This window comes from Labeo rohita, chromosome 21 (genome assembly GCF_022985175.1).
Source record: "Labeo rohita strain BAU-BD-2019 chromosome 21, IGBB_LRoh.1.0, whole genome shotgun sequence".
Taxonomy (NCBI): Eukaryota; Metazoa; Chordata; class Actinopteri; order Cypriniformes; family Cyprinidae; genus Labeo; species Labeo rohita.
Window position 1 is genome coordinate 8,096,576 of NC_066889.1, and position 63,819 is coordinate 8,160,394.

The window sequence follows — 63,819 nt, forward strand, 5'->3', positions numbered from 1 at the left end:
CATAAATAAGAGATACAAGGGAATGTTTATACAAACTCAGGGTTTATGAGATGTTGTTGTGAAGCAGTTTGGTATAACAATACTTGTTGGATTTGTGTTCTTCAGACAAAGTTTGAGCATTGAGACATACACAACTAAGACTATTCAATAAACTCTGCTCCTTTTTACCATCTTTACTTCGTCACCTGCTTCTGCTCTTCACTTTCACTGGCTTTTCCTCAGTCAACTTCTTGGCTGATAAAAGACTGTTAATAGTGTTTTTGGGTATTTTGGGTACCAGACAAGACCTCCTGTTAACAGGGTTGGGTATTAGACTACTCTGCTGACGAGTTGTTCTGTTACTGGACAAACTGATATTTTCTGATGGGATCTGGTGTCCGGGCTGGATCTTAATTGTCTAGGCATGGAGACAGCAATCTAACAGTGAAAAAAAAATATTTATTTATGTATAGAAGAGTGTTTTGTGAAAAAATTATAAGCTGCATTACAAAAATGTACACATTGTAATTTACAAATTGTACATAACTACTTCTCTTGTATTTACACGTGAATATGCAATACAAAAATACAAAATGTACAAACATTATTTATTTCATTCTTAACTTACATCACAAAAACAAACTACAGAAATTACATTGTTTCATTGACAATGTGATAAAAAAAAAAAAAGATATTAAAAATTTGTAATGCATGTATTTTTTCCACTGTTTTCTCTCACCTAATAGAGGATGGCTGATAATTTATTTGTTAACCATTCTCTCAAGAAGAGAAAACAGTCTTTCCCTGCTCTCCTGTGTCTCTCTCTGGAGTTTGATGTCCTCCCTGAGTATCTCCACCAGCTTCCACTCACTCCCTCACCTGTCCCAGGACACTTGCAATCCTAAATCAGCGCAAACTAACCATGCCTGTTAACAACAACAACAACAAAAAAGTCTATTATCTTGCTTTGTTTTTTTGTTTGTTTGTTTTGTTTTTTTTTTTTTTTTTTTTTTTTAAGTCTTTCCCCAGCAGGCTCACTTTCTCCAAAATAGTCCTAAAACAAGAGAAAATGGAAACACTTATAATATAAAGAAAGGTTTGCAATCTTAGCATTAGAAAATATGACACAGCAGGACATGCATACAAAATACTGTTAAAGTTTGGTTAAATTATCATTCTTTCATGACATATCTTTCATGACAGCACTACAAAAACACAACAAAGGAAAATACTGTTGCCTTATGTAGTGGTTGTCTTATTGTTTGTGGGCTTTGTTCAAAAAAAAACCCTGTCTTTTAACACTTGTTTCACTAGGTATTTCAATAAATGAAAACACAATACTTACATTTCAATGTGAATCCCCAACAGAACTCTCACCTGTCATGTTCTTTGAATATAAATTCCATCGTCATCGTCATCATTTTCCTGGGAATCGGAGACCGCATTTGAAGTCGCTTTCAAATTATGGCAGCCTTCGTCGTGCCGCGGTGACGCATTCGGCCTTGGAATGGGCACTTCGGAGGGTGCATCCTGAAATGGGACAGTATACGTCGTGATGCTGTGACGCAATCACACTTCAAATTCGCACTTTGGAGTCCACACACTTCAGTTTGGGACAGACTTTGTTGTGCCGCTGTGACGCAATCACACTTCAAATACACACTTCGGAGTCCACGCATTCCACTTTGGGACACATAGCTATAGTCTCTCTCTGGACTTGAATAAGGAACAGGAGCCCTCTCTAGGCTGGATTAGGTAACAGGAGCCCTTTCTGGGCTTGATTCGGGAACAGGAGCCCTCTCCGGCCTGGACGTGGGGGCAGGAGCCCTCTCTGGGCAGGACGTAGGAGCAGAGTCTCTCTCTCGGCTTGACTTGGGAACAGGAGCCCTCTCTGGGCTTAACTCTGGAACATAGTCTCTCTCTGGGCTTAACTCAGGAACATAGTCTCTCTCTGGGCTTAACTCAGGAACATAGTTTCTCTCCGGGCAGGACTTGGGAACGGGAGCCCTCTCTGGCCTAACGTGGGAGCAGGAGCCCTATTAGGTATTTAAATAGGGATAGTACTGACTGTTACATTCTAACAGTGCCCAGATAATGTCACTCACCTGTAAATAAGAAGGCGGGGTCTGTGATTGGTGTCTCTCAAATGGGAAGCTGTTTTCCGAAACCTCAGACACCAAGGAGGAAAGGGGTGGCCTGAGTGAAGACGGATGAGAGTAGGGCTTCTCTCTGGGCATTTAGTAGCTGACAGACAACACTTCCATTCACGCACTTTGGAAAGGGCTGACTCCCACGTTATTCACATCACACAGAGAAAGTGTTTTGTGTTACAACGGATTAAACATTAATAAAGCAGCTAGACTGGCCTGCTTGAGGGTGCAGTGGCCAGTGGACTTGACTGCGGAGCGGCCGGCGGGCTTTGGAGTGCAGTGGTCTGTGGGCTGGACGATGGAGCGGCCAGCGGCTCTGGGCTGAGGACTAGAAAGGAGCTTCAGAGAACTCAGGGGTACCTTGGGTTGGGCAGGTGGTCGGAGCGGTTGATAAGGTATGTGGGAGTTCCTGGAGTGGGATGAGCTAAGGAGACACGACATGTTCCAGAGGTGGCTGAACAACAAGACTTTGAATTTTCCTTTATTTCTTCCACCTCAAAACGGAACCGTTTAAATAAAGGATGAGATTAATCAGCTCAATCAGGGAAAAAAATAAATAAATAAAAAATCACATATGGGGAGTCACATCGTATCATCTTCCAACCCCAGCTGGAAACATGCACCAAGAGCAGCGTCATGCCAGCTCAACCAGTTGGAAAGCTCAAGGAATTTCTCCACATATCTCTCCAACTTCCAACCACCCTGCCACAAACACCACAGCCTGTATTCAGCCTATGTCATGTTGTTCTGGCCTGGTGTTCTGTCACACATTAAGGAACAGGGAGTGAGGAGACAAGGAGATGCAGGAGTAAACTTAAACAAAACAGACTTTAATAAAGAAAACCAAAGGGCATACAAGGCAGGCAGAAACACAGACTTTGAATGACATAAGACACCAGATGACTGGAAGCTACACAAAACACTCTTTAAATACTCAACAAATGAGGAACAAAACAAGGGGATGAGGAGATACACCTGAAATCAATGAAACACAATGGGAACAGGAACTGGAAAAACCAAATATGGGCATTGTAACACACAAGGGAAAACTAGGTCATGGAGCATGTGGGACAAACAAAACACACAGAACAGTCCATAACTCATGTCACGACCTCACCAGTCTAGGTTGGAAAGGCCGATGACAAGGAAAATAAAAAGGTATAATTTTGGGAACGACAACACCCCTTTCTCCTGTCCCAGCTCACAATGTCCACGACATAGTGATTTTTATAAGTTTTCACAAAAAGTTTATTATAACATAAATCAAAGAATTGGAAGCATATCTCTTCGGAAGGGGATCAAGGCCAAAAAAAAAACAAAAGGAAAACTAGCTAAGGTTTAGAACTAAATTACCTATCGAAACAAAATTCTCAAAAGAAATACAGGAGCAGCCTTCCCTGACTCCTTAACTAGTCAAAACCAGGAGAAAAAGTTTACACCAAAAACAAAAGGCAATCCCCAACCTACTTGCTTCAAGAGTGAACGAAAAACTATTTACAAATAACGAATGAACAAAATAAACAACGAATAACAGTTTACAGACTGACAGCAGTTCAACCGTGCTTCCAAAATAACGTTATTCTCAACAATGTACACTCAAAAAAGAAGAGAAAAGAGTTGTCTGGGGCAGGAGACATAGGACAACGACGACGGAGCTTCAGCACGCGCTCTCAACCAGAAGCTCTTCAACACTGCTCTGCTTCCTAGCATTCAAACGCTCCCGCTCGCTACGCAATCTCCTGCAGCTGGTCCCAATCAAGCGCTGCCAGTGAGAGAGAGAGAGAAAAAGAGAGAGAGAGAGGAACTGCGTACAATGTATTGCACGCAATACAACAACAAACATGAGTACAAAAATGAATATACGTCCCAGGACGTAACACTCACCTGATACAATTTTTTTGGTAGGTTTCCACATTAATGAAACAGAGGTCAGTCAGATTTTTAGTATATGTAATGCCTCTAAAAGTCCAGGTCCAGATAAGATAAGTGGAAATGTCTTAAAACATTGTGCTGTTCCGTTAGCGCCAGGTTTTACCGATATTTTTAGAGCATCTTATTATTCTGGCAACGTCCCTGTCTTATGGAAAACATCTACACTAATTCCAGTGGCAAAAATTTTCTAGGCCCCAAAAAATAAATGATTATCGTCCATTAGCACTTATATCACTTGTGATGAAGTGCTTTGAATATTTAGTGAAAAAAATACATTGTATCTGAATCACCGCATCTTATAGATCCTTAGAATTTTAACTGTATTGCATCTGCTGCATTCACATTTAGAGAAACCAAAAACTTATGCACAAACTCTGTTTGTTATTTCTTATCAGCTTTTAACTGTATTTCTCCCACTATACTAGCTGCTAAAAAATTTGTTAGATAGTAGGATGCTTGCCTGGGTGACCAATTTTTTCAGAATCCAGCAGGTTAAAACAGGAGGATCTATTTCAGATAGAATGATCTCTTTGGTTAGAGCTCCCCAGGGATGTGTTTTTATTTATAATGTGTTATAATTTATTTTATATGCAAATTCTTGTGTGAGTTCTTTTATTAACATACATATTGTAAAGTATGCAGATGATGCTGCTTTAGTGAGCCTTTTACATGATGGGGAGGAAGAACATGGGCCTGTTTTGGATTTATGTTTCAATTGGTGCAGACATTAAAATCTCCTCCTAAATATCTCCAAAACTAAAGAGTTGGTTATCGATTTTAGAGAGAAAAAGAAAAGTGTAACCCATCCTACATTAATTAACGGGGAGCAAATTCAGTTAGTAATAAATTATAAATTCCTTGGTATGATGTTGGATAATAAACTTAGGTGGAATGCATGGACTGACTATGTAAGCAAAAAGCTTTAACAGAGAATGTACTTCTTAAATAAATTACTGTCTTTTAATGTCCATAGCAGAATATTGTTGATGTTTTATGGGGCTTTTATTGAAAGCATTATGACATTTTGTGAGATCTGTTGGCCCAGAAGTGGTCACCGGGAGGAAAGAGGTCAAGGTAGTAACAATAGCAAGACTGTTAGGAAAAAGTTAGAGAGCATTGAGAGTATATACAAAGAAAGAGTGTTAAATAAGGCTAACATCATTGTGAATGATAAGAGGCATTCTTTATTTTATACCTCTGAATTGTTAACATCAGATCGGTGATATTGTGTTCCCAGATGTTCAAATGTTTTTACACTATTAATGTCCTACATAGCTTTTTCATAAAAAGGGTTCTATTTACCATCAAAAGGGGTTTTCTGTTGTTACAAACCAAAGAACCCTAATCTAGTACTGTTTAGAAGTCTAGTAATTTTTAGAAGTTTAGAAGAGTGCAGGAATGAAACTCTCAGTGCTTAACTAACACAGGCCCTATTAAATAACACTATAAAATAAACTATGGAAAAAACTGTCAGCCAATGATGCATTCTCAATAGCCATCCAATATATTTTTAATGATCTTGACATTTTAATAATACAAAATATGTATAAATATAAATAGTTGCAATATTTTGTTAGGAATAGAAAGCAGATTGTCAAGCAGAGGGATGTGTGACCTGCATTTATAAAACAAAGAATTGACAAATGTCAGAATAAGGCATCAGGACAATAGAACATCAACTAAAAATGACCAATATGGTAATTAAAACATAAAATCAACACTCACCTTTTATTTTTCTGAGGTATGCTAGTGTTTTCTCCTGTTACACAATAGATGTAGAATGTAAAGTTGAATATTTTCATAAAATATATAATAATACGTTACACTGTACTTACTGATGATGGTAACTCCAGTCACCCCAAACTTTTTTAGTTAGCAGGTCCTGTGCTCGGACACAGAAAGTATATGCTTTTTTGAATTTCACCTCGTAATGTGACTCATTGGTTTTGCTTACCTATTTTGAGAAATTAACATCTTTAATATTTTGATGGTAATAAAAACAACAACAAAACATTTTTTGAAAATGTACAATTTTTTTCTTACTTCGACACGACTTCCTATGTAGTCACAGCTATGATTGTTGGGAACCACTTTCACCTCATAGGAGAGGGGAAAGAAGCTGCCGGGTAAACTCCACGTTTCAGGGCGGTGCCACTCAAATACATTGTCTTGGATCTTGGTGATATTAACTTTATCTGGCTTGACTAAGGGGAAAAAATAACAGTTTAAAGGAAATCAGCAGTCCAGTACAGTGGGGCTAGGACCCATGAGGGAGCCTCAAGATAATTTAAAATGTATGGCCTGAGGATGAGATATTTAGTTAGTTATTTTAGTTAGTTAAACTACGAATGTCTAAACATTGAAATACGCTTTGAAAGCAAAACTAGGGCTAGTGGGCCTTTTAATTTTGTTTAGGAAATGGGGGGCTTTGGAGCCAAAATAGTTTAGAACCAGTGGTCTAGTATCATTTAACTGTTACTAACAAATGTATTTGTCAGTTCTATTAGTTTTGTCATAAATGTCTTGCTAATACCCTTGTATAAGTGTGATTAATTGTATTGAATGAGCAATGTTATTGTACTTAAAACCTTGAGGATATATTTGAAAACAACTCTACATGTAGATAACAATATTAATTTAATAAAAGGCCACATAAGTGTGCTTAAAGAGAGTACACTTTCATATTTTTTTTCACACTTAAGCAAAATCTTCAAAGTGTAATACTGTCAAAATAAACCTTTTAAACAAGTGCTTAACATTTTAAGCACTTGTTTTAATGTTAACTAAAATATTAAAGCACATGTAAAGTACTAATTTAACTAATTTAGAAGTATTCAAGCTAAATATCATATATCTGTGTTGATATAATTTTTGGGTCCACTGTAAATGTAAAGTACAGACGCATGGCCCGCTACTACAAATCCAATTGTGCAATGCATGTAGCAACCACTCAGGGGCAGACAAAGCTCTTACCAATGTCTTGGATGAGGAAAGTCTTTTGGTGCTCCTCCAGCCTGTACAGATTTCTAACCAACAGTGTGAGGTTGATGCTCCTAGACTCCTCAGAGTATGGACAGTAATCCTTGTCAATACAAGTCAGCCCAGATAAATCAGAGTCCAGAGTGCAGTTGATGAGACTAGAGTTTCTGTATAAACACAAGAACATTTTGGCATTGATTTGCTGTTTTAACATAAGTCTAATTAAATAGTTTGTTTAGGTCTATACTTAAATGATTAATCCAGAATATGAATAAATCATTACCGGATTGCTTTGAAATATACCACAGCTCTTTGGATCCGTTCCTGATGCCATTTCCAAGAGCAATGAAATTGTCCATTATAGTTTCTTGCAGTGCAAGAAATGAATTCTAGGCAGAGAAAAAGTTAAGCAATTTTATTTCAGATCAGTAGCCACAATGAGAAATACTGATAGCTAATACTTTACATTCATGTTCATGTTTCACAAAACATATGCAAATTTAATCAATTACATTAGCAATAAGAACAGTAGGCCTATAGGTGGCAAGTCTGTGACAAGTGACTTAAGTTATGAGTGAATCATTGGCTCATTCCCAGTTCCATTAATAATCAGTTAAGCAAGACAACACTAGTGAAAACTGGTAAAATAAAAATGTTTTAATAGATATCACCATACCTCCCCTGCTACTTAATCACAGTACAGTAATATGCATTATCTAATTATATATTCATTATTTTTGCACATATTTTTCTAGAACAGAACTATGAACATCGTATAAAGTTAGGTAAAAAAATCTTGTCTCATTATGTTAACAAATTAAAATTTTTTACATATCTCTTTTTATCACTAGATAAATCAGAAACTCCTGCTAACAGTCAGAAAAAATAGTTATATAATAAAATGTGAAATAATAAGCATAATATAATAAATGTTTTCTTTGCACTAGAAGACATGTTGCTATATATTGTTATATTGTTTGCTATATATTTAAAATTGAGATTTATACATAATCTGTAAGCTTAAATAAATAAGCTTTCCATTGATGTATGGCTTGTTAGGATAGGATAATATTCGGCTGAGATACAACTCTCTGAAAATCTGTAACCTGAGGTTGCAAACAAATCAAAATATTGAGAAAATCGCCTTTAAAGTTGTCCAAATGATCTTAGCTATGCATATTACTAATCAAAATTTATGTTCTGATATATTTATGCTAGAAAATGTACAAAATACCGTAATGAAACATGATCTTTAATTAATATCCTAATGATTTTTGGCATAAAAGAAAAATCTGTAATTTTGACCCATACAATGTATTGTATGGTCCAATGACCTCATGCGCTAGTGATCAATGGCACATGACACTGCAAACAATAAGTCCCCATGGAGAAGTGAATCTAGATCAGGTAAAATTTTACACACTATAGTCAGCTTTAATCATTTTAAATGTAATTTCCCATCAACAAAATTGTGGCCAGTGAAAATGCTAAGTGCTAGTGACCACAGTCCACAGTGGCTGGTGAGCAAAGAAGTTAATTTCAAACCCTGTACATAGCTAATAAGGATCCCTGTCATATTTATTTCCATATGATTTTTTGTAGGCTTAAATTTTAATAATTGATGTTTAGATCAAGATTTGTATAGTGACTTTTTAAGCATGTAAAATTGTCTCCAGTAAAAAAAAAATGGCTTTATATCTTAGATGTTTTGTTTACATTTGAAACGTTAAAAGAAAACAAACAAACAAACAAATAAATAAATAAATAAAAATAAATAAATAAAAAATGTTTCATTTATTTTGGGACCAGAACAAAGTTTACACAATTGGTAGGCTACACTCTAACATGAATTTCAGTGTAAGTGTGACCTTGATATTTACCTTTGTCAGTAGATGGTATAAGAACTCCTCCTTTAGGAAACTCAACTGGATGGACCAGTAATAGTGTGTAATTCAGAAGATCTCCGTTTGCTCTGTGACATGTGAAGTTTCCCCCCACGCAGCCCATCTATCGTAACTGTGATGTGGTTTCCTGTCTCAGAGATGCTTTCCCCATTCCTTTCCCAGTAAATTTGCTCTCCATTATATTGCTCTCCACACTGGAGCGACACGTCAAAGCTGGACAAATCTGATACCTCCAAAGCCACAACTACAACAAGAAAGCTTATTCATCAGACTCACTACTTGATTTCATAGCACAGTAAATAAAAAATGTCTTTTATTACAAGTCATATATTTTTATTCACCAAGAATGCATTAAATTGCTCAAAAGACAGTAAAGACAATGTTACAAAAGATTTGTTTCAAATAAATGCTGTTATTTTATCTGTGTTAATGATAGAATCGTGGGGGGAATAAATCCTGAGAAATACACGGTGTCTTCGTTTTATCCATCTTTCTTATTGTATTTAATGATTTGTTTTAACTCTTGTTCTTAATCATCATTTTATGTATTTATTGATGCAGTGAGGCAAGAGTTAATTTTAGTAAAGGTAAAATGAGAAAACAGTGTTTATCTACTCCTAAAAACTTTTTTAACTTCTTATGAAACTTTAAACATTGTAATGACTACTGAAAATTCAGCTTTGCTATCACAGGAATAATTTACTTTAAAAACAAAACCCCAACAACCCCAAAGTCCAACGTTTTTTAACGGTAGTATGTATAGGAAGAGTTTATTTGCAAAAACAGGTAACTCCATTCTTTTTTTCTTTTTTACATTTTCAAAAAATTATGTTTTTTATTATGTTTTCATTGCGTTTCATTGTGTTATCTGTATTTTTTAATGTTTTACTTTAGTATTTCTGAGTTATTTCAAAATAACCCAACTACAGTTCGATCAATCAGTCATTACTCCCACTACTGTCATTTTTGAGCAATTAAATGCCTCCTTGCTGTATATATATATATATATATATATATATATATATATGTTCAATTATCATTGCTAGAGATTAAAAAAAGGAAAGGGGGATTTAAACAATAGTCACCATTTGGCTTGATGAACCTCAACGAAGTGCTGCCTGCCAACTGAAGTACAGCTTGAAGAATAACATAGACAATCTTGTTCATCTAAAGAAATTTAAAAATGGTAATATGAATAGTTAAGTTATTAAATTAAGTAAATTAAACAAATTATAGTATTACTGTGTATACATTTTTAATAAACATTAATTTTAATATATATATATATATATATATATATATACATATATACATACATATATACACACATACACTTTAAATATTTCATTGTGATAGACACCTTCTCTTGAATCTTACCTTCAGAACTTACCTTGAGAACTTGTGAGAGTTGTGGTGACTCTTTTCTTTTCCCTTTCACTGAAGTCATATAAGACCTGAGCAACATTTATATATGTATGCATTACAGAAGTGTGAATTTCCAGCAAGCAGAAGTATCATGTTCTAAACAAAGGGATATGGAAACCAATGTGGTGAAGCCAGTTTTTATTTGGGATTTCCATGACCTGTGTAACAGTGCTTGTTATGTGTTAGGGGCTTTAACAGGAGCAATTGTGCATGCGAATGTACAGTTCATCTCTCACAATTAAATCATTTTCTATGAGTGAAATTTATACTGGTAGATTTGTGCGGTTTTTTTTTTTTGTTTTTTTTTTTTTTTTAAGAAGGCACTTGTGCTCATCAAGGTATTATTATTTAATATTTATTATTATTATTATTATTATTATTATTTACATTTGAAAAACTATTTTCTATTTTAATATACTTCAAATGAAAATTTATTCCTCTGATTTTCATCAGCTATTATTACAATCTTCAGTGTCACATGATCCTTGCAAAATCGTTGCAATATTCTGATTTATTTTCAAGGTTGGAAACATATATATATATATATATATATATATATACACACACATATATATTTATATACATATGTGTATGTATGTGTAACACACTACCAGTGCATTTGTTTTTAAGAAATAAATACTTTTATTCAGCAAGGATGTGTTGAATTGATAAAAAGTAATAAAGTGATAGTAAAGACTTGTTAGAAAAGATTTCTATTCTGAATAATTGTTTTTAGAATTAAGGTATCAAAGAATACCTTAAAGAAGTAACAACTGTTTTCAACATTTTCAACACTGGTAATAAATCAGAATATTAGATTGATTTCTGAAGGATCATATGTGTACAATTTTAAATTGTAATAATATTTCATTAATACTACAATATTACTCTTTTTTTCTGTATTTTTGATCAAATAAAAGCAGCCTTGAGACTTTAAAAAATTTAAAATCTTACTGATTCCACATACTCATATTTACACGAAAGACATCAGTATGTGCTTCACACACTCTTTCTGGTGATGCCAACTTTGAAGATTAATTAGGCCACTGCTGCTCATAATTGCATCATCCAGATATTTAGGTCATAGTGGCACTTGTGCATTATGCCATAGTCTGTCATGGTATGAGTTACACATTCTAGTAAAAAAAAAAAAAAAAAAAAAAAAAAACGCTGAACACAAGAAAGCACACACCTTTATCATCATAGTGTTTAACCACAAACCAAAACTCAGCTACAGAATTAATGGGAATTCCAAGATACTAAATACCATAACTATATGACAATGAAAGACTATATTTCCAATTTTGACAAGAAGTTACTAGTCATCCAATTTTGTAAGCTATGCATTCGGTTAGTTTTGTGAATTGGCATGTTTTATGAAGCATCAGGGAAATAGGCCTATAGAGCTGTGTAGTACGTAATCCAATTCTACTAAATGTCAAAATAATTTCTCAGCCTATCCAGTGAGAGGCTTGAAAGAGAGAGATTTGAAATTGGTCTGTAATTAATTCTCTAAATAAAGTTGTGGTCTTTTTAATAAGAGGCCAAGCTTGAAAGTTTTTGGGACATATCCTAATAATTAAAAAAAAAAAAAATAAATAAGATGATGTTCTATGATTTCGGAAACGTCTTTTTTTAATAGGGTCTAAAAATTGTGTTTCATTTAATTGATTTAACAAGCATAGACAATTTTTTTGTCTCCTATAGCAAAGCGTGACTTAAACTGTTCCTCTAGGGATTGTCTGGCATAAATTCATGCTGATAATGAGGGAGAAGTTTACCTGACCATTACGTATAAAATGTATCCACAATAAAGATTTCCCATAAAACCACTTGTTAATATCTATTGTACCTATATAATTTTTATTCTTGTGTATAGTTCCATCAGTTCCTCTTATATGTGAATTAATGACACCATAAAAACTTCATTGTATTCAACATTAACAACGACGCCTATATAAAAACTCATTTATAAAACGGTGAACTGTGACTTCCCCATCATAACACAGAAGACGAACTGAATAGGCTGAAAAGAGACTTACACAGGCCGTCACACATGGAAAAACACAAATCCAAGCCAACTGTCTCATTAAACAAGGTCAACCCTAGGCTTCAACGATGATGACTTAAGTGGGGTCAAATAAAACGCTGAGAGTCGTTGCACCAAGAATTGACTTTTGCACAAATGTGATGCTGATATTTTGTATTATTACCAGTAATTCATTAATATAAATATCAAACCAAGGGGCATATATTAAATATAAATACTTTAATCATTAATAAATATATAATAAAATGATTTTTGTTGATAATATTTGCTGTTTCGTTAAAATAAATGTACACACACAAGCACACACCTGAAAATCACACAAAAATACTTAACTGTGCAAATGTTTCAGCATCTTTTAATTAGAAACACATTCTCTATCATTAAAATATGCAACTTTCTCTCTCTCTCTCTTTCTCTCTTTTTGACTCTCAGTTCTTTTCAACAGAACAAAGTCTTGAATCCATTTAAAAACACTTATGAGTTACAAGATTATAGTTAGCACACATACTACAGCATATCGAGCTGTGCTGCTCATTTGAGTCTGGTTCCCGTAATTCTTATATTTCATGATTTTCCTGCCCTAAAATCCCTCTCAACATAAAGGAAAACATAAAATAAAAAACATGTATATAGTGTATTCTATGAGAATGTCTTCATTCAGCTACACTCAGAGGTGACATTTTCATGTCTTCTCCTTCCATTATATCACTTGCTCATAGCAATCCCCATTCACACGTATACACACAATTATTACGATTACCCCCTTCTCACCCTTATATATCCTCAGGATGTTTGAGTCAATGCGTAGCACCATGACAACCTTGCAGAGCAGAAAAAAATTCTTAAAATCACCTTCAATTACAAGGGATCAGAATGGTTGCTCCATTCAAATTTCACACTTTTCTGCAGACAGTTTGACAGTGAGTGAAAAAATTTGTTTGCTGAAGGAAAAAGACTGGAATATCTCTGGAAAAAAATCTGCAGAATGTGCAGAATGTGACGGGCACCACCCCCACTAAAAGCATGTTTCAAATGTAGGCAAATGTAAAACAGCTGATCTACTTATCTACATGAATAATAAACATACTCTCTTTTAAAACAAAAGAGTTGAACGAATGCTGTTTAGAGAATTTATGTAAGTGAAAGGTTATTTGAAAAAGAACAGGAATTAAAGATGCTGGACAAGTGGGAAAAAAAACAAAAACAAAACAAAACAGACATTGTTTTTGTGACATGTAACAGATCTTCTCCTTTTAAAAATCTTTATATATTTTTGGTTACAGAGTTTCTAATAAAAACGAAAATTAAGAAAACAGTCCAACAAGTGATTCCCCTGTTGCTGAAAGCCAATAGAAGTTTAAAATGTCCTTTTGGCCCCAAGTGTCTCTGTTTCAGAATTCAATTTCTGACAGACACAGGTAGGTCCACACTTCTGGTCTGCCTTGCAGACATATGATCTTGTCACAAGAAAAAAAAAGAAGAGAGAAAGAAAAAAATATGAAGCTTATAACTCCATAATCTTAAAAATAACAAAGCATTATCAAGTTTCCCTTGCCAAAACCATACTTTTTGGACATCTCTTGGTCAATTCAGGGCTCCGGTTTTCTAGACCTGAGGTTTTTAAACAGAAAATCTGAGTCTCAACTCCCTTAGAAGAGCCAAAGTTAAAGTCAAAGGCAGTGAGTGTTTGAGGGGAGATGCCTCTAGAGAGGTTCACTCTAGACTTGAATGGCCAATCCCAAAATGTAGAAATCTTCTGAAAAATCTTGCAGCCCATGCACATTGATATCCTCTCACATACACACTTGGTGTGGTGGTTAATATTCCCAGTGAGGCATTAGTTTTCCACAGGAGTGGGGTTCTGTGGCAGTGGTGGGGTTGTGGGAGGCTGGCTGACGATCACCTGGACAACATAGTCTCTAGAGATCTTCAATTCTTCCAGCTTCATCTTGTCGGTGAGTGGTCGGCCTGAGAAGAACCAGCGCTGGCTGGTGGCCACTACACCTTCCTGGGTCTGCAGACGGCGCTTCATCTGCTGGACATTATCGCTGGTGCGGACAGCCAGGCGTAAATCTCGTCCCGTGGAGAGACGCAGACGCAACTGGCACTCCTGGCCTTCGCTAGCTGGAGCTTCTGGGACCTCAATGGTCTCCAACTCACTCTTTTCTTCAATCATGTTGACAGGAGGAGAGAGGCAGTAGACAGGCAACTGGTAGCGGTTCCCCAGCTCATCGTAGCATTCAGTCAGAGCACCTGGAGATGACACAAAAACAAGCACTTAAGCCATATTATTAGTTACTTTTTGTTGAATTATATAATGTTTTAATTATACTATGATATTGAGAAGTCTAAAATATAGTGGAAGCAAACACTGCTCTGCAAAATAAGTAAAGACTACTGTTTTTGGTCATTAATCAAGCCAGCGATAGCACTGATCATGTAAACTCCTTTGTAAAACAACAATGTCTTACAAATAATAAACAACAGTGTCTTCCACAGTATGTAGGCCAAAGGTGGCAGTGGCAAGGAAAAATCCCTAAGATTTTAGAACAGAACAGAATAAAATAGAATAGAATAGAATAGAATAGAATAGAATGTTATTGTCATTGTTAAACGGGAGAGAAAAAAAAAAACAGTTTAGCAGCTCTTTAGGACTGGCATATTTACAGATGACAGTCACATAATAGAAAAACATCAGTAAAGATAACCACATTGATGTGTTACATACAAATTATATTTCCCAAGTAAAAAAATAAAACACTGTTCTGGATTCAGTCTACACACTGGTCACACGTTTGTAGACTATAGAGATGAAAACTGAAGATCGTCAAGTAGATAGGAAGAAATCTTTGGAGGAACCAAGACTCAAGTATACATTAGCACATATTTAACACTTAATTATTTAATTATTATTCTATTAAAATAATATTTTAAGAATATTAATAATATTCCTCTAGGCTTGATTGTGGAACAGGCTTGGATCTTTTTCTTAATTAATAAAAATGAACTCAATATTTTATAACATGTTTGTACCTTAAGCATGCATAGTGTTAGCTACTAAATCTTTTCTGAAATCCTACTTGATAAAATAAATAAAGATACACATCACATGATGAGCACGCTGCCTATGACATCAAGACTCATTGTGGATCTGTCAACTTTTCAACCAAAGAGGAAGTTGGAGTAATGAATCAATGAGAATGGGACAGAGTTCACATCACAGGAACAATAAGATTACATCACTTGCTTCTTCCAAAGAGGAAGTAAGTCAGTTTAATCACAACAAGCTACACCTCCATGGAATTCAGTTAAAAAAAAAAAAAAAAAAAAAAAAAAAAGAAGTAATATTCATACTATCATGATGACCTATGTAACTTTTGTTTTTAAGGAGTAGGTTTTGATTTTAAAGACTGTTTTATTCATATCAGTAATACGAGGATTTCATTAAATGCTTCTGATACTTTCTGGGGAAACCCTTTACTTCTCAGCATATTAAAGAATAATTGATGAAACTATAATTTATTCACCATCATATGTTGTTCAAAACTGTTTTTCCACAGCACAAAAAAATAAAAAAGGATGCAGTTTATACAAACCGTGTACTATATCCTCTTCTGTCCTCTGAAGTCAAATGCTTTCATCAAAGTTCATGACAGAAGTAGTGCTCAGATCTTGTCAAAGAATTTGTTGATCCAGTTAACAAAAACAGTCTGAAAGATTTGTTCCCAAATTGGAGTTTCATTCACAATCTGGTTGCAGCTGTTAACAGCTCACAAGAGAGGGATAAATTTCAAAGAGTAACTCAAGCTTTGGTTTGTTCCCCTCACAAAGCTATTGTATCACGTTATATGGTAAATAGAGCAATAGCTGTTTTGATGACTGCTTTAATGATTTAACTGAGGATAAGTAATTTAAGAGAAACATTTTGGAAAAACAACATGAAAGATTCTTTGTAGTACATGATTAGGGCTGAGTGATGTATACAGAATATTCACAGTGATGATTTTTGCTGCTTGTTTATTACTTTTTTTTTTTTTTTTTTTTTTTTTTACATCAAAGTGGATAGGACTAAGTCCTGCTGTATATTTTTTTTTATAATCCATTTTATTTGGATGTACATTATAATACTTTTTTTTTTTTTTTAATATAGATTTTTACTGTACTTTAAATCTTACATAGCACCACTAGACTGGATACCGCTAATCTTGTTTACACTCTTCACACAGAATATCTCTATTGTTTAACTCATTGTATACCTGCTCTATAGGGCGAAAGTGTCAGGTATGTCAACCTTTGAGTACAAGTAAGGACAACTGCGAGCACCATTTGACTAGCAAAAAAAAAAAAAATCTCAAATAACAGTTAAATAACAGTTATTTAAAAGCCAACGTGATGTCAAAAAATAACTTTAATACAAGATCTAGAACAAAAATCTGACTGCGTTTAGAGGGCACCCATTATGCCCATTTTTAGAAGCAATATTGGTTTTGGGTGTCCCCAGAATGTGTCTGTGAAGTTTCAGCTCAAAATACCCCACAGATCATTTATTATAACATGAGGAAAATGTCATTTTTGGTGCATGTCTAAAAAAAGAAGTGTTGGAGTTGTTTTGGTGTGTATCACTTTAAATGCTAATGAGCTGCATAATTTCCGCCCCGTCTTCAGCAGAGCCGATGAGAAACAGACTTGGGACATGCTTTGATCTCACCGCCACGCAGTTACATGGTTCATGGAGCTCTCGAAAGTTCCAAAGAACCCCACGCTGTCAATATGTTCGAATGGGTTTAAGTAGGAGAGACAGCAGATTCAATATACTTGCAGTAATTATTAACACAAAATGGGTATTGATTGTGTATTGATAACTACTCAAACTACGCTTCACAATTACATTTTATTCTGGGGAGTGATAGAGACAGCATTAATATGTTTTCATACTCTTTGTCAGTCAGATGTGACCAAACACCTTAAGTGTAACTTTTAATCAATTAAATAACTGTACTATAGTTTAGTTCAGTTCTATTTAGTTAATAGGAGATTTTTGGTACTAAATAATATATGCAATAATTATGATCCATGAACGACCATTTAATATATAACATTTTCTAATATGCTTAGTGTTTAGGGTTACAATATAGAAAACATTTTTAAATTCAAGTGCAAAGAGGCAAATTAGAGGCGTTTGGTGGCCAGAAAAATAATATTCATATGTAATGCCATGGATGTAATGCCTCTTGTTGCTCTAGTTGCTCAAAAGAGTTTTGCCGGTCATAACTGCTTACTTGTTATTTATTTGTTTATTTATTTATTTATCTTATGTTTTGCATTTAAATGTATATTTAGACACTATCAAACAATAAATTTAAGTTTTGATTTTTTTAATGTCAAATTTGAAAAGGTTAATTACTTGCATCCCAGTGTTATTTAATAACATTCACATAATGTTAAGCATACAACATAACTAAATATTACAAAAGGCAATCAAATATTGAATTTAATCCAATAAAAAACATAAATGATAATAAAATAATAATAATAAAATAATAATAATAATTATAATAATAATAATAATGATGATGATGTTTAAAAAACACAAGGCAACCAATTGCATTTAACAAAACTCTTTATTGTATTCCTTGAATAGGCAATATTTACTGAATTAAATCTACTGAATATATTTACTGAATATATTTAATTCATTCAACCTCATTTAGCAGGAGTGCAGGAAATCTACCTTACTGCAAAGTTCAGCTCCAACCCTGATTAAAAACACACCTGAACCAACTAATTAGGATCTGAAGGAGCACTTGATAATTACAGACAGGTGTGTTTGATCAGGGTTAGAACTAAACTCTGCAGGAAGGTAGATCCACAGGAACAGGGTTGGGTACCCCTGTCCTATAGGGAGAGATTTTTTTTTTTTTTATTATCAAAACAAAAATGACATGTTAATAATAATACTTGTAATGCTAATAATACTACTTACATTTACGTACATATAAATATATCCAACTATAAAAGTAGGTTATGCTGATCTTTATTTATACTATCTGAGAGATATGAGATCAGCAGTTACAGTAAACAGGCCCAATGGTGCTAAAAGACTGTCTAAGTTAGGGAGCAATGTGATTAAATTTAATAAATAAATAAATAAATAAATAAATAGCCAATGACAAACCCTCAAGACTACAAGTGGTACTGCTCTTCACAAAAACCTGACCACAAATACCAAAAGAGAAGAAAAGAACCACATAAACACATTTTTGTCAACTCACAACCAGTGACTTTTAAGAGAAAGTGGAGGATGGTTACGATCTCTGACCTTTTTGTCGGGTGAATCTCAGAGCTATAAATACACTTAGAGTGCTCTCTGAATGTAGTGCAAGTCAAACAACCACAGACCAGATGCATGCCATGTAGAACCCCCCTAAAACCACTGTGGATGGAATTTATCCTGCTACTGAAACAACTGCTAATGCTCACTATGACTATATCGCTAAAAAAAAAATTTGTGTGACACTACTGTTTGACATCACCTGGTCATCTGATGTGGTGGTGGGTTGCTTTTGAAAAAGGCCGCTATGGTGTGGCATTTTTTGAAAGAGGTAGTCTTATGAAAAGTACACTCCTGGAATGCACATCGTACATTGCTGTGTATGACAGCTTGGAACCATTATAACAAAAGTTAACTAGATGAGTAAAGTTTGAGAACAAACTTTAAATTGGGTTGAGAAAGCCTTGCCTGAAAGTTTGAAGCAGTTGTAAAAGTATGAAAGCAGCTAGCATGATTTTACACATTGCTTACATGATTTAACATGTTGTTAACATGTTTCTAGCATGATTAGCATGTTACTAGCATGATTAACAAGTTACTAGCATGTTGCTAGCATGATTAACAAGTTGTTAACATGTTTCTAACATGATTAGCATGCTGCTACAACGATTAACATGTTACTAGCATGTTGCTAGCATTTTTCTAACACGATTACCATGTTACTAGCATGTTGTTACCATGATTAGCAAGTTTCTAGCATGTTGTTAGCATGTTTCTAGTATGATTAGCAAGTTACTAGCATGTTGCTAGCATGATTAGCAAGTTACTAGCATGTTGCTAGCATGATTAGCAAGTTACTAGCATGTTGCTAGCATGATTAGCAAGTTACTAGCATGTTGCTAACATGATTAGCAAGTTACTAGCATGTTGTTAACATGTTTGTAACATGATTAGCATGCTGCTAGCATGATTAACAAGTTACTAGCACGTTGCTACCACAATTAACGTTACTAGCATGTTGCTAGCATGTTTCTAACACGATTACCATGTTACTAGCATGTTGTTAACATTTTTCTAGTATGATTAGCATGTTACTAGCACGTTGCTAGCATGATTAGCAAGTTACTAGCATGTTGTTAGCATGTTTGTAACATGATTAGCATGCTGCTAACATGATTAGCAAGTTACTAGCATGTTGCTAGCATGATTAGCATGTTACTAGCATGTTGCTTGCATGATTAGCATGTTGTAACATAACCGTCAGCTGGAGTGACTACGGTCTTGCCCACTGAGTAGCAAAAAGACTGAATGGCAGCTTTAGGTTTCAGCATGAATGCTGCGATAGAACGCACAAAACACATCTAAAATGAGAAAAAGCTTTGCAATTGACTGTATAAATAGATTTGACAAGAAAGGTACATTTTTACAGACTGCTGAAAGCTACAGAAAAGAGGAGCAAATGGAAACATGGATTTGCAGTTATTTCATGTTAATATGTTGATTTTTACGGTAAAATCATACCTTATATATTGTATTATAATATCGTATTGAATTCTGCATAACTGGATGTTTTTAAATAAACACTGACAAAAACTGTATACGTTTTTGGGCTGGATGATATGACCATGTATATAACATTGCTATAAGTGGTCACCTGAATTTAAAATTAACCTATATTTATTTACAAAACGTGTTCACAGGCAAATTTGCTTTATGTATTTCCCTTTATGTTGAAATCGGGCACATAATTGTCATGAAACACAATTTGTGGCTGCATATGAATATCCATGGACCACTGGATATTTGGTAAGTTGTAGGAAACACTATATGTGACCCAGGACCACAAAACCAGTCATAAGTGTCAATTTTTCGAAATTTAGCTTTATACATCATCTGAAAGCTGAATAAATAAACTTTCCATCGATGTATGGTTTGTTATGAAAGAACAATATTTGGCCGAGATACAACCATTTCAGTATATGGAATTTGAGGGTGCAAAAAAAATCAAAATATTGAGAAAATCACCTTTAAAGTTTTCCAAATTAAGTTCTTTGCAATGCATATTACTAATCAAAAATTAATTAACATGATCTTTACTTAATTTCCTAATGATTTTTGGCATAAAAGAAAAATTTATAATTTTGACCCATACAATGTATTTTTGGCTATTGCTACAAATATACCCCAGCGACTTAAGACTGGTTTTGTGGTCCAGGGTCACATATAGAGTCCAGCAATCTTTAATTTAAACTGATTATCATTTGTTTTACTCGCGTCTTCGCAGCTTCCCTATTAAATCCATTCACGCTGCTGCACTTTTGCCACTCAGTCCAGCTGAGGGGGTGTGGTCCGGCGGGAAAGTGGCGTCAATGCATACCCTTTATGTCTTTGCAACAGAATATCATATAGACATGGGAGTTGGCTTTTTTGACTCATGCTAGCAAATAGGACTCCCAACATGCTACACATGCTAATAGTGAATAGCTACATTATTAAACTTTTAAAGCTGCAAACTCAACTCCTTGTTACAAATATGATTGAGCTATCACTTCTAGTGTAGGGTGGTATGCTCAATTATCATATCGTCCTATCATCAGCCTGTGAGATTGCCGGTACACAGTTTTATTGCCACATTCAAACAGATGATTTTATCAACCATCTAAATATGTAATAACAATCCGTAGTATTTACTAAAAGGCACGCTGGTCTACCAGCATATGTGACGTGCACCTCTTACCGTGTGGTAATGTTATGCTGGCACCATCAATTATGGCTTGAGCAAGCTCATGGTCATTGCTCTCAAAGGCCTGGGCAGCCGCTTTAAGTGCATCCCAAATTTCCTTGCGGCCTTCAAAAGCTGGTGCCGTATCCCAGAATTCATCACGCTTGCTGCGCAACTGCCCATCGGTCATTGGGTAGTCACTCTTCCATTTGGGCTTCTCTCTCTTTAAGGGCTGGTTTCGCCCCAGTGCAACTGCAAAACAGAGACAAACAGGTCAAGATACAATAGAATGTTTAAAGGGGTCATTGGATGCCCATTTTCCACAAGTTGATATGATTCTTTAGGGTCTTAATGAAAAGTCTCTAATATACTTTGACTAAAAATTCTCAATGGTTTTGTAAAACAACACCCTTTTTACCTCGTCAAAATGAGCTCTGCAAAAATCATCTCATTCTAAGGGGTTGTTTCTTTAAAAGCAAATGAGCTCTGCTCACCCCACCCCTCTCTTGTCTCTGTGGAATGACGAACCTGTTTACTTTAGCCGCATTTAGATCGCAAAGATTCATAAAAAAAACCCTTATACACACTTCTGCTGTAAGTGAAGCTGGATCACGAATGATTTGCGCGAACACAGACAGATATATGTAGATCGGCGCATTTCATTCACAAACAAATGTAATCCACTGCATCTTCAGCAGCTCAGATGTCGGAAGTAAGTGACGACCACTATGTTCATTATTACATCCAGCAACACAACACCTCAATCACTCAATCTAACTTACATCCCTGCTTCGGCGTCAAAACAAGGAAGGTTACTGGACTGCGACAGCTGATCAGAGGTAAAACGTTCACGACAATCAACTATCATGGGAGCGGCCTCAGCGGAATCTGAGAATGGCTCGATTTGAAAAAGGGGATATTATTTTTACAGTTTAATGGACTACTTGCACAACTACTTCCGCATTCTACTTTTTAGGGCTCGGGAGGTTCCGGTTAGCGTTCAGCGCACCTACATACAGACAATAGTTTCTCATGAGGACGCAGATTATTACTACATTTTAGGGCTGGCATTTCTTTAAAAAAACAATCATATTCTCTGTGTTAAAATGAATCATATTCAACCTGCTGAAAGGTTACTATAAATATATTTCCCTTCGGTATGTGCATTCTGAATAATAAATAAATACATTTCCCCACTAATCTGCCGCATTCTCATGGACAGCATTTTTCTTTTACTGATCATAATTCATACCTGATGAATTTGTTGTTATATGGTTTAACTTCAATTGCATTTTTTGCTTTTATTTGTAGTAAAACCATGGCTAATTTGTTTGTGTGCCTTGGCGCTCTTATTCCGAGCCCATACTGCTTATTCCATTGTTTAAAATGGCTGAATGAATGTGCGGTAACTGCCTTATTTAACGATGTTAAACCTTAAAACAATTTTTAACAGTAACACGCTGACAGTGCGACGATTGAATACTCATATTTTGGCATTAGACTACATACAGTGAAATGATGACAGAATATGAGACAGAATAGTGACTAACATATTTAATACAGATAAATAAAGGTTCATTATGATCTTATTCATCAGATTTCACAAACTGCAGCGTCTCGATTAGGTCACTATAAAGCACTGACACCCTGTGGTGAACAATCACGTATGATTACCAGCCACCGCTTTCTCAGATGGGTTTATGTTGCATTAAAACTTCACGTTCTGTTGAGTTTGGAAAATTCTATACGCAATAATTATCAGAATATGTTTTGTCCCGCATCCAAAAATTTGCGAATTGGAAATCATCCCGCGAAATCTCATTTTAATAGACGTTTAAGTCAACTACATGATTACAGCGCATTGAAAATGTACATAACCGGAAATAACTGAGCCCTACGATTTCAAAACGGAAGTACGTCACGAGGCTCAGTGCAAGTAGTCCATTAAAAACCACTGCATGGATTTTTATCATTACAGGGTAGATTTGTACATACACTGCCAACACACATTAATGTTCAAACAACATGAAAAAGTGAATTTTGCATCCGATGACCCCTTTAAGATATGTACCATCACTGTAGTCAGTAATATAATAAAGCTAATGTAAATGTGAATGCCAGAAACATCCTTAACTCTGGTAAAAGCATTGTAATATAGTGTCATTGTTCTTGTGGCTTTTATAAAATACTAGCAACAGCAATATAACAACAAAAGACATTCATTGATCCATTTATCCATTTTCCATACTGCTTTATCCTCCACAGGGATGCGAGAGAGCTGTGGAGTCTATCCCAGCATCTCGGGCCACAGGCTGACCCTGAATGGATGGCCAGACCATCACAAGTCTCAAACACAGACACACATGTACACATTCACTGACACCACCGGGCAACTTATAGTGTCCAACTCTCCTATGCTGAATGTGCTTACTGAAAAAGCATGATTTGATCTCTATGTGTTAACAGCAACATCAGCCTGTCATTAACATCAGCTTCAGATTGTAGCCTTGAATAGGTGTCGCGATTTAACTCAAACAATTATTTATATCAACTGCCAGTTGTAACTGTAGCAGAATTCATTTTTCCATCAACTAATCTGTTCGCCCAGCGAACATTCCGCATAATTTTTATATCAACTCTAAGAAATGATATTTTCTTGGCCACAGAAAATAACTTTCTTAAAGTACCGTTGCATTAGAGCATGTAGCGGAATCTAATCGTTACGGAATCGTAAAGGGACATTAATTTGCAAGGCAGAATCAGAATCAAAACTCATGTAATTTGTGCACAATAGTTTATTAACGAAGGACTAACACATAACTTATCTAAACAAACAAACAAACAAACAAACAAACATGAAATCACTCATACATGGGGGAAATGGTCAGTGAGAAGCAGTTAGAGAGAGACAAGGAAATGAAGCTATGAAAAGAGTCAATTAGCCACTTGAGTGAAACCATCAGTGCTGTCTACAGCTTATACTAAACCTCTGTTTGTTTAGTTAAATGTACAATACTTGCATTGCCTTGGTTGTTAAACAAGTGTCCAAATGCAGTCTCAGCTGAAAGTCTTGATGGTTTGGAGCAGTGGTGGTTTTGGAATTGCAATCACATACTTCCGGGTCTGAAGAGTGATGAATTCCAAAGATGTTCTGACTCGATGGTGACTGGGAGTTTCTTCCCATGTGAAAAGTGAAGAAGAACCAAGAGCTGAGAGGGACCCAGCTGAAGTCCTGTGATCTTTGGGGAATGGAAAGACAAGGCCGCAAGGCCTGGCGCGTGCTTAGGGAAGTCCTGAAGAGTTCTAGCTCATCTTCTTAGGTTCTAAAAGAACCACTGATTGACTGAGGCGAGTCATGAAGATAAATTCCAGTGTTGAGTGGAAATGTCTGGCTCTTTGTGGTCGAGAGCCACAGCTCTGAATGTTGGGGCCTGTTGGGCCCGCCAGGCACGCCCTGTGCCAGGCTCCCCCTGTGCCAGGCTCCCCGTGGGTTCCTCCACACGGGCTACAATCGGAGGGTTTTGCAGAAGAGAGCGAAGTGAAGAGAGAGAGGCGATCAATTGTTTGATGCCTTTAAGCTCTCTGGAGGCTGCGCCAATGGTAACTTTCACCTTTGGAGGGAAAGTTTACGACTCTTTGTCTGTGAGCATGGTATTTTGCATATGTAATTCCATTGGGTGTTGATGCAAAAACTACTAAGGTTTCTTAAAACACTAATATGTTGCATAGGTATCAACATCTAATTTACACCATCTTTTAGATCATCAAAATACGAATTCAAAGAAACCAAACATGGCATAGGTGGGTTATACGACTAGTCATCTATCATAATGCATGCATAAAACAGTAGAAAGACAAATACAAATACAACAGACAAAATTAAAATACAATGCAGTAATACTGTACACAATGACCTGGGCTATGTGTGATAGGAAGGTCAAAGAAAGGTTTGTCTGTGAATGAATAGGAAAGTGTCTATTTCTGTAGGCATTGTGCCTTTCCTATGGGCCAATGTAGCATGGGCAGATGTGCATTCCTCTGGGCAATAAAACTTCTTATCAGATAGTCGTCCTGGCAACTGAGCCCTTTTGGGGTGTTAGTTGCTTTGGGGGTTGTCTCCAGAGCTCCAGCATATAGCTGGCTTGTTGGATTTAAAGACTATTTGTTAAATGTAACAATTAATGTATGTCTGATTGGTCCAGATGCTACATAGGTAAACAGACTTGAATGGATAAATACACTAAATATAGTACTTGATGAATGTTGCATATTAATAGCAAAAAATACATTAGCACCAAGGTCAGAAATTAATGAGGGCTTTGGGCAAAAATGCCACCAAAGTGAAAAAAAAAGTTAATGGGGCTCAGTATGCCCCTGTACAATTAACCAAAATTTATATGGCTATCACGATTACAGTGAAATGAAAATCAAACAAGAAAATTGTCAATTGTGGCATTAAATTGATTTTTTTTTTTGCAGCAACAAAAAAAAAAAAAAAAAAAAATCATTGAGCATTATAACCAGTCACACAAATTTCTCTTGACTGAATTCAATAAATGCAATGGCCAATCAGAGGCATTTAGTCACTGCTGAAAATGCCAGAGTATTGTTCAGTATGCGTTTACATATGTGTAAGAAAGAAGTTCATTTTGCAGCGTAGACAGCTTTTGCGATTTATAATGGAAGTTTTTTTTTTAATCATGAGTGTTTACTCATGCTAGAAATCAATGAGGGGAAATAATCTTTGCTTGCTTTGCGAAAACAACAGTTTTATTTTTAAGTGTGAAGGCTTTATTTTCTAACACGTAAAAAGCATGAAACAAATTTATAAACAGTTCTTAGTTTGATTTGTCTGTGTAGTCAGAATATGATGAGTCACTTTCCCTAATACAGATTTTTTTTTCTTTTTTTATATTATATTTATCAACATTAATAATCATGATTACTATATGAAGAGCAATAATCAAAATGTACATAATGTACATTCTTCCATAATAATACAGCACTACCCTGTAATGGGTTCCTGTTTTCTAATTTGAATTTATATATTTGTAATTTATAATATACTGTACACTCAAAAACATTAAACTTTCACACTTTTTTTGTTAGTTTCACTCTATACATCCTTGTTCACATTACTTAAAAAATGCATTTAGCGTTATGGACGTAATATAACAGTGGTTTCTACAAAAAACTCAAATTGTCAGCTTTACTTAACAAGGGTTTGTTCAGTCAACTTAACAACACTGAATAAAATACACAAATTAGTAAAACCATGTAAGATAGACCTTTGCTTGTGCCATAGATGAGCAACGGAAGACAGACGAACCACATTGAGGAAAAGATGCGGGTGACTGTGTTTGTCAGTTATGAATTAAAATTCTTTACCATCCTGATAAATATTGCTTTGAAAAAAGTGATTTAAGTATCCAGAGAGGATTTTTATTAAAGTTATCCATTTATTTTGGTGTCTGCCAATTCTAATCTGTTGCATATAGGCTACATTTTCGTTCTTTAGTATGTTTCCATTTTAGTCATGCTAACTCGCTTTTCTCTCGTTTCCTCATCTCAGCACGTGAAATCACGGGCACACACACAGCAAATTTCGAGAGAAATAAAACAAGGAAATTATTTAAATGCAAAACCGAAAAACCGCAATACACAAGCGCATATTGAACCGTGGATGTCGTAACGGTTCAATATTATATTGAGAGAGACCTTGTGACACTGTCACACAGGATGCACACAGGGTCACTGACCAAACGACATGTTGGATTGAGGAGTTTTTTAAGGACTTACCATTCCAGCATCACCCTCATTTTGGATTATCACTTTTGTTGGACTGTATATACACCGGTGGACACTTTTATATTGGAACTTTATATTGGATTTCTTAAAGACTGTTTTATTGATATGGAACTGAAAGACTCTGTGCTTTTAACAGCCTAGGATTTCTAGTTTTATTGTGCTGTTTTAAGTTCCTTGTATATTTGTGTAAAAACACTATTTATTCACTGTACTTTTGTCGTTGTCTCATCTTTTTAAAACATTTATTTTATCTCACACAGTATAATCTGACCCCATTTTAACAAATGTAAACTCAACCTATAGGGCGAACGTTACATATGATGGCCAGTACGGGGAACGTAAAAAGATTGTAAAAGCTGTGTTGAGAAGAGTGTTTTAAGATGACGACAAATCACGTTAATGCTGCTTCTTTTAATACATCTACTGGTTTTAATGATGAACGGTTTTTACATTGATGTGAGTGTGTACAGCTTCACGCTGAGGTGGTTGCTCTTAAAAACATTTTTTTTAAACCGGAGAAGGATTTTAAAGACTCTGTTGAAAGTAATCTTAACCGTGAAGTGTATTTTAGAGACGCTGTGGATTTTAAATTTGACAAAATGGAGGAATCTATCAAGGATGCCGTGTCGACACTACAGAAAGAGGTCTTCGATTGTTTTAAGAGGAGAGACAAGAAATGGGCGAAATAGTTGGAGCAACTTAACGATCCAGAAGCCGCCATCTCTCCTCCCACTGTAACGACCAGCCCAGTGCCTCCCACGTCAGCCTCTGGCTTTCCTCCGGCCAACCATCCCAGCACATCTACCACTTCACAGACTATCAACAGAGCAACCGATGGAGAATTCTGCGCCACTACTCCAACCGGGCCAGACTTCAACACCATCTTCTCCATCCTCCCCTTCTCCAGTGATGACCACATTCTCCAGGGTCTTTCCATCTCTCCCTCCACTCCACCGACCAACCGGATCGAAGTGCGGGAACACCAGGGTTTGCTGTATCGGCGGATCCAGAAGGAGGACGACACCTACAAGGATCCAGTTCGTCGTCCTAAAGACCCTGATCCAGCAGACGGTACAGCACTTCCACCAGAGGACAGCAGGAAAACCTCATGGGCGGCTAAAGACCCTCCTGCAGATCCTGGAAGTTGCCTGGTGGCCTTCGGTCTGCAGCGATGTCTGGAGTCGTGTGGTGTGGAGCCCAAAGAGTGTGCTGTCATCAACCCTACCAAGAAACCACCTCATCATCGACCTCATCCCCGTTCATCAGCATTGACACCATCCACCAAAGAGACCCGTAAGCCGGAGAGGAGGAAATTCCCACGCAACCCTGTGATCCACCACTCAAAGTTAATGCTGTCAATTATAAGACCACTGGAGATGGGATCGTCCAACAAACTCTGCCCATGCACCTTTAAGTAGGCCTGTTTCATCATGAAACCATCTCATCCTACGTGATCGATTCCCCACTCCACAAAGTTATCCTGGGGTACCCTTAGTTATCTGTTGACGACCCAATCGTCTCCTGGCATCATGGTGAGATTACGCAATGGTCACAATTCTGCTATACTTACTGTCTGAGCACCATAATTACCAAGTCTTGTCTGTCCACAAGTATTGAAAGTCCCGCTTCCAAATCAGTCAACATCCCATCGTGCTACCACGAATATCAAGAAGTATTCAGCAAGTATTCTCATTTCATTAAGACTTGTTTGACTATTGAATCTCCTGAATGAATGATTCAATGACATACTTTTTTAAACAGGCAGTTGTCGCCACCTCCTGGTGGAAGAGGATAAGCGTTACTATACATACAAGTGTTAAGATAGTTTCGTTTTGATCGCTACTGTGTTTATACCCAAACTATAAACTTTTATCCCAGGACTTCTATTATTTAAATGTCTGTAACACAGAAATAATGATTATAATGTGGCTGAAAAGACTGTTTGTGTTGCCCTGTCTGCATTCACATTACCCCGACCCTTTGATTCATTAACATGGGGAGTGACAAAACGTGCTTCTCACGCTCCACTGACACTCGCGATGTGAAACAGTCCTAATAGACACAGCTAAATCGTAGTCAGGAATAAGATCGCGTGAGTGTTTGAATCGAGATCTCAATATTTTAAGGATTAATAATCATGCAGCTTTAATGTAAACACTGCAAAATGTTTTGCGAGGATATCGTCACAAGATCTTGCAAGATCCGACTGGTCTCGCGAGACACATCGGATCTCACGAGATCTCGTGCCATGAGATTACATGAGATTACATTACATCCCTAGTAGACGCCCACGACATCTTGGATCCATCACTCATCGAGGACTTTCATCGAGCCAGACCTAACCGTCCAGCACCACAACCATGTCCTCGTCGACCACGTCCTCGTCGAGCGCCAGGAGTCGCTCTTAGGAGGGGGGATTCTGTAACGCCACGCCAGCAGAGGGAGCCCTCTGTTGAATATTGACTGTATGCCGCTCCCTCTGCTTCACAGGTTACTTCCTGTTTGTACGATATTTAGCAGGGCTTGGCTAACAGGCCCTTGCAAAGTATTGCCAGTTCACCCATCTTACTGAGTGTTATATATTTATTGTCTCATCTATTTTGTGTATGACCATTGCCTGCCTTGTTTTGATTACGTTTATTGGATTTTCCTGCGCTCTGTTCTTTTGGATTGGACTGCCTTTCAGTGTACGAACTTTGCCTGCCTCATGTTTATGATATCTGCCTACTGATATCTGCTCTGGATTTTAATAAACTACTGCATATGGATCCTAACTCCGCTTCCGCCTTGTTACACCCTCTTGAGTTGTTATTACGCTATTATAATATAATATATGTTTTGCTTTATAAAGCACTTATAAAAACTCACAAAGCGACTTAAAACCACACAAACACACAAGCAAACCATACATTCTACATAAATATACATTCTACAGACAGTGGACAGTGTCAATAACACAGCCCAATGTGATTAATCACACACATTCTAACATAACAGACTAAGAGAATAAATACTTATATACAAATAAAAATGTTCAAACAACAATAAGAGGCACAATGGTTATTCAAACACACAACAGTCGCAGCCACCGTCTTCAACAAAAATGCCCTAGCCAACACACAGTCAATGCAAAGAGAGAACCTGAACTACCACCACCAACATGTCATAATGCTAAGACTGAATCCAAGAATGGAGCATCTTTATGGAGCATGACAGAGAAAAAAACATGGATAAAAACAAAAAAACAAAACCAAAAACGACTTCAATGTGTAATGAAAGCAGTTAATAAACAAACATTATGCATCCAGGCCAATAGGTGTCAGTACAATTACGAATAATAGTCAGATAAACAAGAACTTACTTAAAGGAGAGCTCCACTTCCAGAACAACAATTTACAAAAACTGTACTCACCCCCTTGTCATCCAAGATGTTCATGTCTTTCTTTCTTCAGTCGTAAAGAAATTATGTTTTTTGAGGAAAACATTTCAGTATTTTTCTCCATATAATGGAGTGACATGGTGCCCCAATTTTGAACTTCCAAAATGCAGTTTAAATACGGCTTCAAACGATCCCAAATGCGGTTGTAAACGATAAAGTAGATCCCAGCTGAGAAGGAAGGGTCTTATTTAGTGTTATAATCGATTATAAAATAAAAATAATACAATTTATATACTTTTTAATGACAAACGTTCATCTTACTTCGTCTTACTTCGTCTTACTCCCCCTGAACTCTGGGTATCCTAGCTCAAGACAGTTAGGGTATGCCGAAAAACTCCCATCTCATGTTCTCCCTCAACTTCGAAATCGTCCTATATCGCTGTTTTACCTTGTTAAGGGTGTTTGATAACCTTTGCATGTTCACTTTGCAAAGACTGGGTCGGAAATTCTGCAGTGACGTAGGATGATTTTGAAATAATTTTTGAAGTTGAGGGAGAAAATACGATTGGAGTTTTCCAACATACCCTAACTGTCTTGAGTCAGAATACACAGAGTTCAGCGAGAGAAAGGCAAGATGAGCGTTTGAGACTTAAAAGTATTTAAATTTTATTTTTTAAATGAAAATAACCGATAGTTTCACTAGATAAGACCATTCTTCCTCAGCTGGGTTTACAACCGCATTTGTGATCATTTGAAGCCACATTTAAACTGCCTTTTGGAAGTTCAAAATCGGGGCACCATACCAGTCCATTATATAGAGAAAAATGCAGAAATGTTTTCCTCAAAAAAAAATTTCTTTACGACTGAAGAAAGAAAGACATGAACATCTTGGAGGACAAGGGGGTGAGTACATTATATGTGAATCTTTGTTTTGAAAGTGGACTTCTCCTTTAAGGGCTTACTTAAGTGCTATCTGGAAAGGACTAGTTTTCTAAACTACATTTGAGTTTCAATTCTTATCACCCAACATCTGTGAGAAATGTTTTTTAAGAAAAGATTTTTTGTTTTCCATCATTAAACCTTTCCTACAAAAACAATACATATATTATTATATAATGTATATATATATATATATATATATAGAGAGAGAGAGAGAGAGAGAGAGAGAGATCAACTGAGTGTATGCGATTACCTGCGTCTGTCCTTTTTTAGGTCAAAGTCATATTGTATATTAATGAAAAATAAAATATATATATTTTGCCACAGTTGTTCTAAGATGACAGTGATATATTTGTCTAAGTATCCTTTCGACGTTTAAGGAGATTTCCTATGAATGGAAAAAAAAATTAAACTAATTTAAACAGCTTTTTTCATTCATTAGTTAGTGTCTTTAAACATTATTTGAATCTCTCAAAGACAGTTGCCGCCACCTGCTGATGTAACTATGTAACTGCACTGACTGACAGTCTGTCTAGATTGTGCTAATACTGATGAAATATAAGCACTCTTAGAAAACCTCTCGTTCAGTCACATTTAAGAATCAGAACTAACTGTTATACATATAATAATAACCCAACGAGGGTTAAATTTATTTATATAGTAAGCAATAAATAAGGAAATGCATAAATAAAAATAATAAATAAATAAATAGATTATAAATAGATAAAATAAAAAGACAAGATTGCGAACTGTGCTACTGAGCCACTCAAAATCACCACAAGGATAATGTCCTCACTGCGACACCCCAAGTATTTTTCTCACACAAATGCATCGGTTAACTTCAGAAGGCCTTTATTAACCCACCAGAGCTGTGTGGAGGTTTTTTTTATTTTATTTATTTATTTATTTATTTATTTTTTTTTATGATGGATGGATGCACTTTATTTTGCTTCAAAATCCATTAGAAGAGCTAGGATATTTTTTCATAGAACTCTGAAAGTTATGCACCAATGACGGCTTGAGGGTGTGTAAATAATGGGGCAATTTTCACTTCAAAAAAAAAAAAAAAAAAAAAAAAAGGAATTTCAATTTACATGCTTTAAAAAGGATGGCAAAAAAATAATAAAAAATATCAAAATCTTACAATATGACATCACAACATTAAGTCCACGATATGGTATTTATTGTGATATTTAAAAATCAAAACAAATTAAGAAAATTGGAAAAAAAAATGTGTACATTTTAAAAATTAAATTCTTCTGTTAGAAATTCTTCTATTAAAATAAATGAAAACTAATATTTCATAGGTATATTATTTTTTGCTTTACACTATAGTATGGAAATACTTTCTTAATTTCTACACTTAAAAGAGATATTTTTTCATCTGGATTTTAAAATATTAAATTATTATTATTATTATTATTATTATTATTATTATTAGTTATTTATTTACTAAGTTGGCTTGAGAAAGCCAACTTACTGAAATCCGACTTAAACTTAAAGTTATTATTATTCTTCTGAGACTAAAATTTCTGACTCTAACTCCTCCTACAGCTTTAACTCTACAAACTCCAAACTCAGCCCAGATCTTCAGACTGATCTGGCCGGGTGTGCTATATCTTTTCTAACTGATCGGACTTACGGTTTTCCTAAAAATGACGTTTAAAACTGGGAAAAATCCCATAGACTTACATTGACGGAATGTTCAAATGAGCCAACACTTTTCAAATTTCAACTGTCAAAACTCCCAGAATCCTTTGAGCCTCAATCAAACTTCCCTTCTATGTACTGTATTTCTAATCCATTCAAACTCATCTATCTATCTATCTATCATCAAACTATTACTATCTATCTATCTATCATCAAACTATTAATATCTATCTATCTATCTATCTATCTATCTATCTATCTATCTATCAAACCATTACTATCTATCTACACGCTAGCAACTTTGCTAATCATGCTAGAAACATGCTAGCAACTTGCTAAGCATGTTAAAAACATGCTAGCAATTTTGTTAATCATGCTAGCAACTTGCTCATCATGCTAGAAACATGCTAGCAACTTGCTAATCATGCTAACAACTTTGCTAATCATGCTAGAAACATGCTAGCAAGTTTGTTAATCATGTTAGAAACATGCTAGCAACTTTGCTAATCATGTTAGAAACATGCCAGTGACATGCTAGTCATGCTAGAAAGATGGTGTCGACATGCTAATTATGTTAGAAACATGCTAACAACATGCTAGTCATGCAAAAAACATGCTAGCGACATGCTAGTCATGCTAGAAACATGCTAGCAACTTTTTTAATCATGCTAGAGACATGCTAGTGACATGCTAGTCATGTTAGAAATATGCTAGCGATATGCTAGTCATGCTAGAAACATGCTAGCGACATGCTGGTCATGCTATAAACATGCTAGCGACATGCTAATCATGTTAGAAACATGCTAGCGACATGCTAGTCATGTTAGAAACATGCTAACGACTTTGCTAATAATGCTAGAAACATGCAAGCGACATGCTAATCATGCTAGAAACATGCTAGTCATGCTAGAAACATGCTAGCAACTTTGCTAATCATGTTAGAAACATGCTAGCAACTTTGCTAATCATGCTAGAAACATGCTAGTGACATGCTAGTCATGCTAGTGACATGTTAGCGACATGCTAGTCATGCTAGCGACATGCTAGTCATGCTAGAAACATGCTAGTGACACGCTAATCATGCTAGAAACATGCTAGCGACATGCTAGTCATGCTAGAAACATGCTAGCAACTTTGTTAATAATGCTAGAAATATGCTAGCGACATGCTAAGCTAGAAAAATGCTAATGACATGCTAATCATGTTAGAAACATGCTAGCAACTTTGTTAATAATGCTAGAAATATGCTAGCGACATGCTAAGCTAGAAAAATGCTAAGGACATGCCAATCATGCTAGAAACTTTCTAATTATGTTAAAACATGCTAAAAACATGCTAACAACTTGCTAATCCTGCTAGAAACAGACTAGCAACATGCTAGTAACTTGGTAATAATGTTAGAATCATCTATCTTTCTGTCGATTGATAATCTGACCAATACTATCAATAATATCTATCTATCTGACAGACTACATTCAAACTTTAAAACTTCTAAATATTTCAGACTGAAAACTATCCAAACTTAAAACTTCTTAAACTTCTTAAACTATTTAAACTTTTTAAACTAATTAACTTTTCAAACTTTTCAAACTTTTTCAAACTTTCTGGTCCGGCTTTCTCAAGCCAACTTAAAGTTTGTCTTGACGAACTTTTTTATCTAGTTTTTATTTATTATTTAACCTGCACTTAAGCTTTTATTTTAACAGAAATGACAGGAGATCTTTTTTATTTTGAAGGAAAACTCCATCTTCAATGAAAACAGACTTACACTACAGGAATCTAGTGGAATGCTGTAATCATCTGCCACGTAAAAGCTTAACTGCCAGCCGTTGCATTCCCAAACGCGCACTAAGCTCACAGCGCATGCAATAAACAAGTTCACTGCATTCATTCACTGTGAACAGAGGTGTGAGGAAACACTGAATCACGAGCTGATCACTGAATGAAGTGCGCCTTTCGATTCTGTGACCAATCACATATAAAAAAGGCTAAACATGTATAAAAATAAAAGAGAGAGAGAGAGAGAGAGAGAAACAGTTATTGTCTATCAGATGGCTGGTGAGCATGCCAGCTTCTCTCAGGGCACACATATCTCCATGCTGCAGACAGAAAATCTATAGCCTGATAAACATCACTGTTCCATTTCCTGTTTAGCAAATGATGCACAAGCGGCAGAGTAAAATGGACGGGTGACCACATTAATCTAATTCATTAGAGAGGCAACATGGCTTTTAAAATGGTGCTGTTATTGTGCCCCAGGAGAGGGGCTGCTCATCTTAGTCTCGTAAGAAGGGCCAGTTGCTAACTGACAACACACAGCTTTAAGTTGTGGATGCTGAACTTTGTGAGATTCCAGATTAATCAATCTACAATTTCTTATTGGTTTCTTGTGTGAGACGTGAATGAGCTTAAGCTTGATTGACAGCTTCACAGTGAATGCTGATTAGGTAAACTAAGACAAGGCTTTTTTGGAATATCTATTCATACGCTTAGCACTTTGTAAGTAATGTGTCAAACATGCAAAAATTGCAAAAGGAGGAGCTTAAAATTCTAAAATTCAAATATTAAGGAATAACTGACAACGGGAATTTGAATTATCAAAAAATACATTTACACAACACAGACTGACATTACACTTTGGTGTGCATTATTTTTCAATAATTCAGCTCCCTGGGGTCAATTATTCTGCTTATACCACAGTTACCACATTTTAAGACACTGTTCAAAAGTTTAGACATTTGTCTAGTTTTTGTCCTTAACAAGCTCTTATGTGTAGAACTAATTTCTTACACACCTCACCCAAAGCCTCAGCTGACCTCAGTTTATTCCAAAACAATTTTAGAGCTAGTAATGGAGGCTTAAACCATTGTATAGAGAAAGAGAAAGAGAGGTTGAACAAAGCTTTATTTTAACATTAAAATCAAAATTTATAACATTTTCTCAACAATAAAAATAGAATTAAAAATAAAAAAATAAAACTCCATCATCAATAACACATAAAACCTCATCAATACCCCAAATTCCTAAAAAACTCTCAATATCATTAATCAGTTTATAATATGAAAATTCCATTTTTATCCTTCCTTTTACCATGCACTTCAGCATCATTTCTGCATCTACTGAACCAATTTCTAATTCCTTGTTTTTCCTCGTTTTCCACATTGCAAGTTTTGCTGTACCAATTAAATAATTTAATAAACACACTTTTCCTCTATCTACCACTTTATATCTGAGCCCCCCAATAAAAACCTTCTGGGAAAACTCCTCACCAAAGCCTCGAAACCAAGCACCAAGCAACGTAAAAAGACTTCCAAGTCTCGAACATCTCAAAAACAAATGTTCTATAGTTTCTTCAGCTCTACAAAACTTACACTCCCCCCCAACTGCTGGATTGAGGTGTGCTACATGTCTGTTTGTAGCTATTGCCCTGTGAATAATCCTCCACTGCAGATCAGCTGTCCGCTTTTCAATTGGAGGCTTATACAGGGCTCTCCACCTATCCCTCACTAAAAAATCTGGCTCCATTGTCTCTATCCATCTTTCAAAACTCTGCCTGCTGAGTGAGTTCATGTGAATAATTTTCACTGCAACATAATACAAAGCTTTTTTCGACACGGTGTCAAATTCTTCCAGTTTTAAAAGACAGTATAGATCCATCAATTCCTCTTCCTGTTCCTTACTGATAGCAGGACTTATTTTAAAACTGGGAAAATCTCCTTTTAGCTGATGTACCTTTCCTCCAGCAACAAGGTTCCTGTAACTGCTTGGCAAAACAGAAAAAAATCTCATCTCTCAGTTTCGAAGCAATTCTTGATGAGCTTAGACCAGATATTCCTTTAAAAGTCTCTACTGAACTCCATCCACCATTATCCAGTAAATGTCCCAGTTTAGTGACTCCATTCTTTATAAGAGTTCTTTGAATACTTACTGATGACAAAAATCTAGTCTGAATCAGTGGATTATTAAATAAAGGTTCCTCTTTAATCCAGTCCTCAGGTTCATCCAAATTTCTCTCCACTTTCAAGACTTTACTCCAAGCTTGTAACATTGACTTATAAAAAGAAGTGAGATTGTCCAGTCTCAATCTATCCATTTCCAGTAAAAACAAGTGTTTATCCAGTCCAAAACTTTCAACCTTCTGCAAAAATACACATGCTGTCCAAGTCCATGACAAATCTTCTTGATAAAGCAATTTCTGTACTGCCTGCAGTCTGAAAGCAACAATTCAACTTTTTACGTCCACCATACCTTGGCCTCCTTCGTGTACTGGTAAGTAGAGTACTGCAGCCCGAGTCCAATGTTCACCACTCCAAAAAAAGTCCACAATTTTTCTTTGTATATTACAGATCAGTTCACCTGGTGGTTCAAGAACAATAACTTTATGCCACAATATAGAGGCTACCAGATTGTTTGCCACTAGAACTCTCCCTCTGTAGGATAATTGTGGTAATAGCCATTTCCATTTAGACAATCGAGCTACCACCTTCTCCAGCACTCCCTCTAAATTCTTCTTTTTAAAATTTTCCTTTCCTAAAAAAACACCTAATGCTTTTATACACTCCCTCCCCCAATTCAAACCTCCTGGAAGTATCGGAGGTCCGGTGTCTCTCCACCACCCAATAATAAACCCTTCACTTTTCTCCCAATTAACTTTAGCTGATGAAGCCATTTCATATTGCTTAATGCCTGTTTCCAAAGCTGTCACATCATTTTGTCCAGAAATACACACAGTTATATCATCAGCATAAGCAGACATATACACTTTAAATGTTTCGTTTACACCTGCAACTGAAAAACCAGCAAGATCTCTCCTTAATTTACATAACAAAGGTTCAATTGCAAGACTATATAATTGTCCAGAAAGAGGGCAACCTTGTCTAATACCTCTTGTTACTGTTACTGGGGCACTTATTCCTCCACCAACCTTAATCAACACAGATACATCAGAATATAACAATTTAACATATGAAATAAATTGATCACCAAATCCTCTTTAACACCTTAAAAAGATAGTCATGATCCACCCTATCGAATGCTTTTTCTTGATCTATTGACAGGATACCCAAATCAGAATCATTTATACAACCATAATCAATCACATCTCTTAAAAAAAACTAATTATCCATTATTGATCGCTTTGGTATACAATATGTTTGGTCTTTATGAATCAGCATATTTAAGCAAGTTTTAAGCCTATTTGCAATAGACTTTGACAATATTTTATGGTCCAAGCATAATAAGGACACTGGCCTCCAATTTTTTAAAAGTCCTAAATCACCCTTTTTTGGTAACAACGAAAGTACAGCCCTTCTACAACTGATAGGAAGTACTTTATTTTTAAAACATTCTAATACAACTTCATAAAAATCCTCACCTATTATTCCCCAGAAATATTTATAAAACTCAGCTGTTAAACCATCTATTCCTGGAGAACGGCCCATAGACAACTGTTGCACTGCTTCTGTTAATTCCCCATATGTAATTATATCTTCCAAAGATTTTTTATTTTCTTGCTCCAACTGTGGTAGATCTTCAAATAAGTCCTTTGCACTGTCAGGATCACACTTCTCAGCACTATACAACATAGAATAAAAGTCAACCGCCAACTTTCTCATTTCAAATGGATTTGTTGTTAAATTCCCATCTGGACAACGAAGGTGATGCATCTGTTTATACTGAACAGATTTTGAACTGTCTTTTTTTCCAGATTAAAAAAATATGCAGTTGGGGCATCCATGTCCTTAATAGAACAAAATTTTGATCTTACAAGTGCCCCTTTCACTTGTTCTTGCAACAAAGTTCCAAGTTCTTTTCTCTTCTCATTTAAAATGATACCTTTGCTCTGTACTTCTTTGTTATTTATTAAGTCCTCTTCCAAACAAGCAATTTCTTTTTGCAGACTTTGTATAGTTTTTTTTCACATTCATACAGTTATAAACAGAAACATTTTGACAAAACTCTTCAGTTTGAACTTTGCCCACATCCCACCATTGACTAAGATTTTCAAAATCACTTTTTCTTTCTTTCCATTTCCCCCAAAACAACTTAAAACTGTCACAAAAAACACATCTTTTAGCATTTTTTCATTGAAATGCCAATAATACTTAGGTCTTGAAGTTTGCTTTATATTAAAATCAAACGTAACCAAATGATGATCAGAAAAACCACTTGGCAATATTGATGCACTCATTACCCTATTTTCTACCATCTTACTTAAATAAAATCTATCCAGTCTAGCCCCACTAACCATATTTTCTGCTACTTTAACCCATGAATATTTTATTACTCCCATATTCCTCCTTCTCCACACATCAATTAAATCAAATTTTCCAATTAAATTAGACAATGATTCACTAGAATTACTATGTGGTTCTTCACCATTCCTATCAATTAAAAAATTAATTGTGCAATTCCAGTCCCCTCCTAACACTAACAAATTATCATCATCAAATTTTTGAAGAGCTTTATCTAATTTATTAAACACTCTCACTCTTTCCAACCCATTATTTGGAGCATACATATTCACTAATACAAAAACATGTTCCCCATACTTTATTTTTAGCAATAATAGCCTTCCTTTTTTAACCTCTTCAGTATATAAAATATTAACATTTAAACCCTTTTTAAATAATATAGCTACTCCTGCACTATTGTTTGTCCCATGACTTAATACCAAATTTCCTTCCCACCAACTATTCCACTCTATTTCATTTCCATCATTAGTTTGAGTCTCTTGTAAAAGAACAACATTAACCCGATGTATATTTAAAAACTCTGACACTACTGCTAATTTGCCTCTATCTCTTCCTCCATTTATATTTAAAGAACCCACTTTTAAGTTCTCCATAAAGAGGTTAAAATATAAAGTGGACAGAGAGAGAAAGAAAAGAAAACAACACATTATGAGGGTCACCCAGTGCATTTTGACTATTACTTTTTAAAAGGAACAGGCCCTTTATTTTTCCTCAACTTCGTAACCAACTTCTTTAATCTAAACCTTTTCTGTTTACTCAGTACATCATAACTCACTGTACGCTGCAGTACCTTCACTGAAACAATAAACTTTTCCACATCTGGGAAAAAATCCTTCACCTCTACCACCTTGCCAAAACTTGTATCCAAAAAATCATTAATCTCATCCAATGAATACATGTCCTCCATACTTTGAGACCCAATCTCAGAGATATCTGAAAGCATATCATCATCCCTTATTCCTTCCTCTCTAACCATCTCAGTACAACTCATCATCTTGTTAATCTCCACATTGACTACTTCATTCATCTGAACAGCTTCACTATCCTTGCATGTTTCTGATCCAAGAGTTTCCCTTATCTCTACAATCTCATCAGAGATCTTTTTTCCTTGTCCTTCACTATTACACAGTGCAGTGTCATTTCTATCACTTTGCTTTGTTTCATTTAGAATCGTTTGCCCTTCATTAGATTCAGTACTGACCTCTAAAACAACAGCAGAATTCACTTTAGGAGTTATTTGCCTCACTGTTGATGCATTGGCCACTGAATCAACAGAATTCAGGATAGGAGTTGTTTGCCCTCCATTAGATTCATTAGCCACCGAATCAACTGTAGAATTCTCATTAAGATTCATTTTCTCTCCATTAGATTCACGAGGCTCTGAATCATCAGTGGAATTCGATGTAGTATTGACATCGCTACTGCCAACCTTATGTGGACATGTAGACCTTTTGTGTCCCCGATCTCCACATTCAAAGCACTTTAGGCTCTCTGTACTAGCATAAATCATATATGTCTTCACCTCAAATGAGATTCTGAAAGACACATCCAAATCAGGTTGTTTCAGAAACATTGCCACCTGTCTCCTAAAAAAACATTACATGCTTCAACGCCGTATTTTTGCATCCTAGTGGAATTGTTTTTATCGGACTAGCAAACTTTCCGTAACATAGCAGTGCACGCTCAATGTCATCATCAGGGATGAACGGAGGCACGTTTCATATTGTTACCTTGCGGGTTGGATTAACCAGCGGTGAGATAGCAACAAAAAGTCCACTTACCGAGATTCCGTTGCTTACAAGACGATTAACCAAAATCTCCTCCTTTAAGAAAACCACCACAGCTTTGTTCATTCTCGACGCCTAAGAAATGTTCTCATATCCAACTTGTTCTCCAATTGATAATAAAACTTCCTCCACCGCCACACTTGATTCAACCTCACACCTGACGCCATGACGGAGTGATAATGGCTCTCCACCCGCCGGTCGAGACGCCATCTCAACTCCGTAAACACTCCTCCCAACGACACTCCAAACACACTTCACTTCTAAAGTCTTCACCTCAAAAAAACCCCCAAAGTTAGAATAAAGAAAATGAAAGTAATAGTAAAATTAAACCACTTTCATTCATACTCTCCTCGTGAACACTCTCAAACACACATCCCAACACTCCCAGCATGCATTCGCAGAGAGAGAGAGAGAGAGAGAGAGAGAGAGAGAGAGAGAGAGAGAGAGAGAGAGAGAGAGAGAGAGAGAGAGAGAGAGAGAGAGAGAGAGAGAGAGAGAGAGAGAGAGATTAAGCGTATGAATTACCAGAGTCTGCAAGTCATATTTCTTTGCTTGGTCAGTGTCTTTGTGGGTTCTGGTTGATAAAACTAAAATAAATTATCAAAATGATATGGAACTGTAATGTTCTTCATAAGAAAAAGTAAACTTGTTGAGAACTGCAATAAGCCTGCTTGTGGTCAACTGTAGTAGTTCCCACTTAAAATGGAGTAAAGAAAACAACCATATAACAAATCCTAACAAGAGTCATTTACAGGAGTTACCTGCGAGGTTTTACCTAAACACAAATCCTAATGTTTTTTTTTTTTTTTTTTTTTACTGGAAACAACACAGCAAAATGCTAGAGTGCAGAGAATCAACCCAGTTTTGCTGCAGGATTAGACTGTGTGAATCAAGAATCCCAAATGAAAACATCTGGATTAAGCCCCTAAGGGAGAACATTTAATGATCACTCGTGCACAAGTAAAATCATCCTTGGGTCCAAGCACCTTATGATCTTGATATGACTGCTGGATTCTTTCATTTTTATTTTTATTTTTTTTTTATTTTTTACTTCATTCCTCCCCCAACTTAAACTCAGCATCAAAAGCCCTTTAAAAAAGCATATACACCACACCCCCCATAAAAATACAGAGAAACAGATTTCATTTGTAAGGTATTTAAGACTGTATGTACTTCCCATCAGTTAAACACAAAGCTCTCCGAGAATCATTTGCGTCAAGCCATGCTGACATCTGGGAACTATCGCACTACCAGGCTTCCACATGTGAGGGACTGAGGCGGGAAAGAGTGAGACAAAAAAAGCTTGATGCAATTAAATCTACAACATCGACCAAGAAGTTCTACCTTTTGAGGCTCAGACAGGACTTCATATGGGGTTGTCAATAATTCAACAGCAACTGCCATCAGAAAATCATGTGTCTTTTGGGCTTTTTCAAGATGTGTCATGTACGGCTGAAAATAATGGCAGTGGAAAGAAAGCGGTGGAAGACTAGTCCTTCTTTCAAGGGCCATGTTTAAGTAGCTTTGTGCCAGGATCGCATGACAGAAGGGTTGAATTGCACAATCTCTGGTTGATCTGGTTAAGGTGTCTCAGATCTCTGTGTGTCTGGAGACAAATATACCCATCTTCATCTCAGGTTCCACCTCTTCTCAGAATAAGAGAACTGTTCTCTTCAAGGAGAGACTGCATTTCCTAATTTGATTCTTAACCATACAACACTCATTTTCTACAACTGAAATACGTAAATATAATAGATTAAAACTCTTCTTATGAATAATCATGAGATAATACAACATATTATAAGGTTTTTTTACAATACATTAGGCATTCAGTATAATGCCTTAAGAATACCCTTATAATGTATTATTAATACAGGCTTCATAGAAAGTGTTACTGATTTTGTTTTGGAGGAGTCCTACAATAGGTTTAAATGCATCCAAGATTCTTTAATAATACTGTCGCAACGTGCACACCACCTGCGTGCTTGGAGCGGTCAAATGGGGCAATGGAATCAACAAGCTTGGTCCCCCCTCTGGACCCCAAAATTTGGAATCATGCACAGTTTGTCCTGTGAGTGGCAGTAATGAATTGAATTTTAAAAGTGTGCCACCTAAAAGCCTGAGTGGCCCCTGCTTGGCCACCCCAAGTTACTGTGGTATCCACCTTATTTTTCCCATAAGAGTGGGTGCAGCCATTTGTAAATTTTTTGTGTCTGGCTTCCGGTCTCATCCACTTCCAGCCATTTTTAACTGCACAAAAAGCTTGTTTTGCTGCTTGATATTGCAAACCGGTGTGTCTTACCATATTATTTTAATGTATTATCTCAATTATAAACACTGGTTTGTAGTGCAAACTGTTTTACTGTTAACTGCACTTCAATACATTTCTTGTTATTTCCCCATGGTGGATTATGAACCGGACGTCTAACACATTACCAGAAAACAGCTTACATCCGCATTGAAAAATAAGATGGATAGAACCGCCACTGTTCATAAGCCCACTCTGCTCTGATTGGACAGATGCCTAGTCTGTTGTGACTGGTCAAAACAGAACACCCATTACCATACCTGAATACAACTCCAGAGGATTCCTCGATCCTCAGCGATTGTAAATGCGGATAAAAACGTTACTGTCCGATTATGAAATACAAGACTTTAGTTAGTGTGTAATGTTGCTGTTTGAGCATAAACAGTATCTGGAAAGTTGCAAGGCTGAAAGTTCAATGTAAACGGAGCTATTGTCTTTTAAATTTATGGCAGTTTAAAGCCTACAGAAACAGCTCGTAGGAACTACTATATATATATATATATATATATATATATATATATATATATATATATATATATATATATATATATATTTATTTAGTATTACAATATATTGTGACATGGTATATTGTTATTATACGCCTGCGTGCGTTGTTTTGAATGTTAAGCATTTGTATCAACATATGTATATATTCTATATCACATGATCCAACAGAGAATTCAGAGAATGGATCAGTTTTTATAGGGAGAGACTGCTTGGTTAAATGTTTAGCCATGTCTCTACTGATCTTTGAAATAATCATTGTGTTAACAAATTTACAGCACTTATTGTGAATTTCACTGACATTGTAGTATAGGGTCGCTTTGTGAAAACATCTAAATGATTAATTATAGATATAGTTCCCCACTCATGTTGGTCTGCTGTATTCCCTGAAAAGGTAAGCGGGTGTTTTGGGTCTCAGGAGACTATTGTAAATTGACCAACAGCGCCATCTGCTTGCAGTGTTTTTTTTTGTTTTTTTTTTTGAAAAGGAAGTTGCTCACTTGCATTTGTGAGAAAATCTGCTTGCATGCATTTGGGGGAAAATCAAGCCAAGTTTCCTCAGAAAAAGGCAACAGAGTTTTGTATTTGCAAATCACTTTGCATTTGTTTGAAAGTTGAGTTTCTCTTGGCAAAGCAGATTGTGTTTATTTGCAAAACGCTGGATTTGTTTGATGAATTTTGGCAAAAAATTAACTCCATAACAGAGTCCTAGACATGCGGTCCTGAAACTACAGCCTCCTGTATTGTAAGAATACCCTACTTAAAACAATAGGCTTATTGAAAATGCACATTCAATCTCAGCCAGCAGATGGCGCATTCGGAACTGCAGACGTATTTCCCCGGTAAGGGCCGTACACAAAGCAGCTCAGCACTGGGCTTTGAATGTGCAGCGCTCATGTTTATTTAACAAAATCATAGCCTTTTGAAGTTTAATCATCACACTAAGCTGTATCGCAATTCTGGTATTCCCATGCCTAAAATTTAAGACCTCTTAATCATAATTAAGACTTTCTTGTACAATTGAAGACTTTTTATGACCTTAAATTTGATACAACTAAATTTAAGACTTTAAGGACCCGCGGGAACCCTGGGCATAAATAAGTGTGAAAATAACTAAAGGATATACAGTCAAACCGTTTATTCAGACACCAGATATAATTTTTGATATATTTTTTAATGGGTGCAGCACACTATAGTTCATTTATGTAAGAGAGGATAGCAAAATAAAGTGAACTGACATACCCAAAAATTCTTCATACAGTGGACTAGTTACTGAGTCATTAAGACTAAGAGTGACCATACAAAGTATTGATAGTTCTGTAAATATTGATATACTAACAGCTGTCTGAATAATTTTGTTGATTATAATCTATTACATACCTTTCTATCAAAGTTACCTGACATTATCAAGTTGAATTTGTTCTGACACAGTTTATCTCCAAGTTCTTGTCATATTTTACTAACAATTTCTAAACTATAGTGAATAAATGATGATAATGTGAGAAATGTTGAAGGTGTCTGAATAAATTTTGGTTTGACTGTATCTATTTGATAAATAAAGTTAACCAACTAACATTATACATATTCTTTTGGTTTCTGTATTGGTAAATATATATATATATATATATATATATATATATATATATATATATATATATATATATATATATATATATATATATATATATCGGTACTTGGTTTACAAGTACCAAAAATAAAATTATCGGTATCGGGTGAGTACTGGAAAAAGTGGTATCGGTGCATCCCTATTTGAAATTACATGAATCAGTAAACAAAAAAAAAATCATTTTGGGTGAAATATTCATTTAATTATGGAAAACATCCAAGTTTCAACACTTTTTGCCACAGAGTTCACATTTTCTGCACTGCCTGATATGCCCTTGCAAATGCCTCTGAATAACTTCCAGTTGTCTTGAATTCTCTGTTAGCTGGCCAACAATAAAACATCTTCTAAGATCAAAGCAATTCTGGGAAATTAATGGCAAGCTGTCTGGTTTATTAACATAGGCAGGTATGGGTCACGCCACTGAGAATGTCTGACAGCCAACAGCTTTAGAGTTGTATTCATATTTCACATTAATTAAAAACATGATTTCCCAAGGCATTTTTATTACAACAAAATGTATGTCCGTAACCAGTGTTTTTCATCCTTACATATGTCACACGTTTTATAAAATCAATAAACACCTTTAATCCTAGAAAAGCACAGACATCATTAAAGAAAAAAGGCCAAGATGTCAGCCCTACTACATGTTTCACATTCATCTCCATGACAACCCAATGATCCAGGTGAAGCAAGGTCTGGCATGAAGAACGCTGTGCCTGCCTGCTTGGAGAACCCAAACACTGCATAATGCAAGACAGACAAGCCACTCAAGTTTCACCTCACAAAAGCTCAGAAAACACCCAGCATGAGCAGCAAATAGACTGCTTACAGTGTTAAAATGACAAAATATTATATATATATATATATATATATATATATATATATATAGTGGTGAACATTTAATGAATTAGGGTTTAAAAAAAAAAAAAAACGTTTTTCACCAAAATTTCCCTAACCTCGAATTAAACTTTGGCATATATGTAACTTGTCCCACACTGTTTACGCTACAAACATGATTGATACCTCAAATAATGTGCTTGCTGAAGAGTGGTGTGCTATTTTTAAGTGATCAGACTTCCAATCTTTTAGCTGTTAGATGATAAAAAAAGATGAAAAGAATCTTATAAACTACCATTTTTTGAGCCATTTACAGGCATTAGCATTGAGACCTTGGGGATGGGCTCTTTTAACATGATTCTTATAAAAGACATTTTTCTAAATATTTTATTGTGATTTTCTTGTCAAGAATGCAAGGAAATTGATGACAAGAGCTTTATTAATTTTTTTTTTTTAAATGTCACAAACAAGTTTGGTATAGAGCTGCATGATTAATTGTAAAAGATCGCAATTTCAAATCAAACACCAAAGCAATTTTATTCCTAAATGATGATTCAGCTGCACTGTCATTTAGGAATAAACAACAGCAGAACGTGAACCGCACATTTTGTCACTCTTATAAATGAATAAGAGGGTCAGCTGTCACTTCTCAGAACACGTTCATTCATTAATGTAGGCAAAATATAGGCTGCTCACACTCTACTGAACACTTGTGACGTGAAACAGGTGTTAAACCAAAGACATAAGAAACTTCGGTTAAGGGGTCGTTGGTTAACTTTGGTACGTGTAAGAATTTTCATGTTTTAACAAAACTTAAAAAAAAATGAGATGCCTTCTAGGTTGTCCATGAAAGCCTGTATTATTTTAATGTGAAGCACTCGCATTAAACAAAAAATTAAAGATGACATTTGAAATTTGTGTTTGGTGGTCAGTTTGTGACCGACTTTTTGCATTTTTTGATGTTATTTATAGCGAGAAATTACTGAGAAATCAGTGAATAAATATTCTCTGAGTTATCACCAAAGCTTGTTCTATTTTGTTGTAGATCATTAGATCTTTACACTGCCTCAGAAACATGTCCAACATCAGTTTTGTGAGGTGCCTTCATGTGGAAACAATGTCTGCAAAGTTACTGCCTGATAAACAGTGAGGCAAGCCTAAGCTTCTGGACGCACAAGGGATTACTTCTTTGAAACATTTGCAATACCTTAAGTTGTGACATAACTACCACTAAGAGTTACTGACATCCAAATCAAGCACCATAAGCTATAAAAAAAAAAAAAAAAAAAAAAAAAAAAAATTAGTAGCCATTAAGACCGCAAGTATTTAACAGTTTCAGGAACTCTTCAGGATTTGATTTAAGGGTGTTGCTCTTATCACAATAATGACATATGATGTCATTACAGGCAAAAGCGATTTTTATTCACCTTATGAGAGCCTGAGAGAAGAGTGCAGTAATTGCTGATGTTATTTATTGTTTTATATATCATTCATATTGTGATTTGGCACAAGGATCACTTCCTGAATATCTAATATAAAATAATTTATCTGAAGAAATACAACATAAATAGTGATGGAAGCCAAAATTTTAAAAGGTCACTGTTGAATGTTTACTATATTCAAGTAATCCACTATTAAGTAAAGTAATCCACTACTTAGTAAAACGGTTCAAAATTTCCCCTCAGACTTCTTTCCCCAAAGTTTGTATGCCTGCAGCTGAAGAAGTATTAAAGATATCTTTATTTCCTTTTTTTTTTTTTTAACAAACTTTTCTTTTGGTGTCTTAAAATCCCTACACTGATAAAGGTCCAGAATTGGACCTTGGCAAGTTTGACTCAAGAGTGCAAACTCCCAATGACAGGAAGACGCAAGTCCAGTAATTCTGCAAATGGAAAAGCAGCGTACTTGATAACGTCACTCAGCTCGCCTCAGCTACTCCGTTTATCCTCACTGTTTGTATATTTTCAATAAGACAAAATATTATCAAACACCACTGCCTCTTTTCATTTAAATATACTGATAGTCACAAAAATGTAGTAAAGGCAACATGTACCTATTTTGATTAACGTTACCTTCAGTGTATGTTAACTTAATGAAACAAAATATAAAACACAGACCTCTTTTCATTTTCATTTAAAAAAAAAAAAAAATTACAAGCAACTGTAAGAGGCTTATATAATAGGAAATAAAGACAAAAGCAAACAATTCAGTCAAACGTATGCTACAAAGTCAGTGCTGTACTATAATAAAGTTAAATTAATGTTTTATGTTATGAAACATAACTTTGTGCTCACCCAAAACAATATGACCTGGAACAAATAATAGATTAATGAGATCAAAGCGACAAATTCCTAAAGGACTAACCGAGGTACGGCTGTTCTAGACAAGATACATGAGGCTGGAGCTCATATCTCCAACATCGGTGAAGCAAATATTTAAATAGGTGCTATCTTTATTAGGGCTGGGAATCGATTCCAAAAATAATCAGTTCCTCGATTCCGAGGCGTTGGGAATCAAGAGTCGATTCCTAAGATTCCCCACCCCCATTCAGAGCCGTTTTCAGTTCAAAAAAGCATATATATGGGCGCCTCTCAAACGAATGGCTGCATCATACGAAGCACCTTCTCGGCTGCTGTCATCAAATGTCGCTGAACTGAATGGAAAGAGTCGGTACTGAGCACCTTCCGTTGGCGGATTAACCATATGGGCAACTGGGCAAGTGCCCAGGGGCACCAGGTCCGGGGGGGCACCACACAAATAAATGAGCGTCAGCCTTGCGCTTTCACGTAGTTTGCAGCCGTTGGCAATCAAGACAGGGTCGGAGTGTTAACGAGTGAGTTTGTAAGTTTAATTTTCAGTTCAAATCCTTACAAAACTACGTAGCTATATACAGTTCTTAACAAATTTGTTAGACCACCCATTACCCGACAACTTTTTTTAAAACAAAAAATTGTATTTTTTATTAGGCAAATAACAAACTGAAACAATATGGCGGTGGTAAGAGCACAGACAAGTGGCCGAGAGCACGCCTGACTGACAGATAAACCACAAGCTCTTATATCAGTGTTGTTGTTAATGTTCTGGCTATTTTGTTTCAGTGTCCAGTTTGTTAATTTTGTGCAATGCATACAGTTGAAGTAAACATCATTCAGCTGAACTGTATGTCTTGTTTCAGTCATCCAATAAACACATGTCCACTGCTCAGGTGTGGGCTATGACTAATTTCAAGTGCTACATCTTTTTCTGTTTAACACCACTCATACCCTGTGCATTAAGTCTGGAGTGTAAATGCAAACATAGATCTGCTAGTTGTGTTATTTTTATATGAAGATTGCACTTTTGGTATAATTCAATAACAGATCAATAAAATACTACTACTACTACTACTACTACTACTACTACTACTACTACTTGCATCACTTGAAGCACTGAGCGCTGAAGTGCTGAGAAGTGCCATTTATGTTGTATACATTTATGCCTGAAAACAAGCAACACATTTGTTAATGAATAATTTCATGCAGTATTCTTAATAAAACTGTTTTTAATTCAGTATATTTTAAGGTCGCTTATTTGTCACCTATGGTATCGATTTGGTATTGATACTGAGGTATTCAGTTCTGGTATCATACCAAAGCCAGTTGTGGTATCGATCCAACCCTAGAGTTGACGCTGATGTTCTCAGGGACACATAATTACAGTCATAGCCTAGATATTATTCATAATCAGACCATGCCAGACTGTATATTCCTAAACCCTGGGTTACTGTTCTTATTTGCATATTTACAGTGTCAACAGTCATGATTGGATAAACACAAGATTATGAAAATGAGATTCCCATATATCTGGAGATTTTTAACCACTTGTGTACAATTTCAGAAATGTTTAACAATTCCAATTTCTAAACAATTTTGTTAAAATGGTCAAAAGTCTAAAGCAGTGATTCCCAAACATCAAACACACCTGATTCAGATCCTCAGCTCATTAGCAGAGACTCCAAGACCTGAAATGGGTGTGTCAGACAAAGGAGAGATGCAAAATGTGCAGTGTTGGGGGGAACATGGTTGAGATTTGTCCTGTCAGCATGGTCCAATGAGCCCTTTCTAGCCATTATAAGGCAAAATTCTTCTCACTGTCAGCCATTCAAAATTAGTTTTAGTGACATGGTATTGTGACCAATAAATAAATAAATATTAATAATACATAAATCATAAATATTTAATTATACTTATAGTATTTTTGCAATTTACAAAGATGATATAAGAGCAGATGTTTTTTTGTTTGTTTGTTTGTTTGTTTTTTTTAATTAAGCGTTTTCAGAGTCCAGGACTTTCAGAACCATTTTTTCCATGTTTATGATCAATAAAAAAAAAAAAAAAAAAAAAAAAGGTCAAACTGCTGTTTATCCTAATTTTTCCCAATTCATCTTGCATTGGTAACAAGCCTCCGCTAGCTTTCATTCTTGACGTTGTCAGATGTAAAGTGTTTAAATCCCCTAATCAGCTTTTCTCTTAAAAAGAAAACATTTTCTATCTTGTGTTTTATTTGATCCTTCCAACCTAGCATCCAAGTGCACATGCATTCTCTGGGTTGCAAAAATGTGCTGATGATCTTGAAAACACTGACAAACAAGTATTTTGGAGTTTAGAAATATTCTGCTCAAATGATTCTGCTCGAAGATATTGTAGTAGATTAACTGAAGCCCATGTGTCACCTTCACATGTTTATAAGTTTAACCATTGTCATGTAGCCTTAGTTATCATTGCAGTTATTGACATTAGAGTGAATGGACTTTTAAGGCCCATGTACACCAAGAATAATAATTCTACAGACAACTATAAGGATAACTACATGTATAGCATCCACACCAAAGAATGATAAAGTTATGTTTACTATAAGGGTGCACTGCAGTTATAACATCTGCTGCTTTAATGTTCAAGCCTGTTTACTAGCTTAAAAAGCTCTGAAATTAATTTCACCAACAGTTCATTTGTCGTTTTCATTATATTTGTGGTGTTAACTGCTCTATTCTTTTTTTTAAGGTCCACTTATAATGTTAGGAAGATTTTAACACCAAACTATAGCTGCAAGCAGGGATGATGGGCCCAAATTCTGGTGCCACCGTCATCCTAGTAACTTAAGGAAAACAGTGCACAGTGGGCCCATGCATTGAAGCCTCTGGTAGTCTGCTTGTTGAGTTACAATGAAAGGGTTACTCTAGAACGTTGATTTAAACGTTTTTTTAAAATTATTTTAATGATTTATAAACATTTACGTTTTGTTGTCTTTTGGTGCGACACCCCTAAATCTTTTTTTTTTTTTAATTAAAAACTTTATGTTAAACTACAAAATCATGCCTTGCTAACCGCTAATGCCAGGTTAGTGGAACTGCAAGGTCATTAATTGACACAAAAGGCTAAAACGTCCTTTGGTATGACAGATAATGTCACACCACAGGACAAAGATGTCACACCAGAGGACAAGGTCTCTTTAAAAAGCATTTTAAATAATTAAATAAGATTTGTTTAACTCCTTTTAATTCTTTTTTGATCATTTTCAGTATTCTTAATTTATAATCTTATCCTGTGTTATAAAGTGTCATGTCATAAAATGTGATACTTCGTTTTTGAGAGAAAGAATTGAGGGACAGAAATTAGTGGAAGAGAGAGGACATGGAAATATAGACAGAAAATTAACAGGGATCCACTAGAAGGGAGGAGATCCTAAGAGAACAATGCAGAAAGCAAACAGAATTAAAATGATGCCTTAAAGCGAGTAACCATATACATGGAGGGAAAAAAAAATAAATCATTCACATCTTAATGAATATAGTCTGAATATCAATCATATTTAGCTGTGCCACACATGCAGCGGTGGCTTAGAAGAGTTTCAGTAACATACTAATTGACTAAGAGAATTTTGTTGATGAAAATTATTTTTGTTTAAAAAACATGTTGATATTGTATCAAAATTAAACTTTCTTTGTCCTGACATGTTCAAAATTGAATAGCAATACTTTAATAACTACCATTTCTGTCCTTTAGTGTGACATAATGACCTATGGTGTGACACACATAAAAAAAAAAAACAAACAATAAATAAGCAATAATAATAATAATAATAATAATAATAATAATAATAATAAGTAGTAGCAGTAGCAGTAGTAGTAGTAGCATATTATTTAATGCCATGTCAGCATTTTTAGTCAGTCTATTTTCATGACAAAAACAACTCAAAAAAGTATAACAAATATAATAAAAACCAGCAAACAAACAATTGCGTTATATTACGCAAGATTTTGTACATTAACATATGATAAAAATTCTAAAACTTCTGGCAAAATTTTACTAAATAACTCTTTGTGTTCACTTAATAAAAGAGTTTTCTACATACATTAAAAGCAGGACAGTCCAATAAAATTTGTTTGTCAAAGGGGAATCTTGCAAAAATACATTGAGTAGGATCTTTACCTTTAAGCAATAATGCATGAGCCAGTCCTGTATGACCCATGCGACATCTGGTAAATACCACTTACACTGGCAAAACTGTTCAAGAAATCAAAAAATCCCTCAGTGTCTCGAAATCATGTTGACCGATCACATGAAAAACCTAGGCGGAGTATAAAAACGTTTGATGCATGTGCTTTTCAAAAAAAAAAAAAAAAAAAAAAAAAAAACAAAAAAAAAAAAATTAATTAATTAATTTAAAAAAAAACTTTATTGAATGAACTGTGGTTTATGATCTGTTTTCCTTGTGGGGCCCGAAAGGTCAAAAGTTTACTTTTTTTTTTTTCTCTCTGGAGCCATTCGGTCTTCCCAATGTAGGTTAAACCAATGCATGCCCTTTTGCATGCACACAATCTGTGTGTCTGTGTGCAAAATGACCTAAATGATGCCCCTTATTTAGGGGTGTGCGTTATTGTCAAAAATAATATAATATTTTTAGGGGATTTTTGTCAATAATAATATATTGCGAGCGTGTCTTTGTGCTGGTTTAGGCTTGTCGTGGATGAATAAATATGATATGATGAATAAAACTGCCCTTTAAGTGGTGGCAAGTGTCATGATTCACTGAATCCATTAATCAAGCAATTCATTTAAAATGGCTGATTCACTTAGGATCAAAGCAAGTTGACTGTCTTTATGAATGGATCAATGAATAATTGGCTCACTCGATTTGTTAAAAAAAAACAAAAAAAAAAAAAAAAAAACAACAACAACAAGATTCATTCAGGAAAGAAACACTGCAGTGTTGCTATGAGATGCACAGCAGCTCTGTTCCAGCTTTGTTTGGAACTATTATTTTGCAAAACAGAAAAAAAGACAAAATGTGTCTAAAATGATTGATTTGATTGAAAATGAATAATTTCACAAAGCTAAAGTCATTCTAAAGTCATTCAAGAGCATTCTGTTTTTGGTTGAAATGTTGAAATTATACAATCTAATTTAAATTATCTCTCACACTACATGTATTTTTCTTCGTATTGTGACTAAACTGCAGCCATAATTTCAAATGGCTACAGTTATTTATTTATGTATTTACTAATGAAATGTGTTTAGTTGTTGTTGTAGTAGTAACAACCTTCCTGTTTTTGAGAAAAGAGTTTAATGGCTGGTTAAAAACAAACAAACAAACAAACAAAAAAAAGGTCAATAGCAGGTGGGGTGAAAAGTTCATCTTAGTATCTGAATATATATAATAATTGTTTAATGAATTAATTAAACATTAAACAACATGAGTGTTATCACTACAAAAGCAATCTGGGTAAACACATTTTGATTTTCTCTGGAAGTGGTCAAAAGGACAACCTCAAAGTGTTTCAGACCTCATTTATACCTCTATTTGTGTCCACTTATGATTGGATTGCATCCTAATACCAGGTGTAAACAGCGGCTTTGTTGCATCCAGTGTAGACACTTCTACTTGTTGCAACAGAACAAAAAGTGATGCAACAATGATCACATCTGGTGTAGATATTAGGTGTGTTCGGTCTTCAAGGGCACTGCATCGCAAGAGCTATAGAGAGCAGACAGTAGTTACATATGCTTTTGAAATTGCTTGGCTTGTATGAGATACGCCTAGCCTCACATGAAATTTAGGCGAGAGTAGGCAGCTCTGACGATGTGAATGAGCCAGTTCTGACTTCTCAAAGTGGAACAGATACCCAGATACCTACAAGATCAAAGGTGGATCTTGCGTTATTCACACTCAAGCGGTGTGTTGCTAATAAACATGATATAATTTCAGTTGTCTTGCTATTATATGAAAATAAATATGTTAAACAAGACACCCACAAGTACTTGCTATTTAATTCCTTTTAAAATAAGTTTTTATCCTCCATTTTTACCTTAGTTCAGACATATGACAACAATACCTCACACAAAGATTGCACTGCCGTAGTGTTTGGGAACATTCACAATTTAAGCAAATAATCACATGATGTCAGATATTAAAAAAAAAAAAAATCAAACATTTTAAAAAAGAATGCAACATCACGGTTGTTTGAACCAATAAGCATTAAGATGTGTCATCAGCAAGTCATTTCCCATTGTGCTTTTGGTCAGCGCAGTTGGGGGAGAGCAGCTGCACTCAATTTACTGTCAATTTACTTCAACTTACTGTCGTGAAAATTTTTGGCAAACGTCAGCATGGCATCAGAGCAAGGCATACCGCCCCCGGACATATTTCTAACCAGCATGCACCTTGTGGTGATCGGTTCTGCACAGATTTAGCTCATCTCAAACGAGTTTGCGGTACTTTGATGTCATACACCTACAAGTCTGCACAGCCCAGCTTCAAGTTAAACACACTAATTGTTAGGAACACAAGTAATGCAATGCAAAGACTATTCTTCCATGACTTGGCACTGAACTAGGTCTTGTAATTCTCAGAGGCATCTCTATCTCTTTTAGGGGTGTAACGATAAATCGATTCATGGATCGATTCTGTAATTTTCCAAATGCGTCGCAATTCTCTCTTGAATCGATTCTGAGCTTAGTTTTTAACAGCAGATGGCACTGCATGCTTTAGAATCAGCCATACTTTCAGTTCCTTACACACACACACACACACACACCACTTGGACTTAAAGTAATCATTCATAAAGTTCAAAAAGGTTAAAGTGAATTACAGGAGTGTTCACGGTGGGTTGTCTTTACATTAATCTTGAGTCACAAAAGCATAAAAGCCGAAGTGCAAGTACATTTAAACACTCAGTTGAACGCAAAAGTGCTCTTCTTGGTGAGCATTTGAGTATGCAGTGTGCAGTTAAAAACTAGATTCCAGAGAGAAATCGCAATGCAATCGAAAAAAAATTTAAATTCACAGAATCGATCCATTAACCAATTTATCATCAAACCCTAGTCATTCTGTTGCTCGGGTATGATTAACTTGAAGCAGCACTGCACAGAAGGGTTTACTTCAAATACTCGACTGATGTTATGAAGTGAGTTTGGAGTAAATACATGTCATTAAATGTGGTATTTTTACATGCTTTCAGATATACTACACAGAGCCGTAGTTCACCGAGAAGCTATGCAAACAGCTGTCATTATCGTGAACAATTTATTTCGATTTCATAATTGAGCAATAATATCACCTGCGATTTTTCGCATAACCTATCAGTGAACTACGACTCTGTGTAATAAATGCTGCTCCATCTGAAAGCAGGTGATGGAGATTTACTGCTGATTACAGAACCGGCTTTATGACAAAATGCATATGGAAATCGCATTTGATTAATCATGCAGCCCTATATTGAAACTATATAAAACAAGCAGCACATATATGATTTAGCAAAAATGCAATATGGCAGTTTATATGCAGTTTAATGATCCCACTACACCATAATGCAATTCGGTTTTATTTAATTTAATCATGCAGCCCTACACCATAGCATCCACACAAAGAAAAGATAAACAAACCCTACAGTCGGTCACTTTAAATGCTCAAGCTCATTCATGAACCTGGAAAAAATGTTTTGAAAGTGTTGCTCTGCTTCATACATAAGGGCTTTTCACACTTGAAATAGCAAAAGTTGCAATAAGCGATATTTTTTTAATTAGCGCTGTTTGGAAGTTACTCGGACCGACACAACAACAGGCTTGTAGCCGATCAGCATTAGGGGGCGTATGACAGTGGAGGAGAGAGAACAAGCAAGAGGGAGATTTGACGAAAGACTGCAGAAAGAGATGAGGCAAAAGAGAAAAGCTCAGAAGAATAATCACTGGAAAATTCACTCCATACGTGAGTAACACTGAGCTACTGGCGACTAAAAACAAACTATTGTTTGTATTTACTATTGTATACTGTACGTTCATTTTTTTTGTGTCATTCGTTCATCATCTGTGCTTTATTTTTTGGTGAAGCATTACTTTGTTGCATGTCTGCTATGATAAACAGACATCCACTCTTGCATTCCGTGTGTAACGGAGGCCAGCCAGTGAGATTTGTGCAGTTAAACCCCTGATCTCAAGAGCTGCACTAATGACTGCTAGAGAATGTGGTGTTCAGCGTCATTGTTAGAGCATTCACCTCGCATACCGGTGATCAGGGTTCAAGACTTCAGCATCTGGACCAATCAGACATACAGTTATTTGTTACATTTAACAAATAATCTTTCAAACCAACAAGGCAGCTATATGCTGGAGTGCTGGAGTTCTGGAGTTTTCATTCCCCAAAGACCACAGGACTTCAGCTTGGTCTCCCTCTCTCTCTCAGCTTTTGGTTCTTCTTCACTTTTTGGGAAGAAACTCCCAGTCACCATCGAGTCAGAACATCTTTGGAGTTCATCACTCTTCAGACCCGGAAGAACGTGATCGCGATTCCAAAACCACCACTGCTCCAAACCATCAAGACTTTCACCCAAGACTGCATTCGGACACTTCTTAAATGACCAAGGCAATGCAAGTATCATACATTTAACTGAACAAAACAGAGGTTTAGTATAAGCTGTAGACAGCACTGATGGTTTCACTCAGGTGGTTAACTGACTCTTTTCATAGCTTCATTTCCTTGTCTCTCTAATGGCTTTTCACTGACCCTTCCCCCCACGTATGAGTGATTTAATGTTTGTTTGTTTAGATTAGTTATGTGTTAGTCCCAGTGATCGGAATAACGGCGTTATACATAAACGGTGTTACTAACGGCGTTATTTTTTTCAGTAACAAGTAATCAAATGAATTACTGTTTCCCCCGATACAATGCCGTTACCGTTACAGACAATAAACATGGCGTTACTATAGTCTATTATAATATTATTATAATTTTATTTTTCAGTTCATCAGCGTACCTGTATTTGACGAGTCGTAAACTCTAGTGTGAGGGCACACGAGCCGTCGTTTTGTCTCATGCACAGGAAAAAAAATATACAGAGCAAGAGAGTCTTTTACCATGTAGAATTGACGTGCACCATGTAAACGATATTCTTTGTTGTATTCTCCTGTCAAAACAACAGAGTTCCTTTGGAATTCTTCAGGTTTTAAGAACTGCCGGTTTCTCCGGTAGTAGATGGGACTAATGCGCAACGGCAATCTTATTGGCTGGCGCTCACCTATTATCGTCCCTGTTTTGATTTCAGCAAATTAGTTTGAGCGAACGCAAACAACGTGATTAATATTCATAAACCCAGCAGCTCATTAACCCATAGTGCGTTTTATATCGTTATTAGTACTTGAATTCGTATTAGACTTATCTTATCAGTATTATTTTTTGTTTTTTACAGAAACACTAATTTAAAAACAATATTTAGCACCACCACCAGTCTTAAGTTAAATTACTAAAGTTTAATGCTAAATTATCATATTTAATGCTAATATCATATTATACTGCTTGACTGACTGATGCTAAATGTACTTTTAGATACTTAAAATTCTGTGCCATTAAGCTTTATATATATACACATACAGGATATTAGATTTAATATTAGTCTGGAAAAATTGTATTAATTTCATTTAAATTTCATTCATTTACCATATTTAATATTGGGGCATCCATTTGACATATTTGAACATTTTTAGTTACACAATAGTTACTTTCCCTGGTAATTAGTTACTTTTATAATGATGTAACTCAGTTACTAACTCAGTTACTATTTGTGAGAAGTAACTAGTAACTAACTAATTACTTTTTTAAAGTAACATGCCCAACAGTGGTTAGTTCTTCGTTAATAAAACTCTTGTGCACACATTACATGAGTTTTGATTCTGATTCTGCCTTGTAAATTAATGTCCCTTTACGATTCCGATTCAAGCTACATGCTCTAATGCAATAGTACTTTAAGAAAGTTATTTTCTGTGGCCAAGAAAATATTATTTCTTAGACTTGATATTAAATTATACTGAATGTCTGCTGGACGAACAGATTAGCTGATGGAAAAGTAATTCTGCTACAGTTACTACTGGCAGCTGATATAAATAATGGTAATTAATCATAATTAATTGTAATTATTTATATACATTTCCCTTTTGAGCTAAATCGCTACAAGAATGGCTCAGAGCAGGGTGGTTAGGATTGTAGCTAGGGCTGGGCAATATGGGCAAAAAAATTATCACGATCATTTTTTTCATATCAGTTTTATGTTAGTAGTTGTAGCCAGTGCAGCGTGGGTGTCGTCTCAGCTATCACTGCGGGAGAATGTGTTTGTGTGGACGCTCACACGCCGGGCGTAGCTGCACCTGGTCGTAGTTTTAGCTGGTGCAACAGGTGTAAATATTTATCGTAAAGTTGGACGTTGCAAACCCCAGCGTAGGGCTTACACCCAGCTTTTTTACATCTAGCTGGTGCAACCGTCCCCAGGTAAACGGAATACTGGGTTATGTCGCTTCACATTTCATACTGCTCATAATTACCCGGGCTTAACTGTTAATTCTGGGTATTCATAAGTTGCACTGTATATAACCCTGGGTTAACATTCTTAACATATTTATGATGTCTGCATCTTTGATTGGACTAAGGCAGTATGCAACCTGTTTAGTGTTTACTTAACAGCATCCTGTACTATTAACTTTTTCTCAAATGGACTTTTCAATGGACTATAAAGAATAAGACAGCTTCTTCGTTACTCCAATTCATGTGTTTTCCACCATCTAACAAAACCCCCTCAAATACTGTTTAGTTTCTAAAGGTGTAGGTACCTTATTAGTTCCTAAAGCAACATCAGACTTCCAGTCATGCTTTTGGTCTAAATATTAGCACAGCCTTGCACTTTTTAAGGCCAAATCACAGCCATGCTAATATTCAGTACAACAGCACTCAGGAGTGCAAGACTGCTTGAATAAACAGTGCTGATACAGCTGAAACGATGTGAAGTGATGTGTAAAGCCTAATAGTGTGAAATGAAATATAAGTATTAAAAAGGGGAATAGCTCTGAGTGTTTCTACATTCCAAGGTAAAAATCATGACCCAGATTTTATTAAAAGGAAAAGGAGAGCCAGACTAGCCATGCAGCTAACACACTCTCTCTCTATATAATACACAGCTAAAGCTAACCAGCTAGTAGGAAGGTGTTGTATGCAAAACGACTCACTGCTCAAAGACAAAGGGCGGCGGGGAGGGGGTAATTATGAAAACATTTGCATAATCACAAAATCACAGTCTTAACTATTCGTATAGACTGGCGCGGGTCTAATGGGAGTGATCGAGCCTTACAAAGCGACGCAAACCCCACCACGATGTTTCAAAGCTTTAACAAGCCGAGAAGGAGACAGGGAAGCCGCGCAGACCCGAAACAGCACAGTTTGACACGCATTTCCAGGAAATGCTTCGTTTCCTACCTCCGGTTCCGTCCGAGTTTTCGTTTAAACTGCCTGAAGAATCATGATGACTGCCCACACAGCCACCCATGGATGTTTTCATGCGCCTCTTCCCCCCGCGGACCCGCTCTGTTTCGGTTTTCCCCCCGTCCTCTCTCTCTGCTAGGATATAGATTGACAGGGCGCGGGCATCAGCTGGAGAGAGGCGGGGAGGGTATATGTACACGCGGCTGTGACTGAAAACCTAGTGAGCTGCCTGTTCAGAAACCAATCGGATTGCGTATTGATGAGGTTTCAAAATACTTTTTCTAGATAGGAAGCTCACTAGGTTTTGAGAAGCGGCCAAGCTCGTCTCTAGTACACACTGCAAAGGATTTCAATATGATGAACGAACATAGAATACAGTGCGTTTTGAATGGTATATATTAAAAGCGGCATGACATGTCCTTACAACGTGTAAAAAATACACATAAGAAATTAGTATACTTCCTAATGTGTTCTACAGCCAAAACCTTTCTAATGTGTGCTACAGTACTCCATCACTTTTTTTTCTTTGACACACACACACACACACACGACTGTCGACTATTAACTGTAGGACACATTAAGGTCTTTGCTGTATGACACATTAGCAAGTATATTGATTTCTTATGTGTAGTTTTTACACGTTACACGGTTTTAACATGAGTGTGTCTTTTAAACACACTCAAAATAGTGGAAATGAAAGTGGGACTCCCCCACTCAACATCATGAACAGAACTGTGGCTGCAGTAGAGACATTCGGATTCCTGGGGACCACCGGACCTAAAGTGAGAGTTCCACATACTGTAGACTCTACTGTCAAGAAGGCTCAGCAGAGGCTGTATTCTTTCACAAGCTGAAGAAGTTCAACCTGCCACAGGAGCTGCTCATACAGTTCTACTCTTGCAGTCACTGAATTCATCCTCTGCACTTCTGTAAGGCCGGTGACACACTGGATGCGTGGCGTGAGCGTGGCGTTTCTAATGCGTGTCAGCTGCGTGGCGGCTGCGTCTCGTTTTCTGTGTCTTTACACACCAGAACCGTGCCAGACGCGGCGCTGGCGCGCTGCTGCTGCTGTAGGTGACATAGGGAGGCCTCCGACAGACCAGGCTCTTGTCTTCACGACAACATTTTCAACTTTTTTCACACACCTACACCTTCCAAAATCCGAAAAATGGGTAAGTGGGCTGTCTGTTTATTTCAATAACATTTACAAATTTGTGTAGTTTTAAAGAGCTTATTTAGCCTACCTGATGTTGGACCGTCACTCAGAATACAGACTACGTTATTGTAGTGTGTCATATTTTTTTCATGTAATCAAATTAAGAAACAAATGGGAATTTTTTTTTATATTTTATATGCTATGACCTCTGTATTGGACACCAGGACTCGATTGTTTAAAAAAAATAAAATGACATGAAATTACTGGCAAAAATAATGGGATATTTTTTTTTAAGTCACCAATAAATTTGGGGGTTTCAGGTTTTCTCTAACCAAAATTTGTATTAAGATGATTCTCAGATATGTTATGAAAGATCTAACGTAATGAATTGATACACCATTTTACTTTATGCAATATGTGGTTAAAATGGACATAAATTAATATTCCCATTCAATGCAATGTATCTTTTCACTGGATCTAATTTGCATATTAATGTGTTCTTGGAGTAAGATTTAATGAAAAAAGTAGTGTAATTGGAGTAATAATTTGCAACATTTTCTCATGAACACCTCTCATACTTAATAGGAATATTAATTAATAATTAATTTCAATATTCACTTGTTGTTTCTCCAAAAATGCCAGATAAACATGATTTAAGTCCTGATGTCCTTTACAGTGGACATGTATGAAATCAATGCCCTGTTCTGTAAAAGATGAAACCCCATAACGTTTTCCTGAGATGTTGGTTTAATGAAATTCAATTTGAAAAGTAGTTCAAATTAATTATGATTACAATATATTATCATATTTCCATAAATATGAAAATATGATACATTTCAGAAGTGCTAAATTTGATCACTAAATAAATGTTAGACTTAAACCTCAAAACATTTGGTGTCTCTGAAAAGCCCTGAATGTGCTATTTACAGGACACCAGATTTTGACATGTATGGTATCAGAGAAATTTAATAAAATATAATTTCCACTACAGTGGACAAAAGTCTATTCCTGGGTCCCTATTACTATTGAAAATTATAACGGTATTTGTTCTTTTTCAGTTCGAGTTGTTGACAGAAGAAAAGCCATTGCGGCCCTTCTTCTGTTAAGACTTCGCCGGAGGAGAAACAGACGATGGTGGGTTCACCCCATGAATCAAAGTCAAGTCAAGTCAAGTCACCTTTATTTATATACCGCCTTTAACAATACAGAATTGTGACAAGGCGGCTGTACAGTATTAAATAGGAAACAGTACATCAACAATGCCAAAGGCAACATTAAACACTCACATTATAGGTAAAGGTAGTTAATCAAAAACAATAAAATAAAATGCAATATTGTGTTAAGAGAAAGTGTCCCCAACTAAGCAAGCCAGAGGCGACAGCGGCAAGGAACCAAAACTCCATCGGTGACAAATGGAGAAAAAAACCTTGGGAGAAACCAGGCTCAGTCGGGGGGCCAGTTCTCCTCTGGCCAAAGTTCCCGTGGTCTTGTGCCGACAGCCGTCTAGGTGATGTGGTCTTTAATGTGGATCCGTCTCTGGGGCTCATCTAGTTGATGTGGACTCCGCCGACATTCAGGGCTGTAGAGGTCGTCTCTAGGTGCTGATCCACCGTCTGGGCTGGGTTCGGACTGGATCCGGGGGACTGCAGTGACCATCTGATCTGGATACAGACTGGATCTGGTGGTTAATGTGACCTCGGAATAAGAGAGAAACAGACTAATATTAGCGTAGATGCCATTCTTCTGACGATGCACCGAGTACATCGGGTGTTATGGGAAGTGTTCCCGGTTCCGGTTGACCTAATTAGTGCAGCCTAACAATCCTTTAACGGATTTGAATTATAAGAATGTGGATTTGTTATGTGTAAGCAAGGTTAAAGAGATGGGTCTTTAATCTAGATTTAAACTGACAGAGTGTGTCTGCGTCCCGAACATTGTAGGGTAGATTGTTCCAGAGTTTGGGCGCTAAATAAGAAAAGATCTGCCGCCCGCGGTTGATTTTGATATTCTCGGTATTATCAAATTGCCAGAGTTTTGAGAACGCAGCGGACGTGAGGGACTATAATGTGATAAGAGCTCACTCAGGTACTGGGGAGCTAAACCATTCAGGGCTTTATAAGTAATTAGCAAGATTTTAAAATCTATACGATGTTTAATAGGGAGCCAGTGCAGTGTAGACAGAACCGGGCTAATATGATCATACTTTTTGGTTCTAGTAAGAACTCTAGCTGCTGCATTTTGGACCAGCTGGAGTTTGTTTATTAAGCGAGCAGAACAACCACCCAATAAAGCATTACAATAATCTAACCGTGAGGTCATAAACGCATGAATTAATGTTTCAGCATTTGACATTGATAGCATAGGTCGTAGTTTAGATATATT

At 36.0% G+C, this 63,819-nt stretch overlaps 2 protein-coding genes across 2 annotated transcripts; both read right to left on the reverse strand.

Moving 5' to 3' along the window:
• Positions 1–5,333: 5,333 nt before the first annotated feature.
• On the reverse strand, positions 5,334–10,367 carry il12bb (interleukin 12B, b). The gene is given in 10 exon segments (XM_051093378.1): positions 5,334–5,676; positions 5,787–5,820; positions 5,897–6,015; positions 6,105–6,265; positions 7,035–7,207; positions 7,324–7,429; positions 8,921–9,038; positions 9,040–9,188; positions 10,030–10,111; positions 10,322–10,367. Coding segments are annotated over 8 exon segments (921 nt in total). The 5' UTR covers positions 10,322–10,367; the 3' UTR covers positions 5,334–5,676; positions 5,787–5,807.
• A 2,390-nt stretch (positions 10,368–12,757) lies between these two features.
• Positions 12,758–60,602, reverse strand: ubtd2 (ubiquitin domain containing 2). Its single transcript, XM_051093379.1, has 3 exons — positions 60,276–60,602; positions 21,428–21,664; positions 12,758–14,672 (listed from the first exon to the last, which is right to left on the reverse strand). The coding sequence occupies exons 1-3, from the start codon at positions 60,355–60,357 to the stop codon at positions 14,257–14,259; spliced, it is 735 nt and encodes a 244-aa protein (XP_050949336.1). The 5' UTR covers positions 60,358–60,602; the 3' UTR covers positions 12,758–14,256.
• Between the last annotated feature and the right edge of the window lie 3,217 nt (positions 60,603–63,819).

Coding starts and splice junctions, on each gene's coding strand:
- ubtd2 (XM_051093379.1), bottom strand. CDS start 60,357: ATGAAAACATCCATGGGTGGCTGTGTGGGCAGTCATCATGATTCTTCA. Junction 21,665..60,275: donor AAACTCGGACGGAACCGGAG/GTAGGAAACGAA, acceptor TCTGTTTTGCAG/TTGCACTGGGGCGAAACCAG. Junction 14,673..21,427: donor CAGCATAACATTACCACACG/GTAAGAGGTGCA, acceptor TGTCATCTCCAG/GTGCTCTGACTGAATGCTAC.